The 72,089-nt window shown below is 41.6% G+C and overlaps 4 protein-coding genes and 1 long non-coding RNA gene across 5 annotated transcripts; 1 reads left to right on the top strand and 4 right to left on the bottom strand.

Annotated features, from left to right (window-relative positions):
• Positions 1-15,226: 15,226 nt before the first annotated feature.
• On the bottom strand, positions 15,227-15,775 carry LOC135489944 (cyclin-dependent kinase 15-like). Its single transcript, XM_064775580.1, has one exon. The coding sequence runs from the start codon at positions 15,773-15,775 to the stop codon at positions 15,227-15,229; it is 549 nt and encodes a 182-aa protein (XP_064631650.1).
• A 21,340-nt stretch (positions 15,776-37,115) lies between these two features.
• LOC135489943 (uncharacterized) lies at positions 37,116-38,450 on the bottom strand. The gene has a single exon (XM_064775579.1). It carries the CDS (start codon positions 38,448-38,450, stop codon positions 37,116-37,118), a length of 1,335 nt encoding a protein of 444 aa, XP_064631649.1.
• An 11,108-nt stretch (positions 38,451-49,558) lies between these two features.
• LOC135489942 (uncharacterized) lies at positions 49,559-50,833 on the bottom strand. Its single transcript, XM_064775578.1, has 3 exons — positions 50,528-50,833; positions 50,014-50,226; positions 49,559-49,822 (listed from the first exon to the last, which is right to left on the bottom strand). Exons 1-3 carry the CDS (start codon positions 50,831-50,833, stop codon positions 49,559-49,561), a joined length of 783 nt encoding a protein of 260 aa, XP_064631648.1.
• Positions 50,834-50,918: 85 nt separating this feature from the next.
• LOC135489063 (uncharacterized) lies at positions 50,919-60,817 on the bottom strand. The gene is made up of 3 exons (XR_010447093.1): positions 60,753-60,817; positions 60,362-60,435; positions 50,919-50,935 (listed from the first exon to the last, which is right to left on the bottom strand). It is a non-coding gene; the product is annotated as an uncharacterized LOC135489063 (long non-coding RNA).
• A 3,668-nt stretch (positions 60,818-64,485) lies between these two features.
• LOC135489941 (uncharacterized) lies at positions 64,486-65,556 on the top strand. The gene has a single exon (XM_064775577.1). It carries the CDS (start codon positions 64,486-64,488, stop codon positions 65,554-65,556), a length of 1,071 nt encoding a protein of 356 aa, XP_064631647.1.
• Positions 65,557-72,089: the final 6,533 nt, after the last annotated feature.

Genomic DNA, 72,089 nt, shown 5'->3' with positions numbered 1-72,089 from the left:
GGTAGTGGTCATATCCAATATTACATGAGGATTGAAAGTGGGTGAGGCCCCAAACTGTCATTTCGTCATTGAACCTCCATGTTCCAATAAAGCTCTTCAGCGATATGATTAAGATACAGTCTTAGATGGATGAAACTAGAGTATCTGGTGTAAGTGAACTTGACAAGACACCGCGAGTCATACCTGGGTTATATCAATAAATTACCCAAGATACTCGAGCAAAAGAAGACTGTTCTTTTCGGTCACCAGCGGCGACTAAAGCTGATCATCGCTCTAGCAGATTGTCTCGACGGTTCCTTACTGGATTGACAGGTATGAGCAACAGAGCATAATAGGTCGCGTGTGGTCAACGAAAAATCGTCGTGCCTTCTGTACGGGGGGTCTCTATAGAGCATAGTCTGTCGCCATGATTAATTACAGCAAAGGACTTTAATGGGGGGGGGGAGTTTTCCCACTGCCGTAATCAGCTGTCTGGTTGGCTCCATTTGGTTGTCTCATGTCGCAATCTGTGTCTGGCTGGGCCGTGATGGTCTCACTGCCCTCTTGGTCTCCCTGTCACAACCATTTGGCATGATGGTTTCATTTCAAAACCAATGTCTGCCCAGCCTGGTCCTACTATCATCACTTTTAGTCTTTGCAAGAACAAGTGGCTGCTTAGCCTGATGTGGTCTCCTCGGTGCCATAACCATTTCTCTCATTGTCACAACCAGTGTCTGCTTTCACCTGTTGTCTCGAGCTCATTGCCATAACCATTTGGTCTTTGTCACAACCATTGTCTGCATGTAGCCCGATGTGGTCTCATAACCGTTTTGTCCCATAGTTACAACCAGTGTCTGCATTAGCCCGATGTTGTCTCATTGTCACAAAACATTGTCTGCTTAGCCCGATGTTGTCTCAGTGTCATAATCATTCTGTCTCGTTGTCACCACCAGCTCTGCATAGCCTGATGTGGTCTCGCTGTCATACTAGCAACCATTTGGTCTTTGTCACAAGCAGTGTTTAGCCAGATATGGTCTTCCACCGTTAATACCGGTCTAGTATTGTGAGTGTTTCTGTATGCCAGTGTTTCCCCTACAACAGATAAGGCCTCGGATGATTCAAGAAAGACAACTTCAATGAAACAAAAAAATTTAATGTGATGCATGCAACGTGACAGGAAATTTGTCACACAAAGATCATTTTAAATGAATCAAAGTGTTTAGAATGTGCATGCGATGCATTCAACATGATAAGAAACTAACTTTTTTTATCGGGAAACATGATACTCTGAAACTCTGAGGGTTTTCTGCGAGTTGCGAGTTGCGAGTTGGATTTGCGAGTTGCGAGTTACATTTGCGAGTTGCGAGTTGGATTTGCGAGTTGCGAGTTACATTTGCGAGTTGCGAGTTGGATTTGCGAGTTAAAAATGCCAGATGCCTTCTTTCAATTCCAGTGTCATTAAATGGGTCTAAAAATGTCAAACTAGCCCAAATCGCAAAAGAAAACCCCCGGGTAAATCTTTTTTGCGAGTTGCCAGCTGAAATTGGCAAAGCATGGCCAAATGCCCTTGTATTTAGTCATGTATGGCCACACTGGTAGGATGCCTCATATCAGAGATGCCCCCTCTCATTTCCAGTGTCATTTATCGGGTCTAGAAATGGCTAACTAGCCCAACTCGCAGAAAAGAAAACACCCTGGGGTAATTCTTTTCTGCGAGTTGCCAGCTGAAATTGGCAAAGCATGGCCAAATGCCCTTGTATTTAGTCATGTATGGCCACACTGATAGGCAGCCTCATAGCAGAGATGTCCTCTTTCATTTCCAATGTCATTTATCGGGTCTAGAAATGGCTAACTAGTCCAACTCGCAGAAAAGAAAACACCCTGGGGTCATTCTTTTCTGCGAGTTGCCAGCTGAAATTGGCAAAGCATGGCCAAATGCCCTTGTATTTAGTCATGTATGGCCACACTGATAGGCAGCCTCATAGCAGAGATGTCCTCTTTCATTTCCAATGTCATTTATCGGGTCTAGAAATGGCTAACTAGTCCAACTCGCAGAAAAGAAAACACCCTGGGGTAATTCTTTTCTGCGAGTTGCCAGCTGAAATTGGCAAAGCATGGCCAAATGCCCTTGTATTTAGTCATGTATGGCCACACTGATAGGCAGCCTTATAGCAGAGATGTCCTCTTTCATTTCCAATGTCATTTATCGGGTCTAGAAATGGCTAACTAGTCCAACTCGCAGAAAAAAAAACGCCCTGGGGTCATTCTTTTCTGCGAGTTGCCAGCTGAAATTGGCAAAGCATGGCCAAATGCCCTTGTATTTAGTCATGTATGGCCACACTGATAGGCAGCCTCATAGCAGAGATGTCCTCTTTCATTTCCAATGTCATTTATCGGGTCTAGAAATGGCTAACTAGTCCAACTCGCAGAAAAGAAAACACCCTGGGGTAATTCTTTTCTGCGAGTTGCCAGCTGAAATTGGCAAAGCATGGCCAAATGCCCTTGTATTTAGTCATGTATGGCCACACTGATAGTCAGCCTCATAGCAGAGATGTCCTCTTTCATTTCCAATGTCATTTATCGGGTCTAGAAATGGCTAACTAGTCCAACTCGCAGAAAAGAAAACACCCTGGGGTAATTCTTTTCTGCGAGTTGCCAGCTGAAACTGGGCTTCAAAATCCCACTGATAACAGTTATATCAAATAAGAAAAATTTCAATGAGACAAAAATGAGCCTTCTGAAAATGTGAACAGCTGACCACAAAATTGGGAAAAGCCGAGACCTTTTGCGTATTTTCGTCTATTTTTGGTTTTTACCATTATATAATGTCACATTTGTATGAAGATGCTTGGTCCCTGCTCAACTTTTCCACGTGTATGTATTGAAATTCTACTATTTGAAGTATCAGAATTTGCTACGAACACAAGTAGGAAAACGAGGCTGCATGATTTTCGGAGTTTCAGATAGAATTTGACCCAGATTGTAAACTGATCAATGAAGCCTCCTCTGACAAACATTCACTACTTCGGCTATATGTTGTGCATACCAAAACACAAGAGTACCCGTCTCTGCCCTTCTGAGAGACTATTCCTGACCTCATAATGAATCACAATGTCATCTATCTCGGTATATGGTCTCACCATCCTGACACAGTCCATCTTCAAATGGAAATATGCCGCTTGGTGATATTGAAATATTGAGGCTTGGTGGAAACACGTTCCTTACCATCTTTGAAAAACCTCCGTTTGAGAACGGTTTTCAAAATGACATCATTCGGTTCTTTCTTGTGCTTCTCAGCAAAGTTACGATTACAATCATAGCAGGTCTTCAGGTTTATGATCATACTGAAGAAGCAGACAGAGAAGGGTTGATCATCTCTCAATGGGAGGGCCGGTGATTTCAACTGCACGTCTGGGCTTTGGATTTCAGTTCTGCTCCTCTTTGGAGGTTTTTCTTTGTTGTCTTTTGCTGCTTTCTTTTTCCGTGATTCTGGTGGACGATGGCTTCCCTTCTTTGCAAGGTAGATTTGGTCCAGTTCTTGGCTGTACTCAAGAGCCCGCTTTTTTTGCTGTTTGTAATATGCCGCCATTTTTGCTGTGGAAGTTTTACCCCGTCCACCCTGATGGACTCCCTTCTCAAAACCTTCAAGTTCGGCAGATTGACGAATGGCGTCGATCACGTCTTGTCGGGCTGCTTCCAGCAAAGTCATGTTACTCTTGGCGACATTCATTTTTGCATGTCCCACCTCAGCCAAGTTTGAGGCAGAAGCATCACTTCGCTTAAATGCCCGGAAAATGTGGCTTCTTCTTGTGAACCACCAATTGAACCATTGATTCAGATCGCCATATTTTCTGATGAACACTTCATATCCTCACATTAATATTATTATTATTAAAAACATTTTTATAGCGCTTAACGTTGTTAAAACTTATAAGCGCTTTACAATTTATAATAAAACATAACATTAATACATGATAGAATAAAAGTCATTACTAAAAAAAAAAAAAAACGTGCAAAGGATTCAAAAGAATTTCTTAAAAATATGAGTTTTTAGTGCAGTTTTAAAACGACCCAGGGTACTCTGGCCACGAACACTATTTGGAAGCTCATTCCATAGCTTTGGTCCCGCCACTGCGAATGCAGAGGAGCCTATCACCCGGTTTGTGCGCATTTCCTTACACAGACCCATTGTACTTGACCGCAGGGAGCGTGAGGGTTTGTAAACTTCCAAGCAGTCTGCGAGATATTTTGGTGCGTAATCATGTAGACATTTGTAGACCATTAGATTAACCTTGTACTCGAGCCTTGCTTTCAAAGGAAGCCAGTGGAGTGCGCACAGAACCGGAGTGATATGATCCCCTCTGGACACCCTAGTGACGAGACGAGCTGCCGAGTTTTGAACCAGTTGAAGCTTACGCACATTGGCCTCAGAGATGTTATATAGCAGACTATTTGCGTAGTCCAACCGCGAGACAACTAAGGTCCGCACTGCACTTGTTGCTGCTGATTTACTGAGCAAAGATCTTATCTTGCTTATACGATAGAGATGGAAATTTGCCGCACGGCATACATTGTTAACATGCGTTTTCATGGACATTTCTCTGTCAAATGTTACACCAAGAATCTTGATGGTATCACTCAGCTCAATTTCAGTATCGCCAATTTTCAATTTCAGATCAGACACATACTTCTGTAGGTTCTTTACACATGCAAGGAAAAATTCGGTCTTACTGTCATTCAATTTCAGTTTGTTTCTCACCATCCATTCCTTAATTGACTCAACACATAGTGTAAGGCTCGAAATAACATCACATGCAGATTGAAATCCGGCCAATGAATATTCAGTGAGCAGTGCATCAGCGAGCTGGATAAATTCACCCGCATCATCAGCTGACACCTTCTTTGCATTTCGCTGCACACTTTGCTTGTAATGGAACTCGCATGACACTGTTCTCGCTATTGCTTCCTCCCCGAAAACCTCGCTAATACTTCGCCAATTCGCATGATTCTCATCTGCCACCCAGCCGGTTGGGTTGAACCTTGTATTTGGACCCCCAACTTCTGCCAACATTTGATTGAGAACCATCCAGAGATTGGTAATATTAGCAGTGTCCGCCTTTTCAGCCTCACAGGCTTCTATCCTCAAGACCTTACGTAGCACTGGGTGATATACCCAAATGGTCAGGGTAACGAAACCTCGACAACGGTCATGTTTGCCATCAATATAGGCATACTCTTTGTGAAGAACACCATCTTTGTCCTTATCCATGGACATTACAAGCTTAACCATGGAAGTACTCGACTTAAATACAAAGGAATTTTCCCCGTTTAATGCCCGATTGTTTATTTTGTAAATGAAACACTTGTCCCTTTCATCGCACTTCCTTTTGAAATCCCCCAGGGCTTCAAAGTTTTCTCCCATGGGAAAGACTACTTCTTTATGCCTTTGTTGAACATTATGGAGACGTTTCATGTCGTCATATCTCCGTGCCATATCTTCGATATATTCCCAATTGAAATTTTCACTACAGGTGATTTCTGACATTTTTGCGTTCACCATTCCAGTAGGCTTCATACCGGGATGCTCCTGGACATCTTTGGCAAGAACTTCAATAGAAATCTTCGGTTTCTTTGCCACACAAGAATGGTGCCCGATGTGCATCACATGCACCACATCACCGTGTAACTCCCACACTTTTGTGGCATTGCAGTCAATCAATTCACCAGGAGTACCACAAGTAAAACATTTCATAATACCGCCTTGCCTACTAAATTGTCTTCGGTTCTCACAGCCATACATTTGACGATATGGGCACTGTTCGTTTCTACATATCATTGAGCCTTTGCAGTGTCCAATGCGCCGTATGCCAGCGAATCCTTTCCTACTGCTTTTGCAATAACGACCCCATGGTCGGCCATCTTTCATATCTTTCATTATTTCCTTCGGTGACTTGCAAGGTACATGATATACTTTTAACCCATTTATATCATACGGCAATTCTTTAACTTTTTCTTGCGTGCATGAGGCCCAAATCGATGTATCGTACACTGTCTTCCTACTGCTAACTGGACCTTTTGACGCTGATTCAGTCAGATAACCATCAGATGAACCACGTGATTCTGTAAGAAATAGATTTTATTAGTGTTTTGAAGTGAAGGAACGAGGGGTAGAGTAGAGTCACCCCTTAAATCTTCAACACCTGCATGGTCTGACATTGATGCCCAATGCCTAATTGTATGATGCATGCAACGGTCCCATTAGATAGCCAATATCGGACTTCTCTGATCAAGTCCATTCTTTGCTTGTCACCATTCCAAGGGAATATTGTACCAAGGGTACACAAACTCTAGAAGAAATGGTCCAAGGATCAAGAGATTTTGATCATCTACCAGTTATGATAGAAGGTCTCGACTTCTGTGTCCTTGTTTCAGATAGAATTTGACCCAGATTGTAAACTGATCAATGAAGCCTCCTCTGACAAACATTCACTACTTCGGCTATATGTTGTGCATACCAAAACACAAGAGTACCCGTCTCTGCCCTTCTGAGAGACTATTCCTGACCTCATAATGAATCACAATGTCATCTATCTCGGTATATGGTCTCACCATCCTGACACAGTCCATCTTCAAATGGAAATATGCCGCTTGGTGATATTGAAATATTGAGGCTTGGTGGAAACACGTTCCTTACCATCTTTGAAAAACCTCCGTTTGAGAACGGTTTTCAAAATGACATCATTCGGTTCTTTCTTGTGCTTCTCAGCAAAGTTACGATTACAATCATAGCAGGTCTTCAGGTTTATGATCATACTGAAGAAGCAGACAGAGAAGGGTTGATCATCTCTCAATGGGAGGGCCGGTGATTTCAACTGCACGTCTGGGCTTTGGATTTCAGTTCTGCTCCTCTTTGGAGGTTTTTCTTTGTTGTCTTTTGCTGCTTTCTTTTTCCGTGATTCTGGTGGACGATGGCTTCCCTTCTTTGCAAGGTAGATTTGGTCCAGTTCTTGGCTGTACTCAAGAGCCCGCTTTTTTTGCTGTTTGTAATATGCCGCCATTTTTGCTGTGGAAGTTTTACCCCGTCCACCCTGATGGACTCCCTTCTCAAAACCTTCAAGTTCGGCAGATTGACGAATGGCGTCGATCACGTCTTGTCGGGCTGCTTCCAGCAGAGTCATGTTACTCTTGGCGACATTCATTTTTGCATGTCCCACCTCAGCCAATGTTGAGGCAAAAGCATCACTTCGCTTAAATGCCCGGAAAATGTGGCTTCTTCTTGTGAACCACCAATTGAACCATTGATTCAGATCGCCATATTTTCTGATGAACACTTCATATCCTCACATGCAGATTGAAATCCGGCCAATGAATATTCAGTGAGCAGTGCATCAGCGAGCTGGATAAATTCACCCGCATCATCAGCTGACACCTTCTTTGCATTTCGCTGCACACTTTGCTTGTAATGGAACTCGCATGACACTGTTCTCGCTATTTCTTCCTCCCCGAAAACCTCGCTAATACTTCGCCAATTCGCATGATTCTCATCTGCCACCCAGCCGGTTGGGTTGAACCTTGTATTTGGACCCCCAACTTCTGCCAACATTTGATTGAGAACCAACCAGAGATTGGTAATATTAGCAGTGTCTGCCTTTTCAGCCTCACAGGCTACTATCCTCAAGACCTTACGTAGCACTGGGTGATATACCCAAAGGGTCAGGGTAACGAAACCTCGACAACGGTCATGTTTGCCATTAATATAGGCATACTCTTTGTGAAGAACACCATCTTTGTCCTTATCCATGGACATTGCAAGCTTAACCATGGAAGTACTCGACTTAAATACAAAGGAATTTTCCCCGTTTAATGCCCGATTGTTTATTTTGTAAATGAAACACTTGTCCCTTTCATCGCACTTCCTTTTGAAATCCCCCAGGGCTTCAAAGTTTTCTCCCATGGGAAAGACTACTTCTTTATGCCTTTGTTGAACATTATGGAGACGTTTCATGTCGTCATATCTCCGTGCCATATCTTCGACATATTCCCAATTGAAATTTTCACTACAGATGATTTCTGACATTTTTGCGTTCACCATTCCAGTAGGCTTCATACCGGGATGCTCCTGGACATCTTTGGCAAGAACTTCAATAGAAATCTTCGGTTTCTTTGCCACACAAGAATGGTGCCCGATGTGCATCACATGCACCACATCACCGTGTAACTCCCACACTTTTGTGGCATTGCAGTCAATCAATTCACCAGGAGTACCACAAGTAAAACATTTCATAATACCGCCTTGCCTACTAAATTGTCTTCGGTTCTCACAGCCATACATTTGACGATATGGGCACTGTTCGTTTCTACATATCATTGAGCCTTTGCAGTGTCCAATGCGCCGCGCCGTATGCCAGCGAATCCTTTCCTACTGCTTTTGCAATAACGACCCCATGGTCGGCCATCTTTCATATCTTTCATTGTTTCCTTCGGTGACTTGCAAGGTACATGATATACTTTTAACCCATTTATATCATACGGCAATTCTTTAACTTTTTCTTGCGTGCATGAGGCCCAAATCGATGTATCGTACACTGTCTTCCTACTGCTAACTGGACCTTTTGACGCTGATTCAGTCAGATAACCATCAGATGAACCACGTGATTCTGTAAGAAATAGATTTTATTAGTGTTTTGAAGTGAAGGAACGAGGGGTAGAGTAGAGTCACCCCTTAAATCTTCAACACCTGCATGGTCTGACATTGAGGCCCAATGCTTAATTGTATGATGCATGCAACGGTCCCATTAGATAGCCAATATCGGACTTCTCTGATCAAGTCCATTCTTTGCTTGTCACCATTCCAAGGGAATATTGTACCAAGGGTACACAAACTCTAGAAGAAATGGTCCAAGGATCAAGAGATTTTGATCATCTACCAGTTATGATAGAAGGTCTCGACTTCTGTGTCCTTGAGAAGTAGGTCAATTCTAAAATGCTACAAATATCCACAAATACATTGTCTTGATCCTTACCTCTATCGACTGAAAGCACCGTTTCCTTGGGCAGTCTCCGACCTTCTGCACCCACTGAAATTCCATCCTTTGAACCGGGGGTAATATCTGAAAGGAAATTATGGCTTTTGAGTGATATTCTAATGCAGGAACTGCCCAGAATTTTGCCAGCTTAATATGCATCTGAGATACAGTCAACCTTGCATTAGACAATGCCGTCTAACTCGGAAATTTGACCAAGTCAAAGTAAGGGGAATGTCACAAATTTCTTAATGCATTTTCCTGTAGAAACTTCATAAGACTATGTTTATTACTCAAATGTTCGGCTATCTCGAATTGGAATCCTGGTCCGAAACTAATGCAAATTCACCCAAGTCGAATTCTGATACGGCAAATTTCCACCTAATGGGTACATGTAGATAAGGAAGACAGTAAATTTCATGAGCCAACAGTAAACAATGTCACGATCACTCACAGGCCTCCCTCACAAATATTTATTTGTATGCCGAAACATACTCGTAGTTTCAATTTTGGCCTAGTCAAAGCTGTGGTGAGGATCCTATCATATTCGACCTAGCTGAGGTTGACTGTACATGTATATGTATCAAGAAATCATTCTGCCCAGGCTTCCCATTCCATTGCATAGGTAAGAAACCCTCAAAGGGAAGATATTGTAGTACGCTAACACTAGGGGTATGGTCCATGGGCTATGTGTTCCCCTATAAACAAGATTTTGATCATCTACCCTTATGTACTTCAGAAGTAGGCCAATGCTAAAATGCATTCCAGTGTTTTTAAAGAGGCTGGCTCAAAGACCAGCAACACCGACTTCCTTGACTATCTAGGCAACCCTGATATTGCCTTCTCATGCAAGGAGACATTCAAAGCGTCATTGTCCAAAGACTCAGAGAATGTCATTTGTCAAAATGGACATAGTCAAATTAGTGAACATGGTTGTGATTGTTATGCCCTCTTACCTGCTTCAACGGAATGCGAACTTTCTGCAGCCTCTCTCCAACTTTCTGAATCAACTGCTCCTCTATCATCGTGAGGTGAATCAAAGGCTGCAAGATAAAGATACATGTAAATTCAAGTATGTAAATTCAATTCAAGTATGAGTGTCATCAAATTCTAATTCCTGCCATTTTGAGATGACTGGATGCAGGACAGTACATCTTGCCTTTGTCACCTATTTCATATTACTCAAAATGCCCCCAAGTATGGCGATATGAAGTGGTCATAAGAGTAATACATGTATAAGTTTAACTATAACTGTTTTGAGTTAAACTCTAATTATGGCCTACATCCAGTTAAACCTAAATATTTGGAATTTCCAGAGTTTGCAATCAGAAGTATGACCACTTCGGTCTAATTAATATGAGTTTAACTTAAATAATTTGGATAGGCCTATAGCTGCACACAACTAAACTTCCAGCTAAAAGTCAGTACATGTATACTTGTAATGTTTGGGTTTCTCCAGAAATCATCACAAATTCCAATCAATCCTAATGGTAGCTGGGTATGGAGATTCCCAAGTATTTAGGTAACAGGATGTAGGCCGTATTTTTAGTTAAACACAAAATAATTAGTGTTTAACTATGATTGTGATTGTTATGCCCTCTTACCTTTAACGGAATGCGAACTTTCTGCAGCCTCTCTCCAACTTTCTGAATCAACTGCTCCTCTATCATCGTGAGGTGAATCAAAGGCTGCAAGATAAAGATAAATTCGATTCAAGTATGAGTGTCATCAAATCCTAATTCCTGCCATTTTGGGATTACTGGATGCACGACAGTTCATCTTGCCTTTGTCGCTTCATATTACTTGAAAACGCCCCCAAGTGCTGAGTTGAGTCGGACACTGTGAATGTCACATTGATTTTAAACAGGGCATTCTGAAAATATGTATAAGACCAACTTGATGAAACCGGTGCTTCTGCAATGCCATTGGCAAGAAACAGCTGAGCCAATTTTCCAAGTCACTAGCATGAGAACCTGATAGTCAGCGCAGCGCTAGAGACGATTACCGCCCATAAGTCCAAAAGTCCACAATTCCGAAGGTCCATTCAAAGTCCATAGGGCTGAGCATCCACAAGGCCGAAAACAAAACTTTGAAATTAATGATTTTTGGCCTATTATATTAAGCAGTGAAAAAATCTCGCCAATATAAGTTTTCCATGGCATTCTTGTTACGATGGTTAGCAGAAATCATTGAAAATAAGAAATATTTAGCCCTCGGCCTTGTCACGTACGCCATGCTAACTAAGGAATACCTGCAATGAAAATCGCGTGATGCTGGGTCAGGTTGATCGGTTTTCCCGTATTTGATGTTTCCGCGTATATTTAATACTGATGCTACATAGACTGGTAACTAACAATAAGATACACACGTTTCAAATGGTATTTCAGACTTTTCTTTGTGGTCTTGTGAACCCTCGGACTTATGGGCAGTCACCACTAGGGACTGGATTCCGAGTCAAGTGCAGAGCTAGTTCTGATAGAGTCTACCCCCTCAACCCTCAGTAATTTAGTAGTCCCGCACAACCAAATTCTTTATTTGATTGTGCAGCCATAATAAACAATCGAACAGTTACTGCAAAATAGCTTCGAAAGCTGTCGAGTCATTTCACTGTCTGACTAGCATTCTCCTTACCTTGGACATTTAGGACTTTGGCATTTACTGGAAAGACATCTATTTGACTCGCATCATCTGTGTACCATTTGTTCAGATGAAGTAGGAGGTCATTCCTTGTCCTGAAGATCATCATGCATGCAGCACCATCAGGGTCTTGTCGTCCTCTCTCACTACATGAATGGCTGTCAAAGAGGCTGTACTTCTCATCAGAGCATGGAATGATTGCACTGCATGTGTTCCCAACCCTCAGGACAAGGGCCTGTCCTTTGTGTTGATCCAGGGCTGCATTTAAAACTGGTTGCAGTTCGAAGCCAAAAAAGTCAAGCTGCACCAGCACAATGGGTTTAACAGCCACATTCTTCCCATTGACTGAAAATTCCTGAATATGTGATATCTCATCGATGTCCAGTGAGGTTTCTTCTCTTCTGTCCGGCCATCCTAATTCCCTCAAAGCTCTCAGATGGGTATCATTTCCCTGAATCAGAATGTCATTCATGTCATGCTTGCTCCAGCAAGTTGGTGGTTTGAATTGGGAAACATGATGGCCATGACACTCATTGAAGCACACTGAGAACCTGCCGCTCCGTGGGAAAACATGTGCTCAGATGCCTGATGAAATTCACCCATCATAAGAAAATCCCAGTTCACCTGTAATGAAAACCAAGAAATTATTAAACTTTACATGCTAGTCATCTCTCTTGATCGGAAACAGCACAGACAAGAACAGGATATCAGATATACCTTATGGTTCAGGACCCAACGCGAGGGTAGTGCCAGAGTGGTTTACATAAGTGCACTCTTCATGTTTTGGAGAAAAATGAATTTGATTGTAACTCATCTTGAATTGAACATGAATGTTTATCTTCGTGGGTAAAGTAACATCCTGCTGTCAGTTGACAGTTGACTGGGATGCAATCATAAAATACACACTTAACCCATTCTGGCATATTGCACATTAGATGAACTTTGCATGCCAGAATAAGTGGTATTTCCTATGGCAACCTATTCATGTATGGCCCAGAGAATTTTAACATGGGAATATTAGTTACAATGTGAATCATGGAAGGTATATCACTAAACGTTACTTTTTTTTCATTCAGCTGCGGTAATGCAGGCACAGTGGACGTACATCAATTTGCCAAGTCAACAATATCTGAACATTACATTCAGTGATATAAATTCTAACCTACCACATTCATGTTTACCCTTTCATATTTGGTTCCTTGCTTTGATACATTCTGACAGTCACCTGAGACTTAATAACATTCCAAGGGCAAGCTGTGTGCCACCTCAATTTTGACAGTTTTTACAATTTGTACTCCAATTTGTAGGGCAAAATGGATTCAGCTCTTAACCTGTTCTTCACTTGGAGCCCAGTCACCAGGCCATCCAACCCTACCAATTTCCCGTCGGAACCGGTCACTGGGCACCGACTTTGAATTGATGGGTTACACGTCATAATACCAGTAAGCAATAAACTTACACGAGTAGCAGGGGCAATAATCCCGGGATTGAAGCTACCACCAGTAGATGTAGATGGTCTGTCTGCATGGGAACTGGGGAAACTTTTTCTGAAACTATTTTCCTGATGCCTGAAAGAAGATGGTAGAAAAGGTCATTTCTCATACTTCAGGGGGCCTACCCCAGGAAATGCTTTAAATTACAGATGCTCTGAGACATGTTCTCAGGAAATTTCATGCGATATAATGGCTCTGTTAAGTCAGGGGAATATGGAGTAGTTCATAAATAGGCAGCTGCCTTAGGCTTGAAAAGGCGCCTAGTAAAATGGCACCAAAATAGAAATTATTTTTATGTTTCTGCCGGGCGAAAGTGGGAGCACACCACCCCCAAATCAACCACTGCTATCAAAGTCATTGGGTGTTGAATGCTGAACAGAGCTTCTATCTTGAACAGTTCAGCTTCAAGTAAAGTGTCTCACATGTACATTGCATCTGTGAACAAGTGGTCCCTTTTGACAGGTGTAAAATTTGGGTTATCATTACCTCCTCTCATTGTCACGTTTACTCGTATTAGTCTGTCTTTGGCAAGACCTCTCATCAGGAGAACAACTTCTGTTTCTGGGCATGTAGATAATTTCAGGAAGGTTAACTGTCAACACAGGAGATCCTTGAGAATCAGTGGAGGCACTGAAAAATAGGACAATTTATGACTTGAACTGCAGACCTGAACTCGAGAATTGTATTACTAGTCAATCGCTGTGAGCTTCGTACGTAGTCCATACGTAGTGTAGTGGGGGCCTTGGAAGAATGAAAGAACAGGACAGCATCCTACAGTTACGTTAATGCATAGACTTTCTGTTTAATTTTTAGTCATACAGTTTCCTTACCCCAACGTCACTTGTCCAGCTTGTTGCATGCATCCTGCAGATGGCGCTGGAGGAAGCAATTGCTGTCCATGGGTTAGAGTGTTTCCTGTTGATGGCACGCTGAAAAAACACAATATATAATAATTATGGATATCATGCTACAATATGTGCAGTACTTCTTCGTTTGTATGGACCGGACAATTTATGACTTGAACTGCAGACCTGAACTCAAGAATTGTATTACTAGTCAATCGCTGTGAGCTTCGTACGTAGTGCATACGTAGTGTAGTGGGAGCCTTGGAAGAATCAAAGAACAGGACAGCATCCTACAGTTGCGTTAATGCATAGACTTTCTGTTTAATTTTTAGTCATACAGTTTCCTTACCTCGACGTCACTTGTCCAGCTTGTTGCATGCATCCTGCAGATGGCACTGGAGGAAGCAATTGCTGTCCATGGGTTAGAGTGTTTCCTGTTGATGGCACGCTGAAAAAACACAATATATAATAATTATGGAAATCATGCTACAATATATGCAGTACTTCTTCGTTTGTATGGACCCCTTGGGTCCTTGAGGGTTCAGTTTGTCAGTTTTATTCATTGAACATGAGCAACTCTTTTGGTTCCAGCTAGTCACTACGAAAGTCACTGTGAACTGATCACAGGCACATGGAAAAATAGAGATCATTAGCCACGAACGACTGATAAACACCCCCGCTAACAAAAATGTGCCAGCAAACTGATTCAAATCAAAAATGTCTTACCTTTCTTTGATGATGTTCTCTCCAAAAACTGACAGCAGTTGCTGAGATGTAGGTCGCTGACCAAATTTGGCACATTTCTCGTAAGCTGCAAACATTTCTTTCCAGTCCTTCGATTTTAAATTTTCATATTTGTGTCCATGCTCAGGCAATTTCCCTAACCTAAGGATCTTCTTTAGGAGATCAAGGCTGTTATTCTGGGGGAGGGCTTTAAATTCCTTTTCAAAAGGATATCTATACTCTGGATTGAGAATTGTGTATAAGATCATCGCATATGACCATACGTCAGCGTTCTTCAGTTCATGGATCGACAAACTAAGTCCCTCATCGCAGAGTAGCAGTTCTGGGGCCATAAACACAGGCGATCCCCTGTTTAAGTTTCGAGTTGCCGTTTGGACCAAGCTGTTTGTTTGAATCAAAGCAGCCCTGCTTTCCCCAAAGTCCGTCAGTTTTGCCACAATTGGCTTGGTTGCCCAGAAGTTGTTAATTTCACTATCACTCAGAGAACTGTAGTGGCTATTTGACACTAGAACATTTGCAGGTCCCTATGAACAACATCTTTGCTGTGTAAGAAAGCCAATGCACTGACGATGTCCTTGGCAATAAACTTGCTCACATGTTCAAAACCAACACCATCGTATTGGTCTACGATGTTCAGAAAGTCTGTTAGAGATGATACATCTTTGTCCATATTCAATGGCTTAAAACTGAAGTGTACATACTCCATGATGAAACCATTTCTCATGGGGAGGGAGCCATTTTCGGAGTCATGGAAAACACTATTGAACTGCACTATATTGGGATGTCTTATGCTATTCAATAGCCTGGCTTCCTTTATTATGAGGCGGATGTTCTTTTCATCACTACAATCAATTAATTCCTTCAGCACAACATGTTGTCCATTCTTCTTGCATAAATGCACCTTTCCATAGCTGCCATGGCCAATGATGCCAAGAATGTTGAGCATTCTGGAATCCGACTTTGGGAGATCCTCCGTCAGGTGCTGAATGAGAGTTCGCCTTTCCTTCTCTCTGTCATTTACGAGAACCGGTCTCAGGACTGGCCGCTTGAACATTTCTGAAAAGAAACAATGCCAACAATTAAAACCTAACCCTGTAATTTGCACCAGTATAAAGTAATCATTAAAAATCCAAAATAGGCCAACCCAATTAAAAAATCCAAATGGTGAATGAAACAGGAAGTTTACAGCATCATGATAATACTCTTTAACAAACATTTTCAGAAGGATACCCTTTTAATAAGAATACTGCCCGAATGGCTGATCCGAATCACCAGATCGCACAAGTTGATTTTCTGAAGCCTGAGAAAATTAACGGGTTATATATAGTCATCATATTTATCATATACCAAATATCACCAAAAATACAGTGCAATAACTTTTTCAAACTTTCTCAAACAGTTTTGTTATAATGATCATTCAAGTGACAATGACTTCATTTTCAAGTAAAGACATCCCTTGATAACAATTTCAATGAATCTTGAGAAGTTTGCATGTTCTTTTACTGGCAAATGTTGATGTTTTTCATATCATCTCTGCCAGAACCGGTCACTTAGGGTATACAGGGTGTCTCAAAAAAATCCCGACAGAAGGGGTTAATACGGGCAGCTGATTACATATTATTACTAACCATTCAATGCTTCATAATATCAAAATATAGGCCTTTAGCTTTCATTTGACACCTTGATGACCTTGATGTGTGTTTTCGTGGCTGAGTACCATTGTGTTGAAAGCAATGTCCAAAAAGTGCAATGGTTCACATTACATACCAAAGGAATGAGTATGCATCAATGACCCCCATCAGTGGTAAAGAGTAAGAATTGACTCTGGATTGACTCCATTTCAGCCTAACCTAAAACATTGATGTACCGGTACATAGTGTAAAATGATATGTTGTAGGGTTCGCCAAGTGCCCAGACATCAAAACATTCTCACAGCTAACAGGATTACCTTTTAGTGTCCATCACACTCTGACTTCATAACCCTAACAATCAAGATAGGGTCCTTGTCTTTGTTTTGTAGGTTAATGCAAGTAGGCCTAGCATGCAGAGGTTTGCTGAGGGGTTGGGTTTTAAAGGGGAGTTGTGTTGAGGTTGAAAACAACACCTCAACAGAAGTCCCGATTTAGATACCTAACCGGCTTCAAATCAGCTCCTCTTCTATCAAACCCTCAACACAACTCAACTTAAAACATCAAACACTTCAACAGAATTAAAGCAGAAGTTGGCTTAAAGCAACAGCTGATATGGTCCCCTAATTCCAGACCTTAGATTCTATTGACTCATGAGAAAACCCCCAGTCTGCAGACGGTATGCAGCATGCATTTTCTGCCCGCCGGTAAAAGACCCCAAGTAGGTGGATAGAAGAGCCTTTAGTGGACTCCATACCTCAGGCCAACAGCTTACAGGCAAATGAAAAAAGGCCTTCGACCTAAATTGATGATGATGGTGATTTCATTTGTGGTAAATTCTAGTGTCTTTTCGATCATTTCCCAGGGATAATCCCCCCCCCCCCCAAGTCACTAAGAATGGGTTTTTGACCAAGATTTTGGCCAAATACTTTCATTTCCCCAAACCAAAAAGCATTATTTGAGCTAGCTCCCCAGAAAATTATTGATACGAAATGAACTGTGCTTATCTTACCTGCTTATTGTTTCTGTAATGGCTCTGAAAATCCCAACATTGGTCCAGCCGAAACGGGTAAATCTCAAATGACAGGCATCATGTCATGTCAAGATCAAGAGGTGTGTAAATCCTTCCAATCAAACATGTCTGGTTCGGGTTACTCCAGTCAAAATAGTCTCGCTCTCTGGCATTTGTCTGGTGACCATGCAAGGGCTAGTTTTACTCAGAAACCGCGGAAAACACTTTTTTTGTACTCTCGTACACATTCAACACTCAAATCGAAACAACACTCAAAGCACATGCCACATCTTGAGCACAATGATCATGATATAGGTCAAAACATGAGCCAACCGTCTGGTTACATAATCGAAGATAAGGGATAAAGTCCTGCTTCCTTGCTGATGGCTATATATAACTACTACATAATTAGAAAGTTATCTCCAATCATATCTTATATAATATTCGAGGATTCCAAGAACAGGTGTTTTAACTGGCTTTTTATCTTTACACCTCCAGCTGGGCCATGGCAATTTGATTTAGCAAAAGCTGCGGAAACTGTGGAATCTGCGGAAACTGATGGGCAGAAACAACCTAAGCACAATATTAGCTGGTATTGCCGAATGCCGTGTAAGGTAAAATCGGGGAAAAGCAACCACCTTTTTGGCTCACCGTAGGGGAGTCTATACGATACCGCAGTGTCCGTCGTCCGTCGTCGTCGTCGTCGTCCGTCGTATCCTAGTTCAAAAACAGTGGCACGTTTTTTAACCGCTAGGCCTATGAACTTAAAACTTTGTACACAAACTTTGACCCCCTAGGTCAGATGACCCGTGACACTAAATTTCTGTCCGATCTGATTCTCTACTTGGCCACCAGGGGGCCAAATGTGGATATCTAAAAAGTGTGATATCTCGCTTATTAGTGACTTGTTTTCGATAAAACTTTTGTGGTAGGTACTCATAGCAAGGATACATCATATATCTTACGGGTTTTTAATTTGATCTACTTTTCAAGGACGCAAAGGTCAAATGGCGTGAATTGGCCGTTTGAGTGTAACTATGGCACGTTTCTCAACCACCAAAGCTATGAGCTTGAAACTTGGTACATATAACCCCCTATATCAGATAACCTCTGGTGCTGAATTTCAGCCTGATCTGATTCTTGACTTTGCCACCAGGGGGCCAAAACAGAAAAAGTAAGAAGTGCAATAGCCTGCTTATTAGCAAATTGTTTTTGATGAAATTTTTATGGCAGGGACCCCTAGCAAGGTTACCTCAGATGTTGCACGATTTTTTGGATTTGACCTACTTTTTAAGGTCGCAGAGGTCAAATGGCGTAAATTTGCCGTTTGAGTGTAACTATGGCACGTTTCTCAACCGCAACAGTTATGAACTTGAAACTTTGAACAAATGACCCCCTAGGTCAGTTGACCTTTTACACTGAATTTTGGTTCGGTCTGATTATTGACTTGGCCACCAGGGGGCCCAAACTCAAAACTCAAAAAGTGTGATTTCTCGCTTATTACTGATTTGTTTTTGATAAAAGTTTCATGGTAGGTTCCCCCAGCAAGGATACATCACATATCTTACGGGTTTTTGATTTGACCCACCTTTCAAGTTCACAGAGGTCAAAGTTGAAAATTTACCGTTCTTGGTACGTTTTGTCGTTGTTCAATGTAAAGAGTTTTAATTTTGTGTAATGATGCATCTAAGAAGCCACTATTTGTATGCCAAGTTTCAGCCAGATCGGAATTCAAATATGGCCGAAATTGCATGTTTTGTGGGTTTTTCCTCGTATTGTGGCAATCCAAAGGTCGTGAGTTCAAACCCCGGTCAAGGACAGCCAAAAATATTTTTATTTTTCATCTTTCCCTTTTTTTTTCTGAGTTCTATCTTACATTTTCTTCATTTTTTGATTTATTTGGTGCCATAGATTTAATTAGGCGGCCATCTTGGAAATCGTTTTTTGCCGATTGCTGTAGTGTAACGAGTGATGAAATTGTTATGGTCAGGTGGATGTGTCTACATCACAATATCACCCTGGTTTGTTATTTGACCTACCTGTCAGGGTCACTGAGGTCAAAGTTAAAAATATATTCACCATTGTCATGGAGTGGCACGTTTCTTCACTATCATTTTCACCTAGACTCTACAAGCTTGGAACAACAAGTCTCGGATTCACCACTTGGCCAGGGCCGGCTCTGAACTGGTCACAGATGCATGTATAAATTATGAGAGGCCTACATACTGTAGCACTTTCTGTAACTGTCTACTAAAAATACTTACGGTGAGCACAATGGCCCCTGGCCGTTTCATTCACTATCACCTCGATTAGGCCTACACCTTTAGATGCACTAAAACCTGCAAGGATAGTGTAGAGTGGCATGTCTTCTAATGATAAAACAATGCCTGTGAACGCATGGTAAGACTGGTGATTAGGGGTTGCTTTTACCCCAAAGCCAAGAGGTAAAAGAAATATGTACATGTATTTGAATTATAAATTTGGGAAATATTCAAGAGAATTTACCATGATTTGCTAATTTCAGCAGGCAACTCGCAGAAAAGAATTACCCCTGTGGATTTTCTTTTCTGCGAGTTGGGCTAGTTAGCCATTTCTAGACCCAATCAATGACACTGGAAATGAGAGAGGGCATCTCTGATATGAGGCAACCTACCAGTGTGGCCAAACATGACCAAATTCAAGAGAATTTACCATGATTTGCTAATTTCAGCAGACAACTCGCAGAAAAGAATTACCCCTGTGGATTTTCTTTTCTGCGAGTTGGGCTATTTCAACATGTTTTGCCCATTGAATGGTACTGGGAATGAAAGAGGGCATCTCTTATATGAGGCATCCTACCAGTGTGGCCAAACATGGCCAAATTCAAGAGAATTTACCATAAATTGCCAATTTCAGCAGGCAACTCGCAGAAAAGAATTACCCCGGGGGTTTTCTTTTCTGCAAGTTAAACTAGCGCAACATTTCTAGACCAAATAAATGACACTGGAAATAACAGAAATCATCTCTGATATGAGGCAGCCTATCAGTGTGGCCAAACATAGCCAAATTCAAGAGAATTTACCATAAATTGCCAATTTCAACTGGCAACTCGCAGAAAAGAATTACCCTTGGGGTTTTCTTTTCTGCGAGTTGGGCTAGTTAGCCATTTCTAGACCCAATAAATGACACTTGAAATGAGAGAGGGCATCTCTGATATGAGGCATCCTATCAGTGTGGCCAAACATGGCCAAATTCAAGAGAATTTACCATAAATTGCCAATTTCAACTGGCAACTCGCAGAAAAGAATTACCCCGGGGGTTTTCTTTTCTGCGAGTTGGGCTAGTTAGCCATTTCTAGACCCAATAAATGACACTTGAAATGAGAGAGGGCATCTCTGATATGAGGCATCCTACCAGTGTGGCCAAACATGACCAAATTCAAGAGAATTTACCATGATTTGGCAATTTCAGCCAGGCAACTCGCAGAAAAGAATAACCATGGGGGTTTTCTTTTCTGCAAGTTGGGCTAGTTCAACATTTTTTGGCCATTGATTACCAGTCGTTCATTACCAGTGTCATTGATTGGGTCTAGGAATGTCTAACTTTGTTGCCTGCTGAAATTAGCAAATTGTGGTAAATCCAACTCGCAACTCGCAGATGTAACTCGCAACTCGCAAATGTAACTCGCAACTCGCAACTCGCATGAAAGTCGCACCACGTGCTTGTCCACAGTGATATTCTGACTTTCAGTGTGCATAAACAACAGGAAAACATTTGTTTGGCACAAAATTAATACAGTGAAGAAGAAGATGTGATGACCCTGACAGTAAAAACACTATACAATCTCTTTTCGTCAGTATATTAAAACTCCCAAGACAAACCTCTTCGACGGCAGCCATGTTCTTTGTTTCTACCTGAAAAGAGACAAGAATATAACCTTAAGTCCATATCCCCACATGACTGCAATCATTTGAATCACACCAGTACCACATCCATTTATTTGGCAGACATTTTTGGGACTGACAGATGCTGTCTTAGGTTTTAAGAGTTTTCCTGATTACAGAGGTCAAATTCAATGGAAATGACCTGTTTGGGACAAAAATGTGTTGTCCTTGATAGGTGTCCTAAATGAGAGGTGTGTGCTAAGGAAGGTTCATCTAATACTGGTACTTGATGAGATTTTGGGGCATGGGTAAGCAACCATGTGCTCAGTATGTGGGGCCCAGAGCAAAACACGTTTTTTCTGTTCTGCAAAACTGAGGGGGGGGGGGGGGGTTCTACCAATAGGTGCTTCTGAATGGCTAAAAAATGTTGCCAATTATCCGGATTTGCAGAGGAGACTTTGTGAAATGTGTATTGCAAAAAGACGTTGATCACAATGCTGGCAAAGTGTATAAAGTGCCTTGCCCAAGGCCACACATGATAGGAGCACAAATTTCTGAGAAAGACGTCTTTAACCCTAATGTAGCATTTCATATCTTGAACTACAAAATAGGAAGGGGGAGGGCTGTGCCTGGGGATAATTCACACAGTCAATTGTCACTGCAATGAAATGCAACACAACACTGACCAGTACTGTTACTATAGGCAGTAGCTAGAGGCTGGTGTAGAAGTTCCTTTTGACCTATATAGGGTAGAATGTCCAGGAAACAAAGGATTCTATTATGAACTTTGATCTCTGTGCTATTGATGGTCATGGGCTAGTAACCGCACCAGGCATAGGGCCTTTAGGCTAGCAGAATACATAGGGCCGGACACTTTTTTTCAGGGGACATGTTCTACTTCTACACCCGGTCGGCCTGTGGCATTGCAGTGGCAATGGCTGCTAACCAGTTTGCATGCAACCATGCAACACATTACACTAGGCCTACATTGTACATCATCATGATCATGTATAGCGTCTTCCCACTGGCACTGTACCGCCGGGCTGGAAAACACACGCCGACATGCATGACATGCTGCCATGCGAGTGACTGAACTCATTGACATTGATTGAACAGAGCACGAAAGTGTGTCTTTCACGGAAGAAAATCGCCTATCAAACCGATCCAATCATTCCGGGGATGACACATATCAGGTTTATCAGGTCAAAATCTACTTACACCACTGAATGCAGACAAAAATCAACACTATTACGTTAACGTACGATATACCACCCTGTGTACTGTACAGTTCGGGACGGGTGCCGGTTGGCTGGTCGGGGAACTAAGTCTACCTACCACCCTGCCATCTTACGACGATTATGGAACCAAGGTAAACACAAACTCACACTCGCGAAAGTCGTCGACCTAACAGTACCCTTACTTGAGGGTTTCTTTTCTGCAAGTTGCAAGTTGCAAGTTAAAAATGCAAGTTGCAAGTTAAAAATGCAAGTTGCAAGTTAAAAATGCAAGTTGCAAGTTGAAAATGAAAGTTGCAAGTTCGAAATGCAAGTTGCAAGTAGGAAATGCAAGTTGCAAGTTGAAAATGCAAGTTGCAGGTTGAAAATGCAAGTTACAAAAAATGTATATACCCTTTTCCAGAGGCAAACAAATAGACCAGCCATCAACCTGTCTCACTTCTGTTCCATAGGTCTTGCCACTTCACGATGCTTTCTTGCACTTAACCCCCCCCCCCGCAGTGTTGTGTGCTCAATAGCCTTGAGGACTGTATTCAATGCAAACTTAACACTAGAGAGTGCTTTTTCGGTGCTCAAAGTACCCTCTAGTATATATCGATGAGTGGCTGCCATCTTGAAAAGTAGTTCCGTCGCGGAAGTTTAAGATGAATTTCGTCCTTTTGTGATCAGGATTTACGAGTAAGCTATCATGGGGCGGTGACAATTGTGTATTTTCGAAAGTTTCGGACCAGCTCAGTATGATTTTATGATCGTAACTTATTTTTTGAAAGATTAGAAGAAGTTCTGGCAGCCCATTTGAGGCAAGTTTGGGGTTGTGAGTGTTCGTGTGAATTGGCGAAATCTATTTTTAAACTCGCCTTGTCGTCATTCAAAATGGAAGTTTCGCAACGCCGGCAGTGTTTGATATTGGAGCATCTCCTGGCGGAGAGATTGAATACTGTTGTGGAGTTAGTATTCAATGCCCTATGCACTGCACATACTACGATGCACCTTCTTCGATGACAGTTCTAAATCCCTGGAATGTTCCAGTCTATGAGCACAGTTCCAAGTGTTGAACTTGGGGAGAATCTTCTGACACTATCCCAACTACATTTGCCTTTATGGATTTTTAGAACTGTCCGTTTCATTGAACAACTGGAATGGGAGGACCCCTTTGTATACGGTTTTCTTGAAAATGCAGGTTGCAAGTTGAAAATGCAAGTTGCAAGTTGAAATTGAAGTTGCAAGTTGAAAATGCAAGTTGCAAGTTGAAAATGCAAGTTGCAAGTTTCAATCAATCAAATTGAAAATCTTATGCAATGTAGTACTCAAAGTAGATTGCTAATGCCATGTTACTGGTGGGCCTACTCGAGGTAGACTGTCTATAGATTGTCTAAGGAACCAAATGGCAGGAAAAGTATTGGGTTTCTTCAGTAAACTCTTTAAACCCACATTTAAATATTGACGTGTCTATTCCATTTTCTATTCCATGGTCATTGTGAGGTGAACATGTACTGGGTTATTTTCTGTGTTGTGTTCTCCATCTATCTATACTATTAAAAGAATAGACTACGGGACTTTGCGGAAATACCAATGGACCTGTGCTCGTGAAACTTTCCCAACGTGTCAACTTGATAGGGGGTTGATACTGTGCTCTTGTGTTTGAAAAGGTCTAGCAGGCTTGGTCAAATCAATCTATCGTATAGTATGTACACCATATTATCAACAAGATTGGCGTATGATGCATATCTGGATTATAAGATGGCCATTGACGCCTTATTCTGTGACTCTGGCATGCAGTTCACCCTCCTAATCAAGGCAGCTGGCAACTTTCAGCATCTGAACACTACCCGTTAATCCAGTCGTCTATCCTCGCACCTACTCACACAAACAGGGGATAGAGTGGGTTTTGCGGTGACCCCAGACTGAATTATTGAGTCTACTGAACACAGACTGAACAAAATCATGCAAATAATCATTTTCAGTTTCCCTTTAGAGTAAATTCCTTGGATCTTCAATATGATTCCAGTGAAGAAACTGGTTCCTCGATTTAAAGTAACAGGAAGTCTTTTGATTTCTATTCAGGATTGAATGCATCAACAAAAAGTTAGAAAAAATGTTTACTTAACTTTATTGAATCATCATATAATAATGCAGAACTATTTTTTATGGAAACACTCTGTATGCTGACACCATTGAAGCATGAACATTGAGACATAAGAAGGATTATTATAATAGGTACAGTATGAAATTATAATTTCTAACTTTCTAACTTGCCATCTCTTAGTCGCCAAAATCCCTAAGTTGACGTAAAATTATTGGTCCCAACCATGCAAAATCAATGATTTTCCCCTCTCAGCTCTTTACACCCAGTCTCTCCACAAACCTTCAGTAGAAATCAAGGAATGCTACAACCAGCGCTACACTTGGCAATTCGGCCAGTTCACAGTTAACTACACAGTGGCTCTGGCAGGGTATCTATCCCACTACTCCAAATCACGTGCAACCACGCATATACATGATTAATGTTTAAAGGATATAGAAATCTTGACCTTGAGTGTGTTTAGCTTCAGTTTTGATCATTGCCCATAGGAGCCAAAAATTGGTTGGGCTTCCCAAAAAGGTAATTTATGCTAAAAATACTATAGGGCTTACGTAACATGCACAAAATGTGATGAAAACAGATCAAGAAACCCAATATTGAAATATGCAATGGAATTCCTGGCTTTCTTAAATCATTTATCTAGACAGCATCCAACTTCAACTCTCTAGAAACCACCCATAACCGGAACGTGGGAAAAATTCTAGGATAGTGCCAAAGAACTTAAAATTAGACTTAAAACTACAGTAAAGGGTTATACCCACGGACGCGATTTGTTGCCTTTGTCGCGCTTTCGTCCAAAATACAGCATGCATGTATTTTGAATATTACAAAATCTATTTGATCCCAAACCTAACTCTATATCAATGCCAAGCTATTGTTCATAGGACACTTTACCCAGGACACTTAAAACCTTTTCACCAGTTATCATTTGACCAAAAAAGTCAACACACTCTTTTAATAGGCCCTAACCGATCGGCAGCTTTATCAATCATACTTGCATGCATGAATTTGGCCCTTGGAATTGAGGCGTTCGGACAGTTTGACAATGCGACAACGGAAGAGCCTAGGGCAAAATCAGATCTGATCATTTTAACCTGGGCTGTTCTTTGCATTGCTCATCTACCCTACCCTATAGTTGGACTCAGTTAGATTAGAATGTGTCAGCTGAGTGGAATTTTAAAGTATGCGCTCTTGGGAGCCGGGGATGTGTGTGGTCAAGCTCACTGTAAACTCTAGAATCTAGAACTCTAAAATCAAAATTTTTTTACTGTAGGGGGCCTACTCTTTATGAGGGCCGGGGTGGGGGTCTAAGGAAAAGAGTACTCTTAGCAACCTAGTGAAAACGTTGGAAAGTGAACAACCCAATATAGACTATGCTAAAAATGTCCAGTAGGCATAGTCAGGCAACATGCATGACATGAGATTGATCGAGATAATAGTAGCCTTGGCATGATATATAGCTACCGGTATACAATCAAAATACAATGTACAATCAAAATTATGAATTGACCAGGCCATGCTCTCTAAACAGCATTGACCTTTGAGCAAAATTGCTATCAGGACAGAAACACATGTATTAGATGAATCGTACTTGCGAACAACAGTAAACATGCATGAATAGATATCGCACTACACGGTGAAATACAATAAAATGGTCAAGTGGGACCATGTGCTCTCCTGTTGTCAAAGGTCGAGAAGCATTTTTAGCATCTCTTGTATTGGAATGAAAATAAATTTGACTGGCAGTTAAGGACAACAAGTTCAAAAATTCGGTACACAGATTACAAAATTTGCCAGTGTGTTTTCCTTTCTAGTCGAGTGACGGTGCCCTCCTCCCCATAAGTCTGAAACATCATATTTCTGACACCCCACAAGTCCGATCGGCATTCAAGAAAAAGGTATCATAGGTCTGACCAGACGTCCCATATGTCCAACAACAGAGCATCCATCGGGATTTTGATAGTGGCTTTATGGGAAGTTGGACTTGTGATACCTTTTTCTTGAATGTCGGACTTGTTGTGTGACGGACTTATGGGAAAAGGTCAGAAAAGATATCTCCCTTGTCAGACTTATGCGGTGTCAGACTTCTGTTGTGGGGGGCACCTCGAGTGACAGGTTAGATTGTTTGAAAAGTGAATTATTAAAGGTGCACGCCAAACTTGGTGAGAATTCTCTTGTGTCCCTCAGATAAATCAGGTTTCACCTCGTCATGTACAACAATTTGACTAATTTGACTGTAGGGTTTCACCATCCTAACGCAGTTGATGTTCAAATGGAAGTATGTTGCAGAAGTCTTGGAAGCAACGCGTTCTTCCCCATTAACCATGTATCAGTCTGCAATCTAGGCCATATCATATCCTTATCTGCTAAAACTCAGCCTCGTTGCTAAAACTCAGCCTCGTTTTGGTACCAATGCATGATAGTGCATTGGTACTGCAATGTACTACCTGTCTGATAGAGAGTAGCCAAATGATTATGTGCCACTAAAAGTGTCCCCTGTGACCATACAGTTACCCACATCTGTTTCAATCTTGCTGATATTGGAGAATAGGTTACTCACTGACTGTTTATGATATTTATCCTCGAACATATTATCCTATTTAGCTCCAGTAGACAGATTAATAATCCTAAATAATCCTGAAGGGTGTGGCTGCCCTTTTTGGGCGTGTTCTGGGAGGCTTAAAGAGCCTTGAGGGTGAAAAATCCACTAGGCCTCTCTCTTGATATCTTGACTAATGGTATGCAAAATGTTGATTTCATATCTCAACTGGTCTCTGCTATATTATTGGTTATAGTCATGAAGGGGCAGGGTTCTAAAATGCCAATCAACAGAAAAAAGCTGTCGTCTTAGCGTGGTCTCAGCCAATTAGCTCAGTATCTATGCACATTTTGGCACATAATGATGCCTTCTTTCAGATGCAAGCGGTCTGATGGCTTGAAATTAAAATAGTTCTGAGAAATCTTGAAATAAACAGTGGCTTGATAGATGGGGTTAAACATGCTGAGAGACACATGTTGGGTGCCATGTTCTGTGAGGCTTAGAGTTCAAGACAGTTGATGTATGATATCCATGGGTGCATAATGTCCTAAGGTACCAAAATATAGTCATCTTAAACTGAAATATACCACACATGATGTAAAATCAGTACTTTGTTGGTGCTCATTTTGCAAATCAGAGTTAAAAATCCAGGACATGACCTACTTCCTTGATGCACATTCTGTATACCCTGCACGAGTATGCATGTGTCAGTTAGGCGTTGGTGTAGTGGTTGCTATGGCTAGGGCATTTTCACCATTAGTTAAGTTAGTTCATTGTAGAGTTTGAAGTAACTAGTACATATACCTAATTAATAATATATCCCAAATGTCCACTTATATTAGTTAGCATAGCCCCATAGGTTTATAATATTCATGAATTTTTTTTATCTTTCACCCATGGGTGGATGGAGCCCATGTGGTCAGCATGAGTTAGTTGTCCAACAGACAACATGCTTGGGGTTGTTTCTTTTGGATTGCTATCCAGTCATTACGGATGCCTCTCTATCCCGGAATGGCTATATTGAGCGTGTCCTAATTAGAGTCTGGCCTGCTTGTAAGCAGATATGCCACTCAGCGTAAACCAAACCGAGGCCATCAGATCACGCGGGAACTGATATCAATTACATATTCCTGGTCTGGATCGTAGACTGTATGTCCTCTTCAGGAATGTTTTGAGAATTACATCATTTGGTGGCTTTTTATACTTGTCTGCAAATTGATGCTTGCACCCACAGCATGTTTGAAGGTTCATTACCAAGGTAGCAAGGCATACGCAAACAGGCTGTTCATCCTTTTTTGGTGTGGCCGTGCCTTGTTCTTGAGTTGGTTCATTTCTTTGCCTCTGCTCTTTTGGCGTATTGGAAACTTGGGACTTCTTTCGGCGTTTAGATTTAGGTCCCTGTTCTGTAGGGCGATGAGAACCGCTCTCCGACACATAAATTCGGCCCAGTTCTTTAGAAAAGGCAGCAACTCTTTTTTTATCTGCCTTGAACTGGTCAGCCTTCTTCTGCTTTGTAGATCGACCACGACCCCCAGGACATCTTCTCTCGTAGAAGCCCTTGATCTCCGCTTCTTGACGGATCGCTCCGATAACATCTTCTTTGGCTGCGTCAAGAAGCGTCATGTTTTTTTTCCCGATACTGCTCATCTTGGCATGACCGACTTCAGCAAGGTTGGATGATGGTGCGTCACTTGGCTTGAATGCCCTGAAGATGTGGCTGCGTCTTTTATGCCACCAGTTGAACCAATGTTCAATTTCCGTGACGCCACTTTTCATGAACTCTGTCATTCTGGCGCAGGCACTATTGTAGTCAGCAATGGTTAAAGCGGTAAGCATTTCGTTTGTTATTTCAGTGAATTCACCGACCTGATGTGATGGCATCTTTTTGGCCTGCCGATGAACACTCTGCTTCCAATGAAATTCACAGGAGACTGTTCTTTTCACTCCATCCTCCCCATAAACCTGCTCAATACTGCGCCAGTTGGCATGGTTCTCGTCAGCCACAAATCCGTGAGGGTTGAATTTCTGGTCAGTCTCAGTTGCTGTTGCGACCATCGCATTGATGGTTGTCCAGAATGATCGTAAATTTGTGGTGTCCTCCTTATCTGTGTCACAGATGGCTAGCTGTACCAATCTTCGCATGAAGGGGTGATAGACCCAAAGGGTCAGAGTGACAAATCCTTTACAATGGTCGTGCTTTCCGTCAACATAGGCATGTTCTCTGGAAAGCACACCTCCCCCATCTTTGTCCATCGCCAGCATCAGTTCGACCATCCCTTTGCTTGATTTGAACACGTAAGAATGCTCACCATTGAGCGCCCTGTTGTTCATGCGGAAGATGAAAAACTGGTCCTTCTCATCGCATTTATGTTTAAATGCGGCTAGTGCTTCAAAATTTTCACCGCCCGGAAACGTGTCAGCTTTCAGTCTCTGCCGAACATTGTGCATTCGCTTAAGGTCAGTGTATTGTTCTGCGACTTCCTCTATATTTTCCCATTGAAAGTTTTCTGAGGACATGAGGTTCATCATTTTTAGCTCACCTCTTAGCAGAGGTGAGCTTATCCCATACCGTGGCGTCCGTCGTCCGTCATCGTCGTCGTCGTCGTCGTCGTCGTCGTCGTCGTCGTCGTCGTCGTCGTCGTCGTCGTCGTCGTCGTCGTCGTCCGTCGTCGTCCGTCGTCCGTTAGCAGGGCACGTTTCGTAACTGTTAGAGCTATTGAGTTGAAACTTGGTACACATGTACCCTTATGTAATAACACCTTGGAGACCAAGTTTCGGTCCGATTCGTTTCATGGTTTGGCCACCAGGGGGCCAAACGTTAAAAGTGAAAATATGCAATATCTCCCTTAATAGTAGTCGGGATATTTTGAAAAAAATATGATAGGTACTTCTAGCAAAGGTGCATCATATATCCTCCGGGTTTTTGATTTGACCTCCTTTTCAAGGTCACAGAGGTCAAATGGTGTAAATTGGCCGTTAGGATGTAACGATGGCACGTTTCTAAACTGCAATGGCTATTGATACCAAATTTGGTACACATTTACCCCTAAGTCAGGTGATCTTAGGGACTGAAGTTTGGTCCAATATGATTCACCACTTGACCACCAGGGGGCAAAATCCAAAAACCTTAAAAATGTGATTATTCCTTAACTTCTTGCCCGATTGCTACCAATTTGATATCATGGGTACATCTAACCACCATACAGTATATGTCACACAGGTTTTTAATTTGACCTTCTTGTCAAGGTCACAGAGGTCAAATGGCGTAAACTCGCCGTCAGGCCGTAACTATGGCACGTTTCTTAACTGCAATGACTATTGATCACAAATTAAGTACACATGTACCCCTTGGTCAGGTGATCTCAGGTACCGAAGTTTGGTGCGATCTGATTTGCCGTTTGGCCTCCAGGGAGGGGGCCAAATCCTAAATTGTTCAAAATGCCATTATTCCTAGTAATGACTTGCCCGATTGGCGCCAATTTTATATCATAGGTACATCTAATTCTAACAACCATTCAATGTGTCACCCGGGTCTTCTTTGATTTGACCTACTTTTCAAGGTCACAGAGGTCGAATGTACTGTAAATTGGCCATTTTTGGGAAATTGTAATTGCTTGGACCTACATCAAACCTAACACTACATGACACAATACCATGCTCTTTATCCATCTTTCCTCCACATGAGGTGAGCACAATGGCCCTGGCCATTTTTTTTTATGAAACTATTTTACCTGGAGTGATACCTGGATTTTGCTCCAGATCTTTTTCAATGACATCCAACGAAATCTTGGGTTTTGTGGCTACACATGTATGTGTACCAGTGTGCATAATTGTCACAAAGTCCTTGCGAAATTCCCAAATCTTTGTAGCTGGGCACTCAACACTCTCAGCAGGTTTACCGCAGGAAAAACACACCTGAGTGTCACTTTCCTTCTTAAATTGTTTTCGATTTTGGCTGCCATACACTCCGTCCAGTGGCCCTGTGCGGAACCTCGGCGTGTATTTTGATCAAACTCTTTCTATGGCATCACACATAAACTACATCGTCAAATCTGCAACTTACCACTTGCGCAATATTGGTCGCGCTCGCAAGCTCCTTACAACTGCAGCAACGAAAGAGCTAGTGCACTCACTGGTGATGTCTCGTTTGGACTACGGAAATAGTCTGTTAGCTGGGGTTAATGAGCAACTCCTGCACAAATTACAACTAGTGCAGAGCCGTGCAGCAAGAATAATTACAAGGACTCCACTACGTGAGCACATAACACCCGTTTTGAGAACTCTCCACTGGCTTCCGATACCATATCGTATCGATTTCAAGGTTTTACTCATGGTGTTCAAAGCCAAAAACAACATGGCTCCATCATATATCTCGGACATCCTGCCATCGTATGTCCCAGGGCGATCCCTGAGATCGGATAACCAAGAGTTGTTGGTGACTCCCAGGTATCGCCTTGAGACATTTGGTGGCAGAAGCTTTACAGTTTATGCCAGCAAATTATGGAACTCGCTGGACACTAACACCCGCAACAGCTCCACCGTCAGCGAGTTCAAAAGAAGATTAAAAACCAAACTATTTGAACAGTGTTTTTGTTAAGCGCAGCTGAGCAATTTTTCTAATTGGATTTTGCGCTATATAAATGCTATTTGTATGTATGTATGTATGCCGAAACTGGCACTCCCCATTCACACATATTGGGGATCCCTTGCAATGAGCAAGTCTCCGCTCTCCTGAAAATCCCTTTCTTGAACTTAAGACAGTAACGTGCCCATGGTCTACCATCTTTGGAGACCTTCATCATAACCTTCTTTTCACTGCAAGGAACACGGTACGTGTTCAACCCATCAATATCATGGGGAAGTTCCTCTACCTTTCATGGCTGGCACTCTGCCCAATGTATTGGATCATACTGGTCGTTTCTATACCTATTCTTCTTCTTCGGTTTTGTAGCAGTCTCATCTGTGCTGTCAATAGACGATATCAGGAGATCAACTGAAAAAAGTGAACTTATATGATAAGAACTATAGGTAGGTAAGCAGGCCCTGCCTAAACTAATGGGCCCAGTTGCACAATCGGTGTAATTCACTAACGCTGGCATTAAGGCCTGTTTCCACTGCGACTGGTGGCAGCACTGGGGGTGAAAAACATGTCCCCACGTCCATTTTCTGGTCAGGGTCAAAGGGCTGGAAATTGGTTGACATCGACACTGAAAGGGTTAACAACAAGAGTGCTATGTGGCAAAAATCATAACGAAAAGAATGTTACCTGTTTTGACAAAGCCAGGTGATGTTTCATATCTTTTGCTGCAGTTTGCTTCATTTCCTCCATCTTTACGACCAATAACTGAAAGCAAATGGTTTCCGTTGAGAAATCATAGGCACCCCACCAGAAATTTCTATGGGGTGTTGCCCTAGCACATTGAATGTTCCCTATCAATTTTCAGCCTTCACTTTCACCCTCTGCCCAAAGGTGAAGTAATCCAGCATGTCTACTTCAGTTTTTAGGCATCCCATCGACTACCTAAATGTAAATTACATACTGATTTTGTATCCAATTCAAAATCCGAAGTGGCCGCCAGGTAGCCGTCTTAGTTTATGAATTCTGACCTTAAAAAGAATCTGACCTTCAAAAAGAACCTGTGGCCCATTAGACTTTAAAATTGTTTGTGGTATCTTTGACTGGGTTCCGACCCAAATTCCAAGATGTCGGCCAGGCAACCATCTTAGTGTTTGAATCTTAATTTCTAGAACCGCTCTTTTTCGTGGACATTAATTTTCTGGGACACCTTCGTCAAAGGTAGGGAAGACACCCATGTTGTTTTATTTATTCCGTCTTCTATCTCAGGCGGTCTGACAGACGCAAATTTTCTGTGGTACCATCAACCAAAGACAGGGGACGTTCCAGGTTTTCATGTTAACATCAAAAATGCTATCTTAATCTAAATCTAAAACAAAAAATAATCTTACCAGGTGATGTTTCATCTCTCTTGCTGCAGTTTCCTTCATTTCTGTCATCTCTACGACCAATAACTGAAAGAAAATGGCTTCTGTTGAGAATTCTGAAAAAGGTTTTCTTTTGATAGGCCTACAGTCTCAGGTTGAAAGACACCTTAGTCAACTGAAAATGGTTGCCTCGACAATAAATGACCATTCTTTTTAAGAATGGCGATTTAGCTCAGAGGGCTAAGGCGTTGGTACATTCGTGCGAGGCAGTGTTGTCGAAGTCGTGGGTTTAGAGTCCTAGTCAGAGTTGGAACTTTTCTTTGTTTCTTCATAATATGATCACGATGATTATTGGTGCAATTTTAGTATATTTGTACATCCCCTTTCAATTAATAGCTGCAAGCCAGATTTTGCAGTGTGCTGCGTTTTTAATCCATGGATTACCAGTGTTTAAAAAACTATATGGTAAATCGTTATCACTTCATTGACCACCACTCATTCCATTCTTGACAATTACTCACCTTCTTCTGCCAAACTATGCACATTAACCTTGAACAGGTCTATCTGCTGCCCGCCATCAGGATATCGTCTTGTGAGGTGTTGAATGAGCTTCTGTTTCGATCGGAATACTATCAAACATGCACTTCCATCTGGGTCGGACATGCCCTTTGCTTGGCAGGCATGGCTGTCAAAAACAAACCATGCCCCATTCCGTCCTGGCAATATTGCGTTGGATCGGTCACCAACTCTCAGCACGTATGAAACAGCCGACTCCTCCTGCACCTGCTCATTGATTAAACCCTTCATCTCCATACCGAATTGTGGCTCTGTTAACACACCAATGTTGGCTTGTATGTGCTGTTCATCTAGAGTACCAGTCTGGATCTCGGAAATCTCATCAATATCTACTGTCAAGTCTGTCCTATTCTCTGGCCATCCGAGACGTTCCAGTGCTTCCGCATGTGCCCGGTGTCCCTCAATGAGCACTTGGTGAAGAGTAAACTTCGTCCAATTCTCAGGTGGTTTGAGAAGGGCAAGTACAATTGCCATCACACTCATGGAAGTGCACTGAGAACCGGCAAATGCATCATCAAATATCAAGTCAGAGGCCTGGTGGAAGTCTCCCAATACTGCATATCCCTCCTCATCATCCTGCAAAAAGAGATAGAATAACAATTCAAGCACAAACTGACTAATTTGTCACCAGCATAACTTCAGGCAGTACACTGCTGCTTTAAGTGATGGCGAATATTGTATGATTCTCATATGGTGGCAATTTCAAGTGCAATCTACAGGAATTTTCGGCCTCATGGAGGATGTATCTGACACCAGAGTCATTCATGGTCACCATCTCTAGCAAGGAATCGCCAGTTGAAGCAGGGCAGTGGCAATCTGATATCATCAACCTTAAAGTACTCTTAACCCCTTCAGACCCGACCACCCCGAAAGGGACAGTAACCAGCCAGCTCTGACCCTGTCCAACACATGTGTGACACAATAGCTTTGCATCATATCCGCCATCTAATGGACCTACTTTTCAAGGTCACAGAGGTCAAAGTGTACTTGAATTTACGAATTTGAATTTGAATTGAAGTTTCATTTCTTTACAACCACTGAAGCTATTGAGACCAAATTTGATACATATGTACCTCTAGGTAACATTGACTTGTACACTAAGTTTCGGTCTTGTACGATCCATCGTTTGGCCACAAGAGGACCAGGGTTAGATGTGGAAACAAAGTCAGTGCAATTTCTCCCTTTTCATTGGAAACAGCTCAACCAAATGTTCGTGTTTGATGCATCTAATGATGGGACATAACATATTCTACATTTGTCTTCTTCAGAAAAGCACATCTTTTCTGGACCATGTCGGGGGCATAAGCCACACCCTGCATTGCTCTTGTCATCTCTTATTAGTCTATTTATGAACCAAACATTTAGACCCCTAAAATAACGTTTCAAATCCAGCTCAGGCCGCACTTGACGCCTTCTATACTCTAAGAGTACATGGTCAATGGTAAATGTCATGAGTCTTCAACTGTCAATCAAGGTGCCCTATGGGTTTTTCTAAATAGCGGCCCTCTCATTTACAGTTTTCTGCAACACATACACTGCTCCTTTCAAAAGGAAGAAAAGACCACAAACAAATGAAATATCTTACTCACCGATATTTGGTCTTTTGGTTCACGTGGCACAGTTGTTAGTGACTTTCTGAAAGCAGAAACAAAATTTGGTATGCTAAAGAATACTGAATAAGGTGCGGTGTACAGCCTCTGGGTCTACCCCCTCTATTTGAGGAGCCAGGAGGAGGAAAAATAGGGTTAATTTAATAAACAGGACGTCTGATGGACAAATGGTCAACTTTACTCTACTTTACGAGTTGGCACATTTAAGTTGGAATAAATCCAGAATTAACATTGAACCAACTGTACTTCATTTTGCCATGGGCGGCAGAGTTGTCTAAGGACATTTAAGGACAAAATTATCTGACCTTGACCCTGCGACCTGGAAAATTAGGTCGAAAGAATTTAAATGCGGAGGATATTGTACCTTTGCTATAAATATTGGAAAACCTACCAAGTACCATATATTTTTCAAATTTTTCGTGAGTAATCGTATATATTCTGTTCTAAAGTTTTAGGTCAAATAAAAAATCGGAGGATATGCGATGTACCATTAGTAGAAGTACATTACCATATTTTTTCTCCTATTCTTCGGACCCGTAAAGGAGAAAATGCAAATTTTCATCTTTGACCTTTCGTCCTGGTGGCCAACCCATGAATCATCTGACATCATATATATATATATATATATATAACGAGTCTTGTATAGCGCAGTATCCGATCCATTAGGATCGCTCAAAGCGCTGCATCACTGCTAATGAAGGCTTCAGAAAAGAGGAAATGTTTCAAGGAACGTTTGAAAGGAACAATGTCTTGGATGTTTCTGATAGTTGCTGGAAGTTTATTCCACATTTTTGGTACACCAATAGAAAAAGCTCTAGTTCCTATTGATTGCACCTTTGCTCTGGGAGGTTGAAGGAGAGTTTCAGCTGAGGAGCGAAGGGGACGGTTAGGTGTGTAGATTGATATAAGCTCGGAGAGATAGGATGGGGCCAGACCATGGAGACATTTGAAAGTAAGGAGGAGGACCTTGTAAGCGATACGCTGTTCAACAGGGAGCCAATGTAGAGACTTGCGGACTGGGGTAATATGTGACCTCTTTCGAGACTTGGTAATAAGACGAGCCGCGTTGTTTTGCACTAACTGCAGTGGACGGAAAGTAGATTTAGGCAAGCCAAGAAGAAGGGAATTGCAGAAGTCAAGTCTAGAAGTGATGAGGGCTTGAATATAGAGCCTGGTGGTGATGACCGATAGATATCTGCGGATCTTTCCAATATTGCGGATATGAAAGTATGAGGCCCTAACACAAGCACTGATGTGCTGTTTGAAAGTGAAATCACTGTCAAAAACTACACCAAGGTTTCTCGCTGAAAGAAAAGCATACACATCAGCGTCAATGATGCGGACTGATTGCAGCCTAAGCACGTCGATGTGCTTCTTGGGACCAATGAACAATAGATCTGTCTTTTCACCATTACACTTGAGAAAGTTTCTTACCAACCATTTGTTGAGGTCGAAAACACCGGTTGACATCAAGTCACATGTGGGGCGGAGCTCAGGCAGTGTGAAAACCAGGTATAACTGACTGTCATCGGCATAAAAGTGGTAAGAAATGCTATGTGCCAAGATGATAGCACCGATAGGTGTAGTATAGATGGAAAATAACAGGGGACCAAGTATGGAACCCTGAGGTACCCCACACTTGATCATACTTGGCTTTGAAAGTTTACCCTCAACGCACACCTCCTGACACCTGCCACTAAGATAGGACGTGAACCATTTCAATGCCACCCCTGAGACTCCCATTGCACCAAGGCGATTTATCAGCTTCACATGATCCACAGTATCGAAAGCAGCGCTCATGTCCAAAAGTACTAAGAGGACACATTTCTTTTCATCGAGCGCACGAATGACATCATTATGGACACGAGTAAGCCCAGTTTCAACGCTGTGCATAGGACGATAGGCTCATTGAAAAGGTTCACGCAGATCGTTGCTATCCAAGTGTACTGATAATTGATTGGCAACTACCCTCTCAAGCACCTTTGAGAGAAAGCATAGATTGGACACCGGGCGATAGTTTTTAAGTACATCGGCATCCAATGATGGTTTCTTAATAAGTGGATTAAGAATAGCCCTCTTGAAACTATCAGGGACAACACCACAACTGAGAGAGGAGTTGATGATTGCAATCATAAGCTCAACTATACCCGGTGTACACTTTTTCAGCAAAGGTGTTGGAATGGGGTCAAGTGAACAGCTAGTAGCTCTCATTTGACCGAGGAGTTTAACAAACTCAGTGGAAGTAACAGGCTTAAACTCATCAAGCTTGGAGGAGCACAGATACTGTTCATGCACTTGCTCATCACCGTCCTGGTCAGGGAAAGACTCCCTAATCAGTTGAACCTTATTTGCAAAATATGCACTGAACCTTTCTGCAAGTTCATTGGCGCACTCATGACTCGGCAAAACAGTGTTCTTCTTGCCATAGAGTAAAGAGTTCACTGTTCTGAAAGTGTCAACAGTTGATGATTCCTCAGCCTGCACAGCAAAATGGTCCTCCTTGGCTGTCTCAATCATTGAATCCACAAGTCTGGCTTGATGTTTCCAAATCTGGCGATCAATTGTAAGTTTTGAGCGCCGAAATTTCCGTTCAAGTTTACGTTCAGTCTTTCTTTCCTGTACAATCTCGTCACTGAACCAAGGTGCATTGGGACGGACTGTAACGCGTTTGGACTTCGCAGGAGCATGTTGGTCAAGTGTGTTTCGGAGAACCTTGTCATAACACACAGTTAGAGTCTCAAGATCACTTGCGAGGTCAAGAGCCTTCACTCTCCTCGTAAGGTCAGAGGCAAAAGAATCAGCATCGATCGCCTTAATCGTACGGTAACAAATAGTCTTCTGCAGTTCCGATGGCTTTACCATACGTAGGACAAAGGAAACTGCACAATGATCAGATATGCTAGGATCTGTGACTTCAATGTCGGCAATAGAGGAGTCCCCAATACGCGAAATGAGGAGATCTAACACATGGCCTTTGTCGTTGGTAGGACTGTTAACGTGTTGAAGAAGACTTCGCTGTTCGAGTATCTCAAGTAGCCTCTTAGAGTCAGGGTGATTGGGATTATCGAGATGAAAGTTAAAGTCTCCTAAGAGATATAACTTATCCTTCGTTGCGGTGATAGATATGTTGTCGAGTAGGCTGCAGAACTCGTCAAAGAAAGCAGAACGATTGGAATCTGCCTGTGGCCCTTTCTCAGGTCTATAGATAAGAACGAATGAGAAACTCTGATGATCAGACATGATCCTTGCACGGAGACATTCAAAACTTTTCGGCCAGCTGATGGACTTGACTTTGCATTTCAGTGAGGTACGATGCATTACACCGACACCACCTCCACGCCTATTTGGGCGAGGAACATGGAAAAAGTTGTAACCCTCCTCAGTGATAGCAGTCACTGCAGCAGTGTCATTCTCATTGATCCAAGTTTCAGTAATGAACAGACAATCAATATCATTGTCCCTGACGTAGAGTTTAATGCGTTCAGTCTTATTACTGATAGACCTTGCATTTATCAGTGTACATCATACCATCGGTGAGCCAAGGGCGTTGGTCACATTTCGGTATCGATCATATTTTCAGATCAGCTGAGATTGGCTAATAGGTTTACGTATTGTACTTACGTTACTTGATTAGGCTTTCGTCCATGTCTTTGTCTAGGCTGATGGATGATGTCCGGTATTTCTTCAAAGTCATTGTTGTCCTTAAAAATAAATTATGTGACCAATTTACCAATACTTGGGGCCAATGTCTGATGTTGGCGCACTATTTTGTTGAAAGGATGTCCACCAAGTGGATAGACGGACTTCTAACAAAAGTTTGTACGATTTTCGTGTGACCTTTAAAGCAGAGCTTATTCAGTGAAATATTGCATGTCTCTCACAATGAATTAAAAATAATAACATAACAAGCCCTTCGGCGATAATGGCTCACTGTGAGAAATGATTGCTCTAATGTTGTCAATGTGTACAGGGACTGGACCAATTGGTTCACTTACTGAATCCAAGATGGCGGACCACCAGACTAAAATGCGAGTACTAATTGAAGAGCTTAGAAGTATAATCAGGCTAAGGCACATTTTAAACCCTATATTTGGAGAAAAATGCAAAAATATGAAAAAAATCTTCACATTCCCTGGAAACACGCAAGTGATGATTTCTAGATATCGCTGAATCATTAAGAGGCACAGATTATATGTGTTGAAAGCATTTGCTTCTTTAAGGGTATAAATACTGCAAAATGTGCATAAACCAAGAAGGGTTGTTACAACTAGTTACACTACGGACTTAGTGATAAGGCCTCGTCCCATCGCCCTTACCGGCCACTACGACAAGTCAATACTCTTGCTGATGATTCGTCATTATTGGTCGTCGCAAAAACAACGAATTGACACAGATATCAACTAGGTCAACTAATCACGCGGTAGTCTGGCGGACACACCTCCACGACACACTTTATGTGACTTAGCATGGTGTCCCTGATGCGGCCACTAAAGACATGATGTAGATTGCCACAACAAACTTGTGGTGTGAAGCTGTGTACTCCTCCTACTATAATATTACGTCTGGAGGCAAAGTCGTAAGGTGTACAGTTAGCCGACGACGTTTGATGTGCAGGTTTCTAATGTCTTCGGCATTCCGCGGGCGATGTAGAATTAGTCCGCCGAGGTTATGGAAGAAAAAAACCAAAATGGCGGGAGTGTCGGAGAATGAGAAGCGTACTGCAATTTTTTCCGCATCAATTTTGAAGTACGTGGATAATGAGGCGTTAGGGAGTTCGTTCAAGAGCCATATAACTTTTGCATACCAGGGTTATGAAACTGCCGGCTTGTTAGAAAAATGTCGGCGGATTAGATGGTCTTCGTTTTCGGACATTTTTTTGTTGGTTGGCACGAACGATTGTTGTAGTCGTTCCAGTGCAAGTGGACATGGTGGAGCCAGTGCTACTGGGCCAGGTTACTCTACCAGTGAAATATGCAGGCGTATTGATGTAAGTTTTATCTGATATAGTGGTGACTTCTCGCTACGTTAATTGCAAAATACATGTACATGATAAGAATGAGTTTACATAAGCAATCTAATCTTTGTTTAAAAATAGTGAAATACATTGAAAAGACTTCACCACGTACACGAAGGAGTGCAGGGAGTTTTCATATCCATCGCTGTTGGGAAGAGAAGGCAAATAAGCCTGGCCAAAGCCTGGGGCCAAATTGGTTGCCTTGGATGAGCCGTCATCAGTTAATTCACCTTTTTCATTACAGATTGTTAAATTATTCACAGACATACTTGTGGGTAGGCCTAATCCAGAAGAAACATACCGCCAGCCTTTCCTCCGGGTTTTTCCTACAGCCTTCTAGCACAGATAATTCACTTATTTTTCAATATATTGCAATAAAACTTGCAAAATATGTTTTAAATAACCTATTTTATTGATTTATGTCAAGAAAATATAATTTTGATAACTTTGAAACCTGGTGGACGCTGGTGGACGCTGTTTAGGATGTCCGGCCTATACGTATACGTTGACTTCAGAATTCACCGGCCATCCGCATCAGGCTGCAAGTGCAACTCTGTCAGTCAGTGTCACCCAAACCAGGTCATACCAATGCTGCCAGCGATTCACAGACAACTAATTGACACTTCGATGAGTATTTCCATCACCTCGACATCTGAAAACTTACTGATTTTGTACGGAAAGCAAGCAGTGAACGATGTAAACATTAATGGATGACGGTAATTACGGTGATTACCTCGTTCCGAATGCTCACCATAAGCTTAGTTGCATACAGTCATACACCTGCAATACTTCATCGATCCCAGGTTGATTATCGGCTAATGTAGCATGTCATTATCACACCCCCGGATCAAACCTTACTAATAAAACCTGAAACTATCGAACTGGCACGATATATGTTCTTTTCTTTAAATATTTGTCGATGGAATCAAATGGAATAAAATGGAATAAATTGTTTGTGGCCAATTTGCACTACTCACACGCTTCCAAAAAATCAACATTTTGCGAATGTACTCGATTTGTTGGAACATAGTAAGCTCGTCCCCTTGTACGAATGTACGTACATATGACCATAATGAATCAATATGAATAACACCCTGGAAAAGGGGCGTGGCAAAATTACATGGAAAAACGAAAAAAACAGATATATACAATGGTTTGTTGTCCAAAATCACTTCACGAGACACACCTATGATGCCAAACACAGCCAATGATGCCGATTGCGCCCGAATCGGTCAGCCCTTATGGACAAACAAGGTTATCGCAAAATGAGGTTAAAAAACCCATGCAACTTTAATGGTCACTATAGACAGTGAGCCAATATAAATGTACACTGGTGTAAGATTTATCACTGTGGTCAACGTACAGATACTTGCCAGGCGTTCACCCGCATTGACGCAATTCTGACTTGCTTACTTGCAGTGAATCGAGTGCATTGTGTTAGTGAAGTTAGACAAAAGTTGATGGCGTCTAGGGTGTCCGACTTTTAAAGATTATTTACATTTTCTGCCTCAAATCTCAGCAAAACCTTCAAACTTCACACAATTTCCCACAATAAAATGTTTCATTTGTACCTGAATTCTTCCCTTTGGGACTGAATGCTGGAAATGTTCCCAATTTCTCCAAAGACAGAACTTTTTTTCAACGCAAGGGTTACATCGCGTTTAGAATTTATTACAAGATAGAATGACTTAAAGAATGTCACGCAAGATAAAGAATTGGTTACCCAGTATAAAAAAATCGAGACCCCGGTGTTAATTGATTGATTTGGGCAGCAAAGGCAACCAAAATGTGCTTTGACAAATATAGCATCTGCTTTCGGAAGTTCATCTATGCGGTAAACGCCTAGCGTCTATGTGTAGTTGACCACAGTGTTCATGAATTGTCACTGACCATACAGATACAAATGATTGTGCACAATTTGAGAGCAAACAAAATTGATGATCAGGTGTTGAAATCAAGCCGCAAATTCCACTATCCTTCACTTTCCTTTCTTGGCCTTTCGTTTTACTTGATGCAAAGTTGTCCCGAATCCGCTCCTGATTGGTCAACCAGGATAGAAAAGTTGTCCTCTTTAACATCAGGCTGCAAATTTGCTCGCGGATCTGTCCTGCATTCGGAATGCATCAATGTACTTTAATTTCTGTTTTACAGAATAAGACGCCCGAAGTAAACCTGCCATTTGTAATGATTGCACACATTAAGTCATGGGCTTGGGTCACTATAGACCTACTGGTTGCACCAGCGATCGGCCAAGATCAAAACATTCACAGAAGGTCTTGGACTCCCCATACGAGACTTAGAAACTAGATTCATATCACTTTTCCAATGCACTTGACCAACCCCGATAAATGAATAGGAGCATTGCAACTTTAATGTTGGGACACCCTGTATTTCAAACAACCTGAATATCACCTTGTAAAGCCAATCCGTGAGGTATGAAACCCGCCGACACGGCTATTGAACAGACTTTTGTCAGATCACATTTCCATTGCATTTGAACTGACCCCGATAAATGAATATTAAAATGTTGCCGGGGCTTATATGTACCACGTGAGTAGCATTACCACAGTCACATGGTGAAAAAGGCGGTCCGCTGATCTACGAATATTTAATGGACTGTCGGTATAACTGAGTAGGTACAGTATATTGTAGATCGTCTGCGTTATTGTTTCGATTTCGGGTTGGGTGCGAAGAATCTTTATCGACGTTGTATTTCATATTTTTTTAACTTGTTTCAAGTTCCGTGGCATCGAATCGCTGGCCATCATGTCAGTGTAGGCGTCGTTCGGCTGAAGGTGTTTCACGATGTCGCGCATATTCTTCCTTGTTAAAACTTGGGCTCTCTTGTAGGCGTCTGTATTTTTTGTCGAATTACCACAAATAGATCTTGTACTCTGCCACTTCACTTGAACTCGGCAACGGCAATGTTTTCCGGCTGTCAGATTATTTGGCATCTTCTCAAACCACGTCACTTGTCTTTTTAACTGGGAATCACGCTTTGAAGTCGTGTAGTACTGCTTCATCGTTGCGATATTGGCCTCTGCTGGCTACGGGTCGAACGTCACGAATGCTCTCTTCTGGACCTTTCTGTAGACCCCCTTTCTTTTTTCGATAAAAGTCATTGTTCCATCGATGCAGACGAAATATCTCGTTTTGCTCGAGATATTCTTGGTATCTCACGTGCCACAATAATCGGCGAAGTCTCCTTTTTTACCATGGCCTGCACTACGTTCGAAGGTAACGTAAACGAATTCCTTCTTGCCTCATGGAATGCGATTCCGTGCGAGCGTAGTTCCGTTGATAATATCCAAATCTTCTCCCATTGTTGGAATGTTTTGATAGGCGTACCGATCGATGGCTCTTGTGCCTCATCACTGGATGGATCGTTCAAGGGGTCAAGGAGCAAATCATCACTTGGCACGTTGTCTGGTGACCGAACGGCTGGCTGTGGAGTAGCTGGCTGTGGCGAGGCTGGTTGGCTGGTTGGCAGTGGTGGTGAGGCTGTCTGGATGGCTGGCTGGTGGTGGCAAGGCTTTCTGGTGGTGGAGTGGCTGGCTGGCTTGCAGGCTGGTGGTGGCAAGGCTTTCTGGTGGTGGAATGGCTGGCTGGCAGTGGCGAGGCTGGCTGGTGGTGGAGTAGCTGGCTGGCAGGTTGGCGGTGGCAAGGCTTTCTGGTGGTGGAGTGGCTGGCTGGCTGGCGGTAGCGAGACTGGCTGGCTTGCTGGCGGTGGAGTGGCTGGCTGGCAGTGGCGAGGCTGGCTGGTGGTGGCGTGGCTGGCTGGCAGTGGAGAGGTTGGATGGCGGTGGAGTGGCTGGCTGGCAGGCTGGTGATGGCGAGGCTTTCTGGCAGGCTGGCGGTGGCGAGGCTGGCTGGCTGGTTTAACTTTGGTCCTTTCTGTATACGTGCTGCGTTGTCTTGCAGGGGCTCTATCTCAAGGTAGGAGGGGAACAAAATGGTTGGCTGTCCACAGTCGGCGGATTTTTCGGTTGCATACTTGTCCACATTATGTACAGCGCCTTCAGTCGCGAGCTCTTGGGGACTGGGAGAAATTGTCTTGGTTGAAAAACATGGGAGAGAATACTGACGACCTTGTCTTGCTCGCCTTTTACGGCCGGATAGACGAACGAAATCGGAAGGAACAACACAGAGGATGCTGCTGCCAGACACCATGCCGAGGAGTACGAGTCTTCCTGTGGGGCCTTCAAGGCAGCCTCTTCTATGTGGGGTGATACCAAGTAAATTTGGTCGTAGTTGTAGCCGTTGATGTAGTAGTCAGGCGCGTGCTGGTCATGAAAATCATTCATGGTTCTCGGTATGGCATCCTCCATTCAAAGCCCGGATTCCACATTTTCCTTGGACTCAGCCACTTGCAAGCCAAAACAAATATGGCGATGGTAGCCCGATTCGGTTAATCGATTGGCATGTCTTCATTCTAAATAACTCAAAAACCGTCTCGTCTCATACAGTGCGTATCAAAATGAAGGCACCAGCAAGGACCACCTCATGTACCACCTCATCTGCATTATTTAAAGTGGTTATGGTGCTCTGTAGTTTACAGAAACAGAACACCTGCATCCTTCTCCACATCTGATTTCATTAATGCTTCGTAGTGTACGCGCGCACACTGTTAAAAAAATATCTGATAAATTTACAGAAAAGTCCTGGCAGCTGGGTTTCACGAACTTTACTGGATTTTCACAGAACTAGTAAAATTACATCAAATCTGTGATATAAAACAACAGTTATACTGTAATCTCATTGTACAGACCATCTGTAAATTGGATGACTAATTTGTAAAAGTACAAATAATTCTGTAAAAATATGTTACACTGATTTTGTACTTTTACAACCATGTCTGTGAAAATACAGTAAAGTTCATGAAACCTAGCTGCCAGGACTTGTCTGTAAATTTACCCTCCAGATTTTCTTGTCTGTAAATTTACCCTACAGATTTTTCTGTAAAATTGTACATTCATGGGATGATATCAAATAAGTATACAGACTGTCAAATATCTTTTAAGTATTTTATTTGGCAACAATAAAAATTACAAAAACTAAAACTTTACATCCATATGGTTGATTGATATCAAAAGATGCAACAATAAAAATTACAAAAACTAAAACTTTACATCGATATTGATGATTGATATCAAAAGATACATACTTTCAAACTGTAGCGGGATCATATTTCAAAACATTCTACCAATGGTAATTAAGTAGGGGAGAGGAGGGTTAGTCAAGCGAGAGGGTAAGTTGATCCACCCCCTCTTATGGCTTCCCTAGAGCAGAGGTGATTTTAAACTAGAATTAACTTGTCAGCTAATTTGAAGACCGCCCTGCCAGGGTGTTAGCGCATCTGGCCGAATTGAACACAGGGATTTGAGGCGTAATTCTATTATCCATCCATATATTCCATATTCAAGTTCGATTATTTCCAAGTTGGCGTGGGTACCGACAGTCCGACGCAGTGCCAGAAATGGATGTCTAGAAGTTACTACTCTACTATTCGGAATGAGATGAGACAGGCGTTTGAATGTCGCCACTTCGCGACTGGTGTGTAGGGCTAGGAGAATTCAGGAATTCAGGGTTGTATCATTGCCCACGATTTAAATCTCTGGTTGGTCGACAACTTTCTTAGCTGTAATGGCGACAAGACCGAGATTCTGCTAATCTGTTCCCGCAGGTTCAGCAGCACTATTAATCTCCCCGCCATCCGTATCATTGATGCAAATGTATATTCTTCTGCAAGAGATTTGGGTGTGATCTTGGACTGTGATTTCAATTTCAAAGAACACATTAACACCTGTGTACGGGCCACCAATTTTCACATTCGTAACATCGGGAAAATCAGAAAATATCTAACTCCAAATACCACCAGGTTATATGTCCAGGCTCTTGTAATATCTCGCCTGGATTTCTGTAATTCCCTTTTCCTTGGTTGTCCCAATTCAACAATTATACCCCAACAGAAGGTACAAAATTCTGCCGCACGCCTAATTACCAAGACCAAGAAACGATCTTCCATTTCCCCAGTACTCAGGTCTCTACATTGGCTTCCTGCGCATCAAGTGCAAGGTTCTCCTTCTTACTTACAAGTGTCTTCACCAACTTGCTCCCCAATACCTTTCAGAACTTCTCTCCGTTCATACCGTTTCTCGAACTCTGCGGTCTTCATCGGCCGTTCTTCTGTCTATCCCAAAGACCAATGTCATGTCAGTCGGTGGTAGAGCATTTTCAATTGGAGCCCCTCAGCTGTGGAACAAACTTCCTTCAACTGTTAGGAACTGCAGCTCTCTGTTATCTTTCAAGGGACAACTGAAACATTTGCTTTTTAAAGAGGCCTATCAAGCGCTTTGAGCGGCCAGTTAATGGTTGGATACTGCGCTATATAAGACTCGTATTATTATTATTATTATTGTAGTCAATATGAATAAATTGAAAGAGATAAGATACGAAAGATGAAAATGTTTATTAAAAAACTGAACATGGTTCCCACAGGAATTAACACGGTATATTCAGTTGACAGAGCAAACAATTTATGACTTTCATATGACGTTTTATGACCACTTATTAAGCCAAATTTATGACCAAGGCCTTCAAGTTGCCATTTTTAGCTCACCTCTTAGCAGAGGTGAGCTTATCCCATACCGTGGCGTCCGTCGTCCGTCGTCGTCGTCGTCGTCGTCGTCGTCGTCGTCGTCGTCGTCGTCGTCGTCGTCGTCGTCGTCGTCGTCGTCCGTCGTCCGTTAGCAGGGCACGTTTCGTAACTGTTAGAGCTATTGAGTTGAAACTTGGTACACATGTACCCTTATGTAATGACACCTTGGAGACGAAGTTTCGGTCCGATTCGTTTCATGGTTTGGCCACCAGGGGGCCAAACGTTAAAAGTGAAAATATGCAATATCTCCCTTAATAGTAGTCGGGAAATTTTGAAAAAAATATGGTAGGTACTTCTAGCAAATGTGCATCATATATCCTCCGGGTTTTTGATTTGACCTCCTTTTCAAGGTCACAGAGGTCAAATGGTGTAAATTGGCCGTTAGGATGTAACGATGGCACGTTTCTAAACTGCAAAGACTATTGATACCAAATTTGGTACACATTTACCCATTAGTCAGGTGATCTCAGGGACCGAAGTTTGGTCCAATATGATTCACCACTTGACCACCAGGGGGCAAAATCCAAAAACCTTAAAAATGTGATTATTCCTTAACTTCTTGCCCGATTGCCACCAATTTGATATCATGGGTACATCTAACCACCATACAGTATATGTCACACAGGTTTTTAATTTGACCTTCTTGTCAAGGTCACAAAGGTCAAATGGCGTAAATTCGCCGTCAGGCCGTAACTATGGCACGTTTCTTAACTGCAATGACTATCGATCAAAAATTAGGTACACATGTACCCCTTGGTCAGGTGATCTCAGGTACCGAAGTTTGGTGCGATCTGATTTGCCGTTTGGCCTCCAGGGAGGGGGCCAAATCCTAAATTCTTCAAAATGCCATTATTCCTAGTAACCACTTGCCCGATTGGCACCAATTTTATATCATAGGTACATCTAATTCTAACAACCATTCAATGTGTCACCCGGGTCTTCTTTGATTTGACCTACTTTTCAAGGTCACAGAGGTCGAATGTTATGTAAATTGGCCATTTTGGGGAAATTGTAATTGCTTGGACCTACATCAAACCTAACGCTACATGACACAATACCATGCTCTTTATCCATCTTTCCTCCACATGAGGTGAGCACAATGGCCCTGGCCATTTCATTTCTATTCAGTTCAAGCCAACAGTTAACTTATTTCAAACGTTTTCCCAGTCCAAACTCTGGTCATCTTAATAGTTCCTTCCACAAATGTGAGGAACTAGAGGATGGTATAATAATTCCAAAAGAACTCAAGAGAATGACACCACACTTCAGTCACTCAGTGCATGAAGTTTGATTATCATTGGCACTTTCACTTTCATTTCAGGACTCAACATGTGTTTTCAAAGATACATCAAATGAAACAATAACTCAACGTCAGGGTCAACAAAATGTCCCAAAGTGTGGCTAATCAATAATTCTAACGAAAACATCCTCTCAGAATTAAAATTGAAAGAACCAAACATCACCAGCTAATCCGTTTTGCCAAGCTGTCAAACTTACATCCAAGCACTCCAACAGTGATATGCATAGAACTCCGTTACATGGGCAATGCATTGCCTATGTGCATACATTGTATACTAATAGCATTATTTACATTGCAGCTGATTTTACAAAAACGGGGGTTTGATTAAAACAACACAACAAGTTTTCTATTGTATTATTTTCTTTTGGGAAGAGCAAGAACTATAGAAATTATGACGTTTTATGGCCATTATAGACAGATATTGGTAATTTTATGGACTTTTCAGCCCTTAAATGACTGGAGGTCCAATACCTGACCTTTTAAGTAGGATTTGCGGACACCATGAGTGACTAATACAATTAAACAATGCTGCTGTATTCACTAATCAATACAATGAAATATACTAGTAGTCTCATTGTGACTGCACTTAACCTCAGCCCTAAAAATACAAAATAAAATTATACAATGCTGTTGTATTCACTGATACAAAGTACAATGAAAGTCTCATCATAACCCCAGTCAACATCAGTAACAAAGTTGTTTAAAAAGATATCAAGTGAAACGAATGCCACACATTTGAAAACAAATTACAATGTTGTACTAGTATTTACTGATACATCATACAACCAAAAGTCTCATCATAACCCTAGTCAAGATCAGTAACAAAGTTGTTATAAAAGATGTCAAGTGAAACGAATGCCACACATTTGAGAACAAGTCTTGGGTTTTGAAAGTGTTGGGGAAAGTGTAAGTAGCTGTTGAGCGATGAACACCTGTGTATCGTGCGCCTCATAGCATAATTGCCCAAGTCATTTTTTTGCTTAGATGGGAACGGTAGTTTACTGAGACCCCTAATTAATGCTGCATCACCCTGTATAATTGGCAACATCATGATCAATTTGTTATAAGTTATTGTTAAGTTTTAATCAAAATTTATCTAGCTTTTCCTAAAAATTATGTTTTTTAAAAAATCTTCTCAAAAAAATCAACTGTGAGTTAGGCAATTATGCTAGGAGGCTAACGGTATGGTAAATAGCCATTCAGACTAGCATTACACTGAGTAACATTGGTAAGGGGTGTTTTACCAGATACACTTTCAAAGCCCAAGGCTTGACCTTGCTGGCAGAGTTATACTGAGTCAGAAGTCTGTAAAATCAAACATGTCAAACAAAACATCGTTAGACAGCCTCAGTTAGGCTTACATGCCATGGGTATGCTCAAACATGTTCATTCCGATTTGGTGGCAGTAATAGAAAGAATTTGCTTGTTTGTTGGCAGGCGTGTGTAATCAACTGAAAGTGGAAGAATGTTAGACACAACTCGGTTTCGATGTCGTCTTCGTCGTTGTCTGGGATCAGCTCCTGTAGATTGGTCGTGGTAGACTGATATTGCTGGTCATCGATGATGAGGCTGCATTCGGTATCAGTTATGTCGAATGCTGTGAGAGTTCCGGTGTGTGTTTCGACTGGTAATGGTTGTTGCTGTCAATACAATATTATAAGTAATGATATCACTATCAAAAGAAATGAGCATGCAGGTAGATGATTTCTTAATGTAACTGAAATGCTTTATTGCATTACATAGGCATGTGTAGGAGTTGAAAGTTTGCTTGTATTTAAGTACTTCTACAATGTAGGTGAGAATGGTGAAGTGGAAGGAGAACTAACCATACCTCAATGACTGTTGTTTGTGTTGAACCAAGTTGGGTTTCTTTCTTGATGGGGTTGGAAGACACGTACACACTGCGGACTTCAATGTAGTTTCCTGGGTTGAGATGTGTGTCTGCCATATCTCTCCAAAGGGAAAGTTGTACGCTAGCTGTAGTGTCCTTCAGCGTTACATGTCGTAATGGTATATTGTCACCCACCATTTGGACGGGTTCATCCTGAAAGTAGGAGTTGCCGGATAAATGCCATTGGACAAGGTCCAAGTTGTACATTGATATATATTCATTACAGTAATTTATTTTATATTGAGGGATGTGTTCATGCATACATGATGTTATATGAAATATATGAAAATTATTACAATTACAGATTTATGCATGCACACTACATGTAGATGTACATTGATTGACTGAACTTGATTATTTGGTCGCAAGGTAGTAATCAATAACAAGTAGTTGACCCATTAGGATGTTAAACAATGCGAAAAATTCCTATTCAGAAGGGCTATAGCATACATACCTGAACGACCTGTCCTCTAACTGACACAAGTTTCTTCACTGGTGACGTCTTTGCTTCTGCGATACTGATGACTGGTGGTGCTGGTGGGTGCAGAAGATCACAAGCTTCTTGTACTTTCTGTTGGTCGACTTCAGCTTTGGCAGTACGGAAAAGTTGGAATGATGAGTTGGTTGTGAAGTGCGTTGTTTTGGATGTGACGTTTCTGATGATGTAGGTGGCCATTGGAGTAAGCTTGGCAGCAGTTTTTTCGTCATAGATCAGGAGCTTAGCAGCAGCTGTGGTGTCGATTATTGCTGCAATCCACATTTTGGTTTCCCTTCCTTCTTTTCGGTAGAATTTGCTTTGAACTTCTACCCCAGGGGCAGTTTCAAGGGTGCTGTGGATGCTAGGGCTTTTGCAATATTCATGCTGGAAATATAGCAATTTACCAAATGGTTAAAATAATTACTTGAGGACAAAGTAGTGAAGTTTGAAGTAATTTGTGGCAAAGTCTGTCGTGATGGAGGTTTTCAGTATTGGAGAAAGAGTCTGTGCATGTATCTGCAAGAGATTAAAACTGCTTAAATTAAATAGGTAGGAAACAATAAACAGGGTCATGGTAGCTGTAATATGTGGAGAGCACACCAGAGGAAATGTTGTTAATTGGCGAGGATGATTTGACAAAAATGTGGTCAATGGTTGTTCCATCTGTATTTACCTCCTGGTCAACAGCCTCGTGATCTGATTGAAGAGAAGATCGAATCGCAGGATGTTGTTTAACAGGTTTTAATCATCGGAATCAAAACATGTCGGAAAAACGTACACAGCACGTAACAGAACAAGTAGTTCTACAAAACGCCACAATGGCAAAGCCATTACAAATTGGGGCGCCACCGGCCGGTCTCTCTAACCTCTTAAAGGGCAATGGTATGCTGGGTGATACAGTACACCATCAAGGGTAGTTGGTTCAGTTACCAGTTGGGTATACCCTTCAGAAGTGAAAACATTCTTTACTGGTGAACTGCCTTTGTTGGTACTATTTTCATTGAAATCACCACAAACTACAATATGGTCTGGGAAGTGTGTATCAGCATTTTGAAGGGCAAGCTTGAGGGTACGGCAGAATGTGGTGGCATTGTAAGTGGGTGGTCGGTAGACAACCACAATCATGCAGGTTGTTTCATTGTACTCTACTAGGAGAGCAAGGTATTCAAGATTGCTGATTCCCAGATGAAACTGATGACAAGTTAGAGTCTGTTTAGCATAAATTGCAACACCACCTCTTTGTTGTTGATGAAACGTGGAATCGTCTTGGTAGCAATCGTGTCGGTTTCTTTGGAAGCATAGAAATCCGGGAATCTGGAAATTTTGGCTGTTATCATCGTGGAGCTATGTTTCTGACAAGCAGATGAAATGTGCATGTTGAACATATAGGGTATATTGAAGGTCATGAAAATGGGCTGACAAGCTTTCGATGTTGTGATGGAAAACAAAAAGTGAGTTTGCTGGGGGATCATGCAATAATATGTTGTCAGCATATTCCAAGGTCTTCATTGCAAGCATTGAATTTTCAACTTCCTTATTACAATACAGTGCTGATGATCTGTAGTCCAGCAGGTGTAGGCCAGCCAATTTGGTTACACGGCTGAGGGCAACATATGCTTGACCAGAAGAAAAGATTTTATCGAGCGAAACAACAATTTCTTGTGGTGACATTCCTTGAGTCTTGTGGATGGTGGTTGCCCAAGAAAGTGATAGTGGAAATTGTGATCTTGTGGTGGGGCTGTTTTCAAGTTTTTCATGGACTGGTTCTATGCATACAGAATTATTGGGAACTTGATTTCTGAAAGGAGATTTTTTCATGTACTCTCTGCCTACTTTTTTGTCACTGAATTCAACGCAAATTGCTTTTGGGAATCTTGCTTGTTCAGTTGAGTGAGGGAGAATATCAGTTATTATACCCATTGCACCATTAGTTAGACCATCCTGTACACTAACGTTCCGAAGCAGCATAACATGTGCACCAATTGCCATTTGAAGATTTGTTGGCAAGTCACTGCTACTGGGCTTAGCTGTAGTTTTCTTTGAAGGATGTTTGGAAGTATTTCCAGTCATCGGATCTCGGCCTGAATCTTTGGCATGAATGGTGACAGTGGGTGATTGGAGAGTGTTCAATTTCTTTAAGTTGTAAGTATTGACTTCGTCTCGTGTAGCAAAAACATGTAATGCATTACTGGGATATGCTGGATGATCGCTTGTCACTGAGATAATCCGCTCTTTTAAGATAGCTTCATCCTGCGCCTCCAACGGTTGTGAAATTACGCGCTTTCTTATCCTGTTGAGTAAGTGTGCGAAGTCAGCTTCTTCCCTCTGGCGCATGATCTCTGTAAGTTCAACATGACAAAAGTTGGTGGACCATTCATTGTAGAGATCATGAGGGTTCAGATTGCACAAGAGCTTGGCTCTGACTGGTGGCAATTGGTAGAAATCTCCAAAAGCAAGTACAGTAATTCCACCAAATAGTTTGGTGTTCTGCTTGATTTGCTTCAATCTCTCACTGATGTAGATCAACAATATGTTTTTTATCATGGATATTTCATCGATTATCAAGATCTGTAATTCATGCAAGGTTGATCTGAGTGTGTTCACCCTGTCTTCTCCAAGAGGTTTGTATGGAAGAACGGTGCCCTTTGGTGGTATGCATAGTGCACCATGAACAGTTTGTCCACCAATATTGTAAGCGGCTGGGCCAGTAGATGCAGTTTTTAGCACGCACACAGACTGTGGGAACTCCAACACTGGTTGCAACAGTTTGGTTGATTCAAACTCAATAGCTTTGATTAGATGGCTTTTACCGGTTCCTCCTGGACCCGATATGAAGATGTTGAGTGGTTGTGGATTTTTGCCATGACGTTTCTGCAGACACCATTTTCGAATGGAATGGAAGACAAAAGACTGTTTTGTGTTGAGTGACTGAAGGAGGTGTTTAGCTTCGTCTTTGGATATGCCTTTAAGGACAATTTCCATGTGGCCACAACTAGCAGCAGGATCGGGGATGGGGAGTTCGTACTGGCCAAATCAGGTATATCTTCGTTGTTTATGTCTGTATCTTCACGGAGGTCACCATTTTCCTGCTGTGTGTCTAGACGGTCTTCTTCAGTTGATGGTGCAATCTGTGCCCATGCATCTTGTAATGGTGGGTTTTCCTGTAGTTGATCATATGCCTCGTCAAGAGGTTCTGCGCCTTCTTCAAACACAGCCCTGTTACGGTCTACAATGTGTTGAACCTTTTCTAGGTCATCGGTACCTGAAAGTTTGACGGCTGCCTTGAAATAGAATTCCTCCGAAGTTTCAAAAGGTTATGGACCTAGTTGGGTTTCAGTCCAGAATGCAGGTAGAGCGCAAGCAAATTATGAAAGTATTTTTCTGGGAATTTTGTCTTTGGGAACCGGGCGGATTGCACAATAGCTGGAGAACTTCTGGATCTTTTTTGGATCTTTCCAAGACCATTTTTTAAGTCAATAATTGGTACCTGTTTTGTTGATGGACATTGCAAATCAGGAAGATTCCCTTCCAATTCTATGTCTATTGGATCTTTTTCATCGTTGGCCTGAGATTTGGCTGTGGATGGAAGTATTCTGTAGTTTGACGCGAAACTGGCAAGACATATATCAGAAAACTCAGGGGTTTCAGGTCGAGCTTTGTATCTATCTACAACTGATTTCATCCAGACATCGTCAGAGTTTTCTGTGTTAGCCTTGCTTTGTATAACTTTCAAAGGAAGACTCATCTTTGTGCAGTTGGGGTCAGTTGGTACAAAAATGACTTGTCTAGAGCTATTCTTTAATTTCATGCCTGTGACACGGTAGAGAGCTTCTTGCGCACTAACTTCTCGATTGTGTAAGTATACACTACCAAGACGTTTCATTTCATTCGCATCATCTTCATTGTTGTCTTGTCTGCTCTCCTGTTGTGCTTGTTTAAGTAACTGACTCATCTCATGTTCGGCCTTACTTATGTATGACAAGATGTACATAACACAAGTGTATGGATCAAAGACATACTGAATGTCCATATTCGCATTCCATGCCTGAAGAAGACTAGGATTGTAGTTATTTACATAAGCATCTTTTGGTTCTCTCTTCATTACAATGTTCACTTTCTTAGAAAGTATTGCCATGCTTTTCTCATATTCTTTCATTGACAGGCCAGCTTTTTGTATGATGTCTGTTGCTGAAAGGATCTCAAGGGCTTCATTGGGGTCATTCATGAGTGCCCATATCTTCTCAATGTTTGTTTGTGCCATAGCTCTGGTGATCTTAACAGAATGATCATCATTATTGTTACAGGATTGCTCTTTGCTGCTCTCTAGAACACATGGTTGTCTTGGTGATGAATGTTCATCTGTTACAGACAAATCTTGCTCACCAGATGGGAGTGAAGCTTTTATCAAGTCTGCTAACATTGCATCTTGTTGGTTCTCTGTTTAGTCCTTTGCTGGGCGGACAATGAATGTTATTGGTGATGGTGGTTTTGGAAAATTGAATCTGCATTTCTTTCCTCCCTTTCGACATGACTTAGTGTGGCCTTTGCTGTGCGTCTGTACATCTTTGACAATCTTGTGTAGTTCAGGATTGGTGTTTTCATCAGGAAGTTTGCAGGAGATGTATTTGTCCACAAATGCACAAACTTTAGAATCACTGTTGATGTCAAGTTTTGGGGCATTTTCAACCCACACAAGGCAATGGATGTGAGGTGAACCCCTTGCTTGGAACTCGGTCCGCCAAAAAAAGTCTATCACTTTGCCTATTGGTTGGGCTTCACTTAATATCAATTTAGTGAAAAGCATCTGCACTCTTTGATTGAACATTCTTGATGCAGAGACAGGATTCTCGCGTAGCATTTTTGTTTTGTCAACATAAGTAAGTTCTTCAACAGGAATGTCACTTTGTGAGCAACGAGACAGGTTAATGAGCACTTCTTCCCAACGCAGATCAGCTGCAGAGAACGTAAGAAACCAAGTTGGGATACCTATCTGTCGAATCATGGCAAACATATCCTTTAATGTTCGCTCCCAATATGGAGGTGTACCTCGGATTGGTTGCATGAATCGGAATCCAGTATCGGACAACAGTATTTTTTTCACACTATCTTTGTCTTTTAACATGTCTGCCGTTACTTTCTGGCCAGTCTTGGTGGTAGCATTTCCTTTACGAAGTGCAATGGAGATATTCGAAAGCACTTGTTGCAGTTCACTGGTGTATTGAGAAAAAAAACAAATAATTGGTGTCTGTAGCAAAACGGTTATCAGCATTAAACAAACGGGCATTGTAGTACCAATTCAATCCAATCTTGACTGATCTATCAGTGTTGTACCCAAATTTTCCAGATGGTAATTGCTGTGGAAATGATTGGGCTTCTATGTCTGGGATATTAAGCACTGAAACTGGTCTATTGCCTTCAGTTGGTGCCACACAAAATGCAATGTTATCATACTGATCCATCACTTCTTGGCCAATGTCCACTGGTTGCAAACAGGTATCAACAGGAGTTTCATAAACACTAGTGTAAATGTCTGGAACAGTTTCCTTGTTGCCTTCTTTCCTACTAAACTGATCATCTAATTCACAAGATTCTGTCGTACTATTAGGACTAAGAGTGGGTGACTTGTCTTCATTTCCTGGTTGTTCATTCAAAGCTTCATATCCGTTGTCACCAGATCTGCTGTTGATGACATCAGCATCTGTGGTCAAGTTGGTTTCTTCCCAATCATTATCTAGTGGAATGTCTTTGTACAAGGTATTGTTTACCTTCAAGTAGGACAGAGCTGCATGCAGTTTAGAAGGTCTGGCAAAAGAATATGCAACATGACCCCTATACTCTAGTTTCCTTTTCAACTTGACTTTGATAAGTGCAGATTCATGTACAGAACGAGGTAGGGCATTGACGGTTTGAGTGATGCTTGCTGGTACGGATACTACAGGACCATGGACTCCTTTTTGTCCACCCTTCGGTAATAGAACTATTTTAGCAAAAGGGATATTCACTGCAATTAATTGTTTTTCCAAGAAGTTAAGACCTTGTAATGCAGGGGGTATATCTTCCAACTGCAGACCATTTACAGCAGCAAGTGAGGGCATTTTGCAAATGAGTAATGAGTGGTGACATGCATGACAAATCCATTCTTTATCACAGGTGCTGTAACTATGTTCAAATTGAGTACATTCTTCACAACTGTCATTTTGTAAACAGGTGCAAACATACTTGCCAGTGAGGCATAGTTCAGCATTGGCTTCTTTGTCTGGTGTTGTCTTATATTTGGATCAATGACACTGGACAACTTGATTCTTAAAAAGCAATCTATGACAAACAGTGCATATGTATTCCGGGCTACATGCAATAGATTGCTTGAAATTGTCGATAGCCTTTGCCAAAGTGGCAGCATTTTGTTTGCATGTTTTATATGTTGCTATTGCTGATGTCTTTACTTTATCATGATATGCTTGATCTCCCTGATATCGACGTTTCTTTCGATCTCTATCTAACGACTGGTGTTGTTTTCTGTGTTCATCATCTTCTTCATATCGACGTCTCTTACGATCTCTATCTGACAACTGGTGTTGTTTTCTGTGTTCATCATCTTCTTCATATCGACGTTTTTTTCGATCTCTATCTGACGACTATTGTTGTTTTCTGTGTCCATTATCTTCATCATATCGACGTTTCTTTCTAACTCTATCTAAATACAGTTTCTGTTGTTGAAAATGTTGGTCTTCATGGCAATGGCGCCTTTCAGCAATTTTCCTATTTTCTATTTGTTTTAATGCTCGCATCCTTTTGTACGAAGTGGGTTTTGACTGATACCATTGCTTCCATTGACTTTGTTCATGAATTTTTTCGATGCTTTCACGTCTTTTGAGTTGTTTATTATTTTGAAAGTTGAAGTACTGATCAAGTAAGTTGGGTGGTGGTGCTTGCACATTACAAGCACCTGCAATATTTAATGTAGTTTCACTATGTTGAACTGAAGATACTAATTTCAATGGAATGACATCAAACTGAGCATTGCTTCGCTGTTGATACAGAGACTGTATGTGGTATACAATATTTTCTATGCTGCAAAATGAGAGAAGGACAGCTGTTCCATCAGGTGTCATTTGTTCCAACAAATTTCGGCTGTGTGAATCAAAGACATAATAATTTTGATCGTGAGCAAATATGGCAACAGTGTAACCACATGTCAGCAGTAAGCAACCAATGTATTCTGAGGACAATGACTTCAATAATGCCAAATTCAAGGGATATAATGCTCCTTGTTCTATGCTTTCTATGTCTGGGATCCCCATCAATGGGCCAGCCATTGTAGAACTGAACTCTGTGATCATTGAGCAGGAGAAAACGTTGATGTCAATGGCAATGGGCAATTCAGTGTAAAGCATGTAATCATGAACATGAGGTGTAGTTTGATACAAGAAATCACCAAGTGTCAAAATTCGGTCAAGATCTTGCTTAAGCCAAGTCGTTGGATCTTTCAAGGAAGCAAACAAAAGGGCGACATAGGCAATTGGTGTACACTGCATACCAGCAGACAGAACAGAAAAACAGTCTGAGCCCTGATGCATAGATGCCTGAAGTTCAAGTTTAGCATAATTCACTTGCTTTCTTGTGATACAGTCAGAGTCGGTGGAGGAAGATTCAATGCTGATGGTACTTTGAATCAAAGAGTCACCTTGATCAAGTGATGCGGAAGACCGCAAATCCATACGCTTCCGTTTTTTATCTATTTTACGTCGAGTAGCAGCACTTTGTTTCTTGGCAGGCGGCATATTAAAGGTTGAGTGAGATGAGTGAGAAATGATTGATAATGATGACTCCCAGGTATCGCCTTGAGACATTTGGTGGCAGAAGCTTTACAGTTTATGCCAGCAAATTATGGAACTCGCTGGACACTAACGCCCGCAACAGCTCCACCGTCAGCGAGTTCAAAAGAAGATTAAAAACCAAACTATTTGAACAGTGTTTTTGTTAAGCGCAGCTGAGCAATTTTTCTAATTGGATTTTGCGCTATATAAATGCTATTTGTATGTATGTATGTAATATCCTGCGTCAGTCACGTGACACAGGTTTGCAACCTTGGCGCTGGAAAAAGGAAAAAAAAGTGATTATTATTAGTTATTACTGTTGGGGGTGGGGACAAGGATGTTGCCAGGTGACTGGACAGGAGGGGGGAGGCGACAAGGGTGTTGGTCGGGCGACTGCAAATAAGATATATCACTACGCCCGTGCCAATGTCTACGCCGATAACAAGGCCCCTGCAACAATGTACAAGGCTGTCAGGACGTTTGTCACAACATCATTTATTGTCTCCAAGAATTTGCTTAACACTATCATTACGCACAAAGAGTTGAAAGAGACCCTGTAAGAGACACGCGCTAAAAGCTATAATTGACCAGGTGTTCAATTGTAATAGTTGTTATTGCATCCGCGATTCCAGGCCGCTGACCAGACACAAATGCACTGTGCGTGTTATATAGAAGTAGAGTAACCTGATAATAAAGCGAGGATGTCCAAATCAATTCAGGACCTCGTTCAATTACTTTGTTTCAAGCAATTTGATTGGCCATTCGTTTATGAATGTGCGCCTGATCACTATCCCGCCCGTTGATGTCGGCGGTGCAATGAGAGGACTTTAGGATCGATATGAGCCGCCGATTAGTCGGCATGGCCAATGTCATGACTGCTTCCATGAACACTGGAGAAGAGTTTCCTCATTTTAAAATTTAGCAAAATTTGACTATGATACGGTACGATACTACAATTTAGATGAATGGTCCAGGAACCATGTGCTTACCTCTGTTAATGTCAGTACATGTCATTTGCAGTGGATGTACATGTCACATGGAAATTGGTTGAGACCTAATCAACAGTTTAGGGAGTAACCAAACTTCGTTCAATTTTCAATATGGCGGCCTGGCGGCCATAATTGTCATCAGATTGCATTGAAAATTTTGGATAAAGTAAAGAGTACATAGATACATAATCACATGAAATTTGATCGCAATCCAATTATCAGTTTCAGAGTAATAGGACTTTGAATAATTTTCAAGATGGCCGCCATATTAGGAGACAGATTTTACTGAAAATTTGGGATAATGTAAAGGGTAGATAGATACATAAACACATGAAAGTTGGTTAAAATCCAATCATCGGTTTCAGAGTAATATGACTTTGTTCAATTTTCAAGATGGCCGCCTGGCGGCCATATTTGATGTCCAAGCACGCCAAATTTTAGGGGTACATTAGAGGGTCACTAGATACATGTCCACACAAGTTTAGAAGCTTATAGCTCGAATAGAAACGAAACGTGCCACCCCAACGATGATTTAATGAAGTTTGACCTCTGTGACCTTGAAAATTAGGTCAAATCAAAAACCCGGAGGATGATGTACCTTTGCTAGAAGTACCTACCATATTTTTTTCAAAATTTTCCGACCAGTATTAAGGGAGATATTGCATCAGTGATTTTGCATATTTTCACTTTTAACATTTGGCCCCCTAGTGGCCAAACCGTGAATCAAACTGGACCGAAACTTGGTCTCCAAGGTGCCACTACGTAAGGGTACATGTGTACCAAGTTCAACTCAATAGCTCTAACAGTTACGAAACGTGCCCTGCTAACGGACGACGGACGACGACAACAGACAACACGGTATGAGATAAGCTTACCTCTGCTGACAGGTGAGCTAAAAACCTAGACGGTGGCAGTATCATAACACAACCACTTACATACACGTAATAAATGACCAGTTTTCAATGAACTTGCATGTCCCTGCTATTTTTTCTAATTGAACTTACCTGGAAGAATTGTCTTGATACTTATAGACAGCAGGGCCTGAGCTTGAAACGCTGACACAGGTTTGTAACCTTGGCTATTTAAAGAAAAAAGTTAAGTGATTAGTATTACTGTGGGCGAGTGGATACAACTACAAGGCTATTACGTCCATGTCATGACTTCTGCCATGCACATTGGAGAACAGTTTCCTCATTTTAACATGGAATTCATTGATGTCAATGATGCCAAGGCATCTCATGAAAATTTGAAGTAAATTTCTGTCGATGTCAGACAAATTTGACAGTGGAATTTTGATAAAATGATACGGTACCATGACTCTACCATTTAATGACCAGATTTTAATGAACTTCAAGTTCAATGTCCTTGCTTAATTTTTTTCATAATTGAACTTACCTGAGACTGAGAGAAATGTCTTGACAGAATTGTCTTGATTGATAGACAGCAGGGCCAGAGCTTTGAAAAGCCACCTGACACAGGTTTGCAACCTTGGCTATTTGAAAAAAAGAAATAAAGTGATTAGGGTGCATTACTTTGTGTGCGTGTGTGGGGAGGGAGGGGGGGTGGGGACAAGGGTGACTGGAAAGGAGATACTTCATTTCGCTTCATGCCACTTTCCAACCAAAGCCTATAGGGAAGGGGGAGGGGTAAAATGAATGGTCCAAGCCTACAATTACATTTATCTAAGTAAGGTCACCAGGTGGGCTAGGCCTAATGCTACTTGGACAGTCGACAAAGTTAATGTTCTGCATAAAAGTGCATGTCCAACATCTGGCCCAGTGTCATTATTCAGTAGGCCTAGGCCTACAGTAGGTATGATAGCACATATGCGTAGGCCTATCCACTGCATCATCGGCATCATCATGCTGACCAGTCCTGACCGTGTGCCGCGGAGTACCAAGTCTTCGGACCAAGTCGATATTTAATCACTTCCTGAACTTTTATTTACGCAAAACTGGTCTGCTTAAACGGGGATACCTGTACTATGAACGCGTACGAAGTTTCATCGAAAAAAATTTGAGTTTAAGATCGATTTATTTGATCATGAAAGCAGTGTCAGTGACCATCCGATCACAACAAACAAAATGGCGGCTCTACTTCGTAGTTAATTTTTAGCTCACCTCTTAGCAGAGGTGAGCTTATCCCATACCGTGGCGTCCGTCGTCCGTCGTCCGTCGTCGTCGTCGTCGTCGTCGTCGTCGTCGTCGTCGTCCGTCGTCCGTTAGCAGGGCACGTTTCGTAACTGTTAGAGCTATTAAGTTGAAACTTGGTACACATGTACCCTTATGTAATGACACCTTTGAGACCAAGTTTCGGTCCGATTCGTTTCATAGTTTGGCCACCAGGGGGCCAAACGTTAAAAGTGAAAATATGCAATATCTCCCTTAATAGTAGTCGGGAAATTTTGAAAAAAATATGGTAGGTACTTCTAGCAAAGGTGCATTATATATATTCCGGGTTTTTGATTTGACCTCCTTTTCAAGGTCACAAGAGGTCAAATGGTGTAAATTGGCCGTTAGGATGTAACGATGGCACGTTTCTAAACTGCAATGACTATTGATACCAAATTTGGTACACATTCACCCCTTAGTCAGGTTATCTCAGGGACCGAAGTTTGGTCCAATATGATTCACCACTTGACCACCAGGGGGCAAAATCCAAAAACCTTAAAAATGTGATTATTCCTTAACTTCTTGCCCGATTGCCACCAATTCGATATCATGGGTACATCTAACCACCATACAGTATATGTCACACAGGTTTTTAATTTGACCTTCTTGTCAAGGTCACAGAGGTCAAATGACGTAAATTCGCCGTCAGTCTGTAACTATGGCACGTTTCTTAACTGCAATGACTATTGATCACAAGTACACATGTACCCCTTGGTCAGATGATCTCAGGTACTGAAGTTTGGTGCGATCTGATTTGCCGTTTGGCCTCCAGGGAGAGGGCCAAATCCTAAATTCTTCAAAATGCCATTATTCCTAGTAATGACTTGCCCAATTGGCACCAATTTTATATCATAGGTACATCTAATTCTAACAACCATTCAATGTGTCACCCGGGTCTTCTTTGATTTGACCTACTTTTCAAGGTCACAGAGGTCGAATGTACTGTAAATTGGCCATTTTGGGGAAATTGTAATTGCTTGGACCTACATCAAACCTAACACTACATGACACAATACCATGCTCTTTATCCATCTTTCCTCCACGTTAGGTGAGCACAATGGCCCTGGCCATTTCATTTAGGAAATCAAACCTCGATAATTAACAAACAACAGACTTTCATCCATGCAAAGGTTAATAGAATTCAAGTTGAAGAAATCACCCTTCCCCTCATTTTATATTTTACGCAATTCAACGCTAATAGCCTGTCATTTTTGCAAAGAATGTCCGGAGAATACAAAACTTACCGTTTCCCCAACATGTGCGAAAACCTGTCAGCCTGATCACTGCTCCTGGCGGATGGATCGGCTTTTGGTGGTTTTGTTCACAATACATCCCTGAATAAAGCATCCAAAATGTTGTCCCACATATAATGTACTATTTCAAAACATACTGAGCCAAACATACTATCAAAAACTCGTATAGAAAGATGATTTTATCCGTAAAATATCGGCACTATTTCGCCCCCATGTTAGTATGTACATGCACATATCAAAGATGTTTTGTACGCGAAGCTATTAGGTCAATCGTTTACTTTCCCACAGCGAATGACCCTTGATGATCACCAAGCGGCGGGGTGCCGCGCGAATAATAGAAGAGCAATGGATTAATGATCAAAACTTAAATAAATCGCCAAAAATCAGATTTTAATCCGATTGGGCCCATAATCTCATCGTTTCTGGTCATAGCATACATCAACAATCCCTGAAAGTTTCAGAGTGAAGCATGCATTATTTCTGGAGTTATCTTGCGGAAACCACAGATTGGAAACCGGAGAGAGAGAGAGAGAGAAAAACAGCAAAAACAAGTAAGACCGCCCATTCTGATGTGGGCGGTCTTAAAAATGGGTGACTAACAATACATTTAAACAATATACATGCACGAGTGATGGCTAAACTAACCCTCACCCCTACACTCCGGCTCAACTAACCCTCCTCTCCCCTAGCTTTATTTTACCTGGAGTTACTTTAAAACACATTTTACCACTGGGACATGAAACAGTCACCTGAAGCCTACATCAAGCCTACAAGTTGTCCCCAAGTAAAGGCAAAATCAATGATTTTTCACAGTGCCCTCCAGTAAATCATGTAAATCATGGTCTTGTGGAAATGGTAACACTAACAGGTTCGAGGGCACAAAAATAGATACAATTTCCTCATCTAAAGGTAATGAAATGTCCTGGGGACATTGTGCTCACTTGGTAATGATTTAGTAGGAGACAAAATGATAGGGCTAGGTTTCACTGATAGACCAACATTGGAATTTATGACCTTGACCTAGTTACACCTGAAAGTAGATCACATTGACCCAAATCAATACGTAGAGATGCTTACTATTAAGAGGCGTCTACAATCGATTACAGGCTAGGACAAAAAATTACATAACTTGCCACTATACGGAAATCTTTTGAGTTTGATCTCTGTGACCGTAGAAATCAGGTCAACGTCAAAATGTTTCAAGCATTATATTAAGATTGATCTAAACAATTATGATATACATTAGAACATTGAAGGTTTCTTGATATCATATGATCCACTTTGGATTTCATGACTTAGAGTCCCACCAACACCTGAAAGGTAGGTCAAATTGACCTTTATCTATGCCAACATGTAGAGATGCCAAATAGGCATCAACACACCAAATTTGAAGAGTCTATGCCAAATAATGATGAAATGCACCACCCTAATGAAATTTGAAGAGTTTGACCTCTATGACCTTGAAAGTAGGTCAAATCAAAAACCTGTGTGAAAGATCGTGAAATCTTATTAGGCATGTTAGGGGTGTCCACAGAAAAATATTAGAGAGATTCGGCTACGTCGTTTCCGAGATCGAGACCGGGATAGATTGCGTCACGCCTGAGCCGTTCTCGATCTCGTTGTCGTAACGTCGTTTTTTTGGTTCGGCTATGTCGGCGAGTTACGTTTTTTGCCGTTAGATGTCATCCATGTCTAGATGTAAAAATGGCGGCAGATTTGAACTTGAGAGATTCGGCCTTGTTGTCAGACGACGATGACCTTCTTGTTTATAGTTTAGAAGATGTGAAACCATCATCGTCAACCTTTGACCCAACTTACAATCGTTTCAACATAAATCAGATAACAGATGAGCAAGCCAAAGTAATGTTTCGGTTTACGAAAGAGCAAATCACACAAATGGTCGTTGCTCTAGGTATCCCACCTGTGTACAAAGCAGCTGATAGGTCTATCGTTACTGGTCATGACGGGCTGCGTATGCTGCTGCGACGTTTGGTTTATCCAAATAGGCTTTGCGAGTTAGACAAAGAGTTTGGAAGGCCCAAAAGTGTTTTGTCCGCAATAATCACAACAGTCCTTGAAGATGTCTATTCGCGCTTTAGAACGAAGTTCACTGGCCTGGATGCCCATCCATGGATGACCATAGCCACCATTCGTCACTTCGCAGATGCTGTCCACGAGAAGGGAGCTGCTCTTAGGAATTGTTGGGGGTTTATAGATAGTACACCTAGGCCAATTTGCCGACCAACAGTCAACCAAAGGCTATGCTTTAGTGGACATAAAAGGGTGCACTGTCTTAAGTTCCAATCCGTTGTGGCTCCGAATGGTCTCATCGTTAATCTTTACGGTCCTGTTGAGGGACGTAGACATGATTCAGGCATGCTGAGAATGAGCAACCTATTGGCGGAGTTGGTTAGGGTCAACTACAGGTTGATTGATAACACACCTATGTGTCTCTATGGGGATCCGGCTTATCCCATCAGGGATCAGCTTCTAGCACCATTCAGGGGTGCCGTTGTGACTGACGAGCAAAGGGCTTTCAACAAAAGCATGAGTGCCGTACGTGAATGTGTGGAATGGCAATTTGGAAAAATTGTGTTGAACTTCGCTTTCTTGGACTTCAAAAAAAACTTGAAACTGTACCTCCAGCCTGTTGGCAAATTGTACATGGTAGGGGCTTTGTTTTCAAATTGCCACACCTGTCTGAATGGCTCGGTCACTAGCACGTATTTCAGTGTTGACCCACCAGCACTGGAAGACTACTTGACCTTGCAATAGGGCTTTATTGAAGACAATCCATGTCTTAGTGACAAAAGAAGATTAGTGAAGACAAAACGTTTAGGTCATCATCCTATAACCAGATGGCAGCACCCTACGGTGTAAGATATCCATCTCAACGCCGTTTCATGTTTTCCTCTTCGACTTCATTCAGTCTTTTCCAGTAATATAAGAACTATTGGACTGTTCTCTGTTGCACATGATAGAACTGGATTGCTGAAGTATTGGCACCATTGTTTCGACCAGAATAAGAGTGGCAGGGTTCCATACATGACCACCCTTCAGACCTCAAGGAACAGAAAAGAGATAGTATACAGTAAGCTTAGCTGCATAACATTTAATAAGCAATTCAAAAATTCACAACAAATCCAGTGAGTCTGGGCTGATTTCAATATTGGGACTGACTGTTCATAGCCTGCGCACACTCATGTTTTACAGTGACAATTAAAACGTGAATGCAATTTTATTGTTTACCAAATGTTCATTAAATAATCAAAATTTTCTTCCTTGCCATTTTCATTAAATCTTATACCATTCGACTTTACTGTTCTTTTTTGTTTATGTCACTGGCTAATTTCCCCAAAAGTTCAATCGTAGCACGTTTCTCCTGAGCCTCTGCTGCTATCTTCTCTTTCTCGGCCTCAAACCTGCGGGTTTCCAACTCAAGTTTCTTCGTTAGGTACTCCCCAACATCGAATTTTGCATTCTTTCTTGGAGTTACTTCTGGCTCTGAAAAAAAACTGAAATAGTTGTTTGAAGAATATTATGTTATTCTAACACCTTGCATTTAGATAATACTGCAATGACTTGTAATGAATGATGAGGGGGTGATCCATCATCAAGCTATGAGAATACATATCAATAAGTATAAGAAGAATGTTGAAGGCCATGACAATTATCTATCACCTACTGTTCATTCCCTCCATCGCTTGAGGCGGATTGCTTCCCCCTCATTTTCCTCTTTTTCCCTCTTGCGCTTGTCTTCAACCTTCTTGTCCTTCTTAACCGTGTCTGCTTCTTCCTTTCATTCGCGAATCTCTTGGAGTAACTGTTCACGCTCGTTGTATTCTTCCTCTGTACCAGATCTGAACAAAATAGACGAAATGTCAAACAAATTTACTTCACTTTTAATGAGGGTTATATTTTTATATGGGGGCACCTCCAATGCTTTGTTTGATTACGAGCTGTTGCTCACCAAATTCCCTGTTTGAATTTATCATTCAGTCTGTCAAAAATATCCTAAGGACTTCCTACTCTTGAGACTAGCATCTCCAAATGTAAATTTTTGCATGTTAATTCCATGTAGAAGTGATGAAAAAGAGAGTGATGAAATTTACTTACTTCCTTAGTGCGTCCATGTCATCTCTGACAAAATTAGCAAGCAGACCAGTCAAGCGGTCTTTCAGAGAACGTTCTGAAAATGGTTTGGCATCCTTCCGAAGCTGACCAATGGCTGTGTTCACGTTTGTAACTATAGCCGCCCATCTGTTGGAGTCTTCAAATGGAGGAACAGCTACTATTTCACGCAGGAACAAAATGTCCACAGACGGGGTAAACCTAATGAATTTCAACTTTTGAGGTTCCATTTTCTTGCACAAATTACATAATTTAATTGAGATTAGGTTTAAATGAAATCCTCACATGATCAGTATAGGCTAGCCTGAAATGAATCAAATGGAAATTGAAAAACATGGCTTTTTAGGCCTAAAATAGCTAGCTAATAGGCTAGGCCTAATCAAACTAAAAGTAACCTTTGTTTGTCAGTCAACATGGTCAATGACAATGAATCGCTGAAACTAGCTATAGCCTAAATCATAATGCCCCTGGCCCTGCTGGCCTGAGGCATGCCAACATGCAGGGGCCACAACTGTTCAAATATTTTACCAGACCCAGGCTACAGATATCTGCTTTCAAATATGACACTGCCGATGTCATCGGCATCGCCATTGCACTTTCATCACTCCGCTGTTGTTGTGTAGGCTATACAGAACACTACATTACATGCATGCATAGAAGTAGGCAGACGTCAAAAGTGACAGCCGTCATTCTCATTAAAATAGAGGCCGATCAACAAGAAATCAATCACTCTCTGCTATATCTTCGGCTTCTATATATACTGAACATTACATGTGGCAGTATGATTCTCATACTGAAATGTGATAACAACGTGAAATTAGAGGAAACTTTATCTCGTTTCACACTTACGTCTCAGAGGCGATTTATCTCGGACCGCGAAAACAGGATCAATAAAGTTTACGCATGTAATGATGATGTCACGTCATTTTATGATGACGCGTTGCCACTCTACTCGATCCCGGTTACGGGATAGCCGAATCTCTCTATTCATGGCATTGGCTATCAGCGTACATGAAATATTGACAAGATACACTTTTTCAAAGACGGCTGCCTGTAGCCAAGGAAATGTACATCATGTAAGTAAAATTGTGTCAATTTATGGCAAGTCACGTTAACTTTCTAGACTCAACAGTGAGCAAACGTGCCACCATTTTTGACGGATGAAGGACGGACAAGACGTGACAACCTAAGCTCACCGAGGTGAGGTAATAAAAAACATCTTGGTTCTGCATTACACTTATAAACTGTAATGAAAACATCTGTCTCAGCAAAGCAAAACAAAACAAGATTACAGCTTTTCCAGGCTTGGTGTGCATACTCTAGAACTCAGTCACTTCAGAAGAATGTAGCATCATTTGAACTACCAAACTAAGGTTTGTAATAAATCATCTGGTACACACCGTAGCATTACAAAAATACAAACTATTTTTTTTCAAATCTGGCAGATTGATAATTAATAACTTCTGACAGATTATGCAAGAGTCCAAAATACATTGACTTGAGATACATTTTGTAGCCACTTGTGTGTCACTGATTGCTTTAAACAAAACTAGATTACAGCTTTCCCCAAGCTTGATAGGCACACTTCAGAACACAGTCACTTTGAATGTAGCTTCATTTGAACTACCAAAACAAGGTTTGTAAATCATCTGGTATACACTGTAGTAGCAATAAAAAATACAAACTATTTTTTCAAATCGGGCAGATTGATGAGTACTTCCGACAGATTATGCAAAGGCCCAAATAGATTGCAACATATCGTTTTGACAGCACTTAGTGTCCTCACAATCACTTGATGACTCAAGACATACATGCAGTATAGCTGTGCCTTGACATGTTGAATTCAGATACATTTTGTAACCACTTATTTGTCACTGATTGGTTTCAACAAAACTAGATTACAGCTTTCCCCAAGCTTGATAGGCACACTTCAGGACACAGTCACTTCGGAAGATTGTAGCAGCATTTGAATTGCCACAGAAGCTCCACTTTGATGCTAGCGACTGGCAAATGACATAGTCAAAATCAGCCAAACTGGTATGAAGTTTGAGCGGCTCAGTAACAGACCTAATCCTCTTTATTACTGGCCTAATGCATTATGATTAAGTCGTACTGCAATTCAATGCTGCTTCATGCTCCTACACCCTGGCTTATGAATACTCCATCGAGCCGCGGAAAATAATGAGACCTCCCTATTCTCTACAGACCCGTCCACAAACCGCAAAAGATTTTACCCATACCCGCGTTTAAAATGGCAGAATCTCCGAGATTTTTTCTGGAGGGAGCCATATTCTAAGACGAAATAAGCGTAGATAGAGGTCAAATCTGACGTGGCTCGTGGACAGGTTCGCGGAGAATTGGGAGGCCTCATAATTTTCCACGGCTCGATGGAGTATTCAGTAGCCAGGGTGTCCTAGCAAGTCATGAAAACGTGGTAAAGACAGCAAGTTATATAACAAGTACATGTACAATTATACCAACTTCAAGTAATAAACCGCACCCAAACTGGTCATTTACAAAATATTGTATCAAGGACTGACTATGTCAATGCAAGACATGAACTTTAGAATGTGTACCGGTAGCCTTCATTTTTAACACGTTATTCAATGAACAATGTTAACAGTTCTTCACTATGAGACTAGACACAGGGCGATTCCCAATCTGATTCAAAGTCTCTAACCCTGTTAAGAAGCGATATAATGATATTATCTCAGGATGCACATTTTAAGCATCTTCAATGAACAATGTAATGACAGCAAGTTATATTACAAGTACATGTACAATTATACCTACTTAAAGTAATAAACCGCACCCAAACTGGTCATGTACAAAATACTGTATCAAGGACTATGTCAATGCAAGAAATGAACTTTAAAATGTGTACCGGTAGCCTTCATTCTTAACACGTTATTCAATGAACAATGTAAAGCATCTTCAATGAACAAAGTACATGTACAACTGTACAACTAGACACGGGAAGATTCCCAGTCGGATTCGAAGTCTCTAATCCCGTTTAGAAGTGATACGATCTCAGGATGCACAACATGGCTTGCAGTTTTCTTCTTCTTTTTTGCACCAGTATCAGGATTAATTCCTACAATTTCCCTGCGAATGAAAGATGGTCATGGTTAGAAAATTTTATCTCACAAGCGACTGGGCAAATAATTCATCTCTGTTGAACAGACTCTAACATGAAGTTATTTCTGATTGGCCGAACTGTTACCAACTGATGGTTTGATTTGCTCTACAAGCAGACACGACAGATGGATTTGAAAACTACATCATGGCGATGTAATTTGGGATAACTTGATGAAATACATGTATGCTGCTTCAAGGACTACGTTTGGGTGAAGTTGGCCTGTATTTACACCATATTCCCTCCTATATACACATCTTTGAATGAATTCCAATGTTATTTCTGCATCCTTCAGATATTGAGTGTTGAGAGCATAGAAAGAAGCGAACAGGACAAGCACTGCCTCTGAAAAATCTCGTAGTCGGTCTGTAACGACTTCACACTCAACAACCAAGTAATAGAGGTTTACCCCTTGAAATATGTCTTCTTCGTTACCTGTAACAGAATGATTTAAGAATTACCAGTTAAACCAAAAATTGACACCAAGGCCAAGCAACTCAACAGCTCAAAACAAACAATTCTGCTCTGCATACATTATCTTTTGTTTTTATCAAATCTTTTGACAAGAGCCTTGGTGTTGGTCCCTCAAAATGAAGAAAACAGCAGGTTAAACCTGTGCACTATACTATGAGAAGTATTTTGAAGCAATCAACTCTGGATTCTTCGTAGGCCTTCACTCGTATTCTCTAATCTCCACATCAAGATTCTTGGTTGTGAGTGACTAGAGAACGATACTCACCAATGATTGCTATGAATGGTGTTTTGGGCTTCGATGTATCAGCTTTAATTAGCTCACCTCTTAGCAGAGGTGAGCTTATCCCATACCGTGGCGTCCGTCGTCCGTCGTCGTCGTCGTCGTCGTCGTCGTCGTCGTCCGTCGTCGTCCGTCGTCCGTTAGCAGGGCACGTTTCGTAACTGTTAGAGCTATTGAGTTGAAACTTGGTGCACATGTACCCTTATGTAATGACACCTTGGAGACCAAGTTTCGGTCCGATTTGTTTCATGGTTTGGCCACCAGGGGGCCAAACGTTAAAAGTGAAAATATGCAATATCTCCCTTAATAGTAGTCGGGAAATTTTGAAAAAAATATGGTAGGTACTTCTAGCAAAGGTGCATCATATATCCTCCGGGTTTTTGATTTGACCTCCTTTTCAAGGTCACAGAGGTCAAATGGTGTAAATTGGCCATTAGGATGTAACGATGGCACGTTTCTAAACTGCAATGACTATTGATACCAAATTTGGTACACATTTACCCCTTAGTCAGGTGATCTCAGGGACCGAAGTTTGGTCCAATATGATTCACCACTTGACCACCAGGGGGCAAAATCCAAAAACCTTAAAAATGTGATTATTCCTTAACTTCTTGCCCGATTGCCACCAATTTGATATCATGGGTACATCTAACCACCATACAGTAAATGTCACACAGGTTTTTAATTTGACCTTCTTGTCAAGGTCACAGAGGTCAAATGTCGTAAATTGGCCGTCAGGCTGTAACTATGGCACGTTCTTAACTGCAATGACTATTGATCACAAATTAAGTACACATGTACCCCTTGGTCAGGTGATCTCAGGTACTGAAGTTTGGTGCGATCTGATTTGCCGTTTGGCCTCCAGGGAGGGGGCCAAATCCTAAATTCTTCAAAATGCCATTATTCCTAGTAATGACTTGCCCGATTGGCACCAATTTTATATCATAGATACATCTAATTCTAACAACCATTCAATGTGTCACCCGGGTCTTCTTTGATTTGACCTGCTTTTCAAGGTCACAGAGGTCGAATGTACTGTAAATTGGCCATTTTGGGGAAATTGTAATTGCTTGGACCTACATCAAACCTAGCACTACATGACACAATACCATGCTCTTTATCCATCTTTCCTCCACATGAGGTGAGCACAATGGCCCTGGCCATTTCATTTTCTCTTTGTTACCAGTAACCTGCAATGGAAAAGATTAAGTTTGGATTTAAAATGTAGATTGAATGTACAATCCTTGGTTCTCTGCTACCTGTCAGAGGAATCATTCCCGTTTCCGG

Source organism: Lineus longissimus, chromosome 6 (genome assembly GCF_910592395.1).
Source record: "Lineus longissimus chromosome 6, tnLinLong1.2, whole genome shotgun sequence".
NCBI lineage: Eukaryota > Metazoa > Nemertea > Pilidiophora > Heteronemertea > Lineidae > Lineus > Lineus longissimus.
Note: the sequence above shows the minus strand (reverse complement) of the source record. Positions and strands in the feature narration are given on the sequence as shown.

What these genes read in the sequence shown, in the direction of transcription:
- LOC135489943 (XM_064775579.1), bottom strand. Translation starts at nt 38,450, where the DNA reads ATGTCTGATCATCAGAGTTTCTCATTCGTTCTTATCTATAGACCTGAG.
- LOC135489942 (XM_064775578.1), bottom strand. Translation starts at nt 50,833, where the DNA reads ATGTGGATTGCAGCAATAATCGACACCACAGCTGCTGCTAAGCTCCTG. An exon ending in TTAGAGGACAGGTCGTTCAG is followed by an intron (nt 50,227 to 50,527) that starts GTATGTATGCTA and finishes TCCTACTTTCAG; the next exon opens with GATGAACCCGTCCAAATGGT. An exon ending in CACAAACAACAGTCATTGAG is followed by an intron (nt 49,823 to 50,013) that starts GTATGGTTAGTT and finishes TTGTATTGACAG; the next exon opens with CAACAACCATTACCAGTCGA.
- LOC135489941 (XM_064775577.1), top strand. Translation starts at nt 64,486, where the DNA reads ATGGCGGCAGATTTGAACTTGAGAGATTCGGCCTTGTTGTCAGACGAC.
- LOC135489944 (XM_064775580.1), bottom strand. Translation starts at nt 15,775, where the DNA reads ATGTTCAAGCGGCCAGTCCTGAGACCGGTTCTCGTAAATGACAGAGAG.